The following is a 70,947-nucleotide window of genomic DNA, read 5'->3' as shown; positions in this document are numbered from 1 at the left end:
GCTGGAAGCAGACAGTCAGAAGTGAAAAGATTGGCCTCTAGGTGTGGAGAGAGGGGCCGAGGGAAGAGGAGGAGGCAGTAGACTGCTGGGGGGGGGGGGCGGGCTCAAACTATTTACTGCCTTTGCAATAAAATAAACGCTCCTTAATTAAGACAGAGAAACGCTGGTCGAAAACCCGGTAGGAGAGCCAGCTCTACAGCTCTTTAACTAATCAACACCAGCTAATTCTTGGTGGTGAGGAGAGGAGGGACTGGAGAGGCCTCTTGGGCAGATGACAGTCCCAACAGGTTGTCCTCAGGTGAAAGGTGGCCATTTTCTTTTACATTTTGCCTGTAGTTTTTCCTACTACTAGATCAGTAATAATACTAAAAAGAGCGACCATTTTAGATACTACAGTCTACAGGGCGTGTGAGTGTATGGCGGGGGCAGCTGGGCAAAGCGCTTTACATACAACGCATGATCTCATCTGATCCTCAAAACAACGCATCTGACATGGATTTTATTATTCTTAATTTATAGATGAGGTAACCATGCCCAGGGAGATTAGCTTTCCGGAGATTTCCCGGCTTGTAAGAGGTAGATCCAAAACCTAAGTCTATTTGACTAAATGCCCCGAATAACATTTAGCTGTGGGCTCTGCGCGGCTTTGGCGCTGGTCTGAGGTGGCAAATTGTGAATCCCATTTATTCAAGCGAAGCCGCGCACGTGCCTGTGTAATTTACAAAAACAAATCCAGGTCAAGATATCCGTCCGCTTGAGGTTTAAAAGCCTACTGTGGAGAGCCGCACAAATCTCTACCCATTCATTCACTCCTTCGCTCCCTCAACAAGTGTTTATTGCGCACTTCGGTATTCCAGGCAGGGCGCTAACCTAACCCTAGCGGGGAGAACGGTGAACGCGAGAGACGTGGTGTTTGGCTCCCCCCCCCGCCCCCTCTCCGATTTTACTACCTCGTGGGCGACGCAGTCCCAGAAGAAGGAAATGTGTCAGCCCGGGGATGACCTGTACCGGCGGCGCCTAGCGGCTGGGTGGTCAGGGCAGGCTCCCTGGAGGCGGCGGCGGCCCGAGCCCGGCACGCAGGACTGGTCCCGCGGCCCTGCGGAACCGGCTCGGAGGCGAGCACTGGGGCCGGGCCGGGGCGGGGCGGGCCGGGGGGGGGCGAGGGCGAAGGGGGTGGGCTGCGGCTGAGGTCCGGGCGGGGGCGGCGGGCGAGTTAGGGTTAGGGCGAGAGGATTCGGCTTCCCGGCGGCAGAGGGCGCCTGGCGCTGCGGTCCAGCGCGCCGGAGCCGCCCGCGCGGGCGCTGAGAGGAGAGGCGAGGCGGGGAGCGCGAGCGGCGGCGGCCACTGCCACGTATTCCCGGCAGTGGCGGCGGCGGCGGCGGCGGCGGCGGCACGGGAGGAGGTGAGCGGCGCCGGCGCCCGCGGGCAGGTGGGCAGGGAGCGGCGCGGCGGCGCGGCGGGCGGGCGCGGGGATCGGGCGCCTGGCGGCGGTGCCCGCGCCGGGACAGCGCGGTTCCCGCCACGCCAGCTCCGCCTCCGCGCCGGGTTGCCGGCCGAGGCCCGGGCGCAGAGCCGGTCCCGAGCGCAACTCGTGCCGGCGGGGGCGAGCGGGGGCCGAGGGGACGCGAGCCCGCCCGCCAGTAGCGGCTCCGGACGGGAATCCCCGCCGCTGCGGGAACGGGGTCGGCGCCGGAAAAGTTGGGGCGGACCGCTAGCCCGCACGGGCCGGGCGGCAAGTGCGGGTGCGGGGCGGACCCCGGGGGGCGCAGGGACGCGGTGTGGGGGGCGGCGCGTCCCGGGCCGGAGGCGGGGCGGCCGGGAGGGCCCCGTTTGGGAAGGCGGGAGACGCGGCTCCTCCGCGGGCGGGGAGAAAGGGGGTGCGCTCCGGCTCTCCCGCTGCAGTGGGCAAGTGCCGGGGGCCCTGCGCGTGAGGAGAGAGGGAGAGAGGGAGGCCCTCCGGGGGGCGAGCACTGGGGACCGGAGGCGAGCCGGTGGCGGAGTAGAGCGATGGGGAGTGGGTTTTGCCTACTCTCCGCCTCCGTTGGGGCAGACCCCGAGAGAGGGGTCAGGCTCGGAGAGTTGGGGACACCTCTGGCGTCTGAAGACCGGATGGGGAGTTCCTGTAAGGGGTGCGGGAGGGAGCTGAGCGTTGCTTCCTCCACCGCTTGGGTCAGGTCCCGCCCCTCCCCATCCATCAGGTTCACCTCCCACCCTGCAGTGCTTTCTTTTGTCCTGGGGAAGTTGAGGAGGGGATCCCTGAGTGGGTGAGCTAGGAAGGGGTTCCAAGGTGAGCAGGATTGGCCTGTATGACATCCTGACTGCCGCAGGGAGCTGTCTGAAAGCACAACTCTGACCTCCTCCCACACCCACCCACCCCAGGCCCTCTGCATAGGGCATGTCAGGGATTCCCTGGACGGGGCCAGCAGGTCCGCAAAGGCCAGCCGCACGGCTGCTCACAGGGTCCTGGGTATCCTCAAGGGGAAGAAGACATGGCCCTTTATTCCCTGGCTGAGCCTCGTTTTGCAGAAACAAGTGGTTCTGGAGAAGCTGGATGCTTTGTTAGAACAGCCTGTGTGGTGCCCCTTGACAACAGTGATGACTCATGTTGGCCTTTTTTTCTTTTTTCAAATAAACTTTGTATTCAGGACACAAGTATGCCAGGTCATTTGCGACATCGATGGAGCTGGAGACCCACACCATGGGCCTTTTGAACCCTAGTTCTAGTCCTAGGTGCACGAGCAAGGAGGATGACCTTGGATGGGCCCTATCTGGACTTGAGTTTCCATTTCTCTGAAATGGGGTATAAAAACAGAACTAGATAATCTGGTGGAGGCAAGAGTCAGCTTCTGAGGGAGACTGAAATCTTTTTCCTTGTGAGACTGGATCAGTCACACGACATCAGCATCAGCCGATGATAATTATGGAAATGAGGATGGACTTACAACAGATAAGATGCAAGAAAGACTGCAAAAAACAAAGCAAAATAAAAAACTAATAATAATTGGTACTAGATTTATAGCATGAATACTGTTGTGGTGCAGGCCATCAGTGTACATGGCTGTCTAGCAATCTTGACTATAAAGTTGTTAATTGTGCTTTGAAAAAATTAGGTGTATCTTACCTGCGGACCTGAATTTTTTCTTTTGTTTTAACCTTCAAGCCTGGAGTGGTTGCTCGGTTGGCTTGGTCTTGGTGCAGCCTTACTCGAAGAACACCCCCAGGATCTCTCATTGCCATTGTACTAAAGATTTCCTTCTGTCTGACTGATCCTGGGACCCTTGTACCACCACACTTCCGTCATTTTTTTCCCTGCGGCTTGAGAAGTCGTGAGCCGATTCCTGTTGCATCTGGCATTTCTGAATTTCCCTGGTTTCCTTTCAAGTGAGTGTAATTCATAGGCAAACAGTTCGTTAGATGCAGCACATTAAAAATAACTTGAAGTAATCATGTGGCCACTCCTCCCTTATTCCCCAGACCCCAGACCCCCTGGGCGGCCTCTGACTAGAACTTCCAGGTCGTCTGCTGGCTCTCTTGTTTGGATGCTGAGGGGCACCCCAGAGTTGAGATGACATGGCCGGGCCAAACGGCACAGTAATGATGAAGCCATAATGCTTGAAGGGGAGGAGGTTTTTTTTTTTTTTTTTTTTGTATTTTATCATAACTTGAAATGCTCCGATCCTTTTGTTCTCTTCCATTAGCTTTCAAAATCCATATTGGGTTTGACCACATCATTTTCTGTAATCCTTTTTTGGTCAGTTTCTTGGAAGCTGCAGTTAGTGGTTATCTTTGAGTTTGAAGGGGTAAAATTACATCCTCCCCCAACACGTAAAGGCGTAACTAATTAGATTGAATCTTTAAAACGTCTGTACTGTATCTATATGTGTGCTTGTCTGTGTGTGTAAATTTTACTTTCCCTTAGGACTGTGAAATTAGTGAAAATTATGATGCTAATAATAGTTAACTATTTGAGTCCCTACCACCTATCAGACACTGAGGAAACAAACTGTTAAGTGTTATAGCTGGCTTGCGCAACTTCCTGATGATCTTTGAAGCCAGATAGCCTTTTTGTAATAGTGGAAAAGGAATTCTTAGCTCTCCTACAGGGTAGCGGTAGTAAATGAGATAATGTATATGAAAAGCAATGTGTAAACTGTAAAGCATTTTCTAGCCCAGGCAATATTTGAATATAAGCACTTGGGGATACTGGAAGCTTGAGTCTGTGAGTCTTGGTATCCGGTAGGCCTCGGTGTACCTCCTGAGCCCATCCCCTGGCCCCTCTGAGCCTGTTCTCCTCATACGTAAGATCAGGATCACTGCCTTATATTAAATGAGGTATGTGGTGGGTGCTCAGTGAAGGTTGGCGTTCACCCCTTTCTTTCCCCTTGCCCACAGGCACTTGGGATAACGGGACTGATTAAGTCTTCCAGTAGGAATTGTCCTCAAGGGAGAAAAGGCTTTTAGGGTACATTTTTGTACTTATGAATAATCCTTCCAGCTTTTGCCTTCCTACCCCAGTGGCCATTGCACATGGTGAATATTCCAGGCCCTGCCATCATCTAAAAGGAGGGAGAACAAAACCAGAGGCTGGAAAGGACTGTCTTTGATAGAAAGTTGAAGATGGGTAAGGCTAGTTTCCCTTTGCCCATTTTGTGCCCTGTCTCCTTTTTATTCGTTGTGTTGGGCAGGGAGAAAGATCCCGAGTTTGGGGGCATTTCTAGCTGGAAGGAGGCATTGGAAGAGCTCCGGTGTAAGGTGGGAGGGCAGGGCGGGCTAAGGGCTGGGCAGGAGATGGAAGAGTGGAATCTGACCGTACAAGCCGGAAAGTTTGGTGTGGGGAAATCTCGGTTAGGTGTAGGATTTGGCTGAGCATGGGGCCGGTTTCCATCCTGTCCTGTAAGGCTTTCTTGTGGGGCTTTGAAGTTTTTGTCCTCCAGGCAGATTTTGACTGGTTGTGGTGGTATCATAAATGAGTTTCCATAATAAGTCGTATGCTGGAAAGGAAATTAAATTCAAGAGGGTGTTCGCTGTGACTGATGCCAGAATTTCTTGGAGTATTTTATTAAGATTCAGTCAGCCTATAAAAATACTTCTTAGTTCTCTGAAGATATTAATTAAGAAAGGGTTTTCCAAAAAGAAAAAAAGAAGTGTCTCCTTTGTGAGCTTTTGAAATGTAATCCTCCCAATCTTTGGAACAAGTGAAGTCCAAAAAATCATAGAGCTATATATTTTAGAAACATTTCCTCCCCAAAGTGATGTTTTTCCTTCTTTCCCCATTCCTTCCCTCTTCTCGCATTACTTTGATAATGAATTGATTTTGGTTTCTTTCACATTTTGGTTGCCTAATTTTTATGTCGCTGTCCCTTCATGTGTAGATCTCTGCTGTGCCTTCTTTGCCCCTGAGTTCATGGCTAGTCCTTCATTATGAAGAGGTGGCGCAGACTCCGGAGCCAGGCGGGGGACAGGTAGAGACATCACCATCATGGTTCTTGGGGAGCAAGGCTGTCTACAACTTGGATGTAATCGTCCCAGCAGCTCTGGTTGATTGTGCTATCCTCGATGCACAGCCGAGGACGTGGGCACCCGAACACACGTGCATCCACGTAGCCAGCACAGGGTTAGTCTGAGTGTCCGCCGTGACATTTGCGACTCCAGTACCCCCATAGGTAGAGGCCTTGCGTGCTCTGCGGGGGGTTGAACTCTGTCCCGTAGGCTGGGGGTTTTCATTAAGGGAGAGGGGATCAGATCTGTGTCTTAGAGTGGGCCGTGTGGGATAGGAAGTTGGGACTGGAAAGTGAGTCCGTTGGAGTTCCTGGCACCCGTGGAAAGGTGATGAGGGCTTGAACTGGAGACATTGTGGCCGTGGCTGTGGTGATGGCAAACGGGGATGTGTCAGGATGGATCGCGCTTTGTCCCTTTGGATGTGGGAGCTGAGAGAAGGAGGGGGCAAATCCAACCCATGCTTGTCTCTCCTCACCCCTCCCACTGCAGCTCTGACCCCCATTCTGACTCTTGGTAGACTGAAAGCAACCTCTGCAGAAACCGAAATTGCCCCTTTGGTCTCTTTTGACAGCTAGGGAAAGGTGCCCAAGTACAACCTGGAAGCCACTTCCCCTCTGTTTGCCTGTCTCCTAGCCTTATTTCTCCTTTTCCAGGAGCGTCTCACAGGATTGAATTCAGGTTCCTCTGACACCGTTCCTCAGAAATGCTGGTTCAAGCCTTCTGACCAAGTGAAAAGCATCAAAGGGAAAAGGCCTTCAGAGAAGGAAACCTCCCTGGGGTGGAATCTGTACCCCACTGTTCCCTGACGGACTCAGTGGACCCACCAGGGGGTGTGGTCCTCAGTTCTGGCTCTTCCCCAAGAGGTGATCTGCCTCGAGGTCAGGGTGACTTGTGGTCCCCCAGCATGCGGGGGGCTGGCCAGGAAATGGGAGTGGTGGTGGGTGAATTCACAGAGGCGGCCAGCCCTGGGAGGAGATGAGACCACCCTCGCCTGAAGGGTACAGACCCGGCAGGGGGCCACACCAAACTCAGGTGAAGCAGAGTCAGAGCCAGGGTAGATGGTCGGTCCTGGTGGCTAGTGTCCACGGGTTCCCACCATAGGATGCTCTTTTGCCACCTCAGGGCTCTGCTGGTCTCATGCCCTCTCCCTCCTTCACTGCCAGCCTCTGTAATAAACCTGCCTGGGCTTCCGGCTTCCGTCTTCCAGACTGCATGATACCCATGCCCTTTAGATGGTTTCTTCTCGCTCGGCTGAGCCAGTTGATCAGGTTCCGGCTTTATTTGGGCTCTATCCTCATTGCAAGGAGGCCAGGGGTTCCCTTTATTTGCCTGTCTGCTTCCCAGCATCTGCAGTCACAGCTGTCTCTGCCGCGAGTCACTGCAGAAAACTCAGCTCCCCTGCTTTCTGCTGGATGGTCACCCCTTTCCCTCCCAAGATGTAACCACTTTTCATTGCCCTGAGAGCACGTTTAGGTAGCACCCTAGCTGGGGACAGAGGGCCCGTTGAATTTGGCTCTTGCACGAACAGGGTACCTGTTTCCTGGGAAGACATTTCTGCCTGGGGATGTTAGCTGTCGTGCATGCTTCTTGAACGTTACGCCCTAAGCAAAGCCCGTTTGTTGGTTTTCTTTTTGCTTCGTGTTTAGCTGCATGTGTGTGTTTGTTAATTATTACTGGGAAGCAAAAAAGATATTTATCAAACATTTGAATCTACAGAAGTGCTACTGCTGGCAAGGAGAAGGAATAAATATATATTTAGCCAGGCTACCATTGATTTATCTCTGCTTTTCCCACATTGTTGGTGCTTTGTTGGCAGAACCATCTGATTTGTATACTGGTTCAGTTTGGATTTCAGTCACGAGGGTGAAAAGATGCTCTGGCCATTTGCCTACGTGGAGGGGCTCCAGGGAGTGAGCCTGGGGTTTGTGGGTGGGGGGTCTTACCCTCCCTGCGCCCCTGGGCTCCTGGGGCCTTCATGGGCGGGAGGCGGGAGGCTGGAGTTTGGCCAGGCCACTGCTTTGGGTTCCCTGGGAGCAGCTCTGTTCGCCTCTCCTCTGCTGTTGGAAGAAGGGAATTCTCTCAGATTTGCGTTTTCTCTTCTTTTCTCGTCCTGTGAGGGGAGGAAAAGTGTTAGCATAGTGAGGTTTGGAGCCCAGCATGTTCAGGCTGGGTTCCTCTGATGGGCAGCTTCCACAGAACTTTTATAAAAGTTTTCCTTGGCCTCCCCCCTCCCCCAACATTTCCCTTCTTCCCTGTCGCCCCCAATCCAGTCTGTCCTCCGTGGCTTGGAAATTGAACTTGGGGAGACCTTGGAGTGTGGCTCCAAAGTATAGGTCATACATGAGTACACGATGCTCTCCCACCCCACCGCCCATTCAGGCAGTGTGGAACTACATGATAGAAAATGTAAAATCCTCCTTCCCCCCAGCATCCCTCCCGCACAGGCCGCAGCCCTGCTGGGCGTTCAGAAGTAACCAGTTTTAGCAGTTTGTAGCCTATCCATCAACTGTCCATCATCTAGACACAAATACATGTAGTTTTGTTTCCTTTTTAAGCAGAAACTGATTCCACCCTATATACCGTTTCACTATTTTGTCTTTTCACCTAATGTATTTTATAGATCTTTTCATGCATGTAGCTCTTCTCTCTTATGTGTCTCTGAAATATTTTGTAGTATAGATATATCATAAGTTATGAGTTGGCCTGCTTTTCGCTTTTCCTAGACGCGTAAACCAACTCAGTGCTTTTGCTGTTACGTCTTCATATGTACACATTGTCATGTACACATGCGTGTCGTTCTCTAGGAGTGGAATTGGTGTGTCCGAGGTTCTACACATTTATTTCTTTATTTGAGAGAGAGAGAGGGTGAGCAGAGAGAGGGAGAGAGAATTTTAAGCAGACTCTATACCGAGTGCGGAGCCCGATGCGGGGCTCGATCTTACAACCCTGAGATCATGACCTGAGCCAAAATCAAGAGTCGGACGCTTAACCCACGGAGCCGCCTGGGCGCCCCAGGGTGCTACACATTTAAACTGTTACAGGGGTGCCCCCACCGTGGGCTGTCAAGGACAGTACTGGTTTAAACTAGCAGTGGTGTATGAGGCTGCCCATTGCTCCATGGGTTAGCATCCTGGGTGAAAGAAGTGAATAGGGTTAGTAGGCATTTCATTGATTATTGGTGAGGCCGCGAGACTCATCATTTGGTGTCTGGATCTCAGTGGCCAAGTTCATCGTAACCTTGGAGGGTGAAGGAGCTGAGCGCTCAAGGACCAACACTCTGCACAGGGCGGTGTGAGCGTCCTGCCGCCAGGGCTGTCAGCGTGGCACGGGAAGCAAAGGCTCGTGGTGTCGCGTTCTCCCTGCTTTTCCCAGAGGCTACATACTCTAATAGAACACTTGAATTTTGGCGTAACCTGCTGGAGTGTTTCTGTGAATCTCCCCCCGAGGAGGCAATGTGTAAGCAGCACCTTGAGACCAGTCAGTTCTGCGTTGCCGAGGCAGGGATTCGAGGCTGGACAGCTGAACTGGGAGGACGTTTAAGGATTGCATGCTGGAAAATCAACCTTCTTGTGTCTGGAAGAGCCTCCAGGAATATGGTGAAGGAAGAATCTTTTCCTCCAGCAGTGTGGTAGTCTCCCTTTGTCCCGGCTTGTTGTGGGAATACTGTGATGGTTTGTCTCTTGGCAGGGTGCCTTGGGGAGAAGCCATGGTTTCTTAGAAGGTGTTCCAGGGGCCTGACCTGGTAGAGGAGGCATCTAGAGGCCCCCACGGCTGGGCTCACCTGGGCCATCCCTACAGTGGGCTTTGGGAAGCTCTCGATTCCTGGCTGACGCTGTTCTTTACCTGCCATTCAGAGGGGGCCAGAGAGAAGGAGTGATGGAGGAGTCACCCTGGAGTGGTACAGAGGCTCTAGGATCAGGCCAAACTGGGTTCTAGCCTCCGCTTAGCCATTTATGGCTGTGTGACTTAAGCAAAGTTGTATTTTCTCTCTGGGCCTCAGTTTCCTCATCTGTAAACCAGGTGTCATAGCAGTAGCTACCTCACAGGGTATTGTTGTGAGGTATTGTGTTGTGAGGATATGGAGAGTTATGTTTATAAAGCTCTCAGCATATTACCTAGGAAGTACTTGGTAAGTAACCATGCTCTGTGTCCCTTTTCCTTAATAAATGTTTATAAACCCATGAGTGCATATTACATTTGTTAAATATCAAAATGTGAATGGTGTAGTGATTAGAAAGAGGGGCGTCAGGAGATCTGTAGGTGACTAGAGCCAGCTTGGGATCAGTTGGGTTGTGGGAATAGAGAAGGGGTGAAGGCAGGAGGTTTTGGCAGGGAACCTTTGCGGGGTCAGGGAGCAGCTCTGACGTTCTGTGCTTACACCAGACTTCCTGCTCTGAAACCCCAAAGCCCCGATGCCGAGGCCTTTTCCCTTTTTTTTTTTTTTTTTTTTTAGATGGACTGAGTGTTGGGGGATCCTTAGTACAACTATTCCTCTTTGTTTTTAAGGAGGCTGAGCGAGGGCCCGAGTGAGAGGTGAAGTGCCTTCCCCACGCCACACTGGCTGTTTCAGAGTGGAGATGGGGTCCAGCTCTCCTCCTCTGTGGGGTGAGACTCCCCCCCCCCCCCCCCACCGCACTGCCCGTTTCCAGGTGCAGGAAAAGAGGACCTCAGGGTATTAGGTGCTTAGCCTCGGTCTGCCAGTGGCCCCTCCTGAGGCCCTTGTGGGTGAGTTCACTGATGTACAGAGAGGTTAAGTCAAGTAGAGGTCAAGGTGAGGCAGGGCTGGGACTCGTGCTTTTACCTTCTGCCTGGTTACGTTGCTGGTGCTGCTGGCCTCCCGTTGATTACTCTGCTGGTTCATGCCCCTGCTCACCTGTAATTGCCCTGCTCAGGGAGTGATGTCCGCACACGAGTGCATGCCTGTGTGTTTGTGTATGACGGCAAGTTCATTTGAAGTCCCTCATTTGTTTGCTGCTGGTTGGTTCCTGCAAACCAGGTGAGCATGAAGAAGGCTGTACCTAAGCCCTCCAAAGCAGGCTGAGCCACTCAAGTCCAGAGGGGGGAAAAGGAAACTTCATTCTTGGGAGCCAAGCTTCATGTGTGAGCTTATTGTCTGGGGGCCTGGCAGGGATAGAGCCACCCAGCAGGGACGTGGATGGCACCTGGACAAAAGGCGTGGCACTGAACAAAAGAACCTAAAATCCTGTTCTTCTGGGGCTTATTTACTAGTGAAGGGGGATAGACAATCAGTAGTTATAGTTCATGGTCTGTGTATGAGTTTCCTGGGGCACGCACATTCGAGATCAGGAGAGCACGAGGGCTGGGAGGTAGGTGAGGGCGTCCAGGACTGCCTTGTAGCTCTTTGCCAGTCTTTTGGAGGCCTTTGGCCTTTTGCTCTCTTGGGATGGGAGCCGCTGTTGGGGCTGTGAGCACAGACTGAAGAAGGTCTGGCAGTGCCCAGCGCATCTTGGGAATTTTCCAGACTCAGATGGCCATTGCAGGATGGTGTGCACCCACCCAGATGGAGTGGAGCAATGGTTTCTCTGTGCTTTCTTTTTCAAATGTGAGTGCTCTGTTGACCCTTGATCCACTGCCCTTTCCTGTCCTAGGTCTTTCTAGATGTCTTTGACCCACCCACTTCCCTACACTGAAACCACAAACATATTAGAAGAGAAAGTAGACCAGGCTGGGGGGTGGCTGGGAGTGCCAGGAAACTCGGTGTGTGTGTCAGGCCTGCTGGGAGCCGCTCGTTCTCGAGCCCGAGGCCTGCCTGGTGCACGCTAGGCCTCTGTGAAGGTGTTTATCACCCCGGCAGATTTAGAAAATGCTGAGGTCAGTGTGTTTAGCTTCCCGGATCCTTCTGTGGATAAAGTCACTATGCTGTGAAAAGGGTCAAGTCAGCTCCCTTGGGCAGCAGGCCGCATTTGGCCTTGAAAATACAGGGCAGGGAGGCATGCTCAGAAGGACCTGTGGAGAGCCCGAGTGAGCTATGTGCTTGCCCAGGGCCTGGGGCCAGCCATCTCTGCTGCCTGCACTGTAACTGGCCTGCAAAGTTTTCCACGCTGTTCTTCTTGTTTGCCCTAAAACCACTGAGGCCTGCCATCTGAATGTCACCGAAGAGGAACTCCGGGCAGTGGTGTGTCTTCAACACGCCCGGCCTGAGGGTGTGAGGCCTGTGCAGGTTCGGTTTGCAGGGTAGCTGGGGGAATCAGACTTCAGATTCTTGGCATCAGAGCTGAAGGGAAATCTCTTTATCTGGCTGACATTTAATTTCCTCTCTGGGCCTCGGGAGGAAAGGGCCTGGCATGTTTGTGATTGGGGCCCCAGAGAAGTGGGCCGTGGGTGGGCCTGATCTCGGGCCCTCCTCCCTGCCTCCACCTGCTAGGGGAGGGAGCGGCGCAGTCAGGTAGGCGAGCTGGGAGGCCCCAGGCACTGTCACTCCCTGGGGAAGCAGCACTCGAGAAGCGAATTCTGTGTGAGCAGAGATGGAAATAGAATCCCCCAGGGCCTGGGGCAGCTGCTCTTCTGTAGGATTCCAGGAGTTGCCTTTGGGCACCATTCACTCCTTCCCCCGTCACCCCCCCAAAACCTACACCCAGACACAATCAAAGTTGTGAGGTCTATTCTTGGCTGGAAAATGAGCACTAATAAGGTGTTTGGTAAGATGATAATTCTGACTTTTTAATGGTGCAGCATTCTCTGCCAGACACTACGGGAAGTTTTGACTCAGGTAGCACCCCCAGAAAGTCTGGAGTCTGGCTTTGCGAGAGGCAGAAGCCTTGCCTGAGAGTGAGAGCCAGAAAGGCTGTTCCCACGAAAGAGCTCCCTTGTCCTCTGCCCTGGGGGCTTGGGGGGGGCTTCATCTCTGCACTGACAAGCCCCAGGCATGCTTGTTGACGGGCAGGATCTACCAGATGCAGGCCCTGACCTGTTTTGCTGGGCCCTGAGCAGGCAGCAACATGCTGTAAGTTAGCCCACGGCCCTGAGAGCTCAGTCTACTGGGACTGGTCTCCTTGCTATGGCCTTGGGGACATCACTGGCTTTCTCGGGCCTCACTTGTCTCATCTTTCACCTGGGGGTTGGATGAAATGGTTGGAATGCGTGTCTCCCTTCTTGGTTCTCCTCCCCGATGCCTTCCTGCCCCCCCCTGCTCCCTGGGATGCAGGGGTCCTGGGATGATTTGCCTGCACCGTCTCCCCTGGTCACAGTAAGAGCTCCTTGGGGCAGCAGGAACATGAGCTCTTTGTCCCTCTGAGCCTGACATGTGCGGACCTTCCACAGAGCTCCCGCATGGCCTTCGGCCTGCTTGGCCAGCCCTCCCCCCCCCCCCCCCCAGAGTGCTGACTTTCTGGGTGAACTTTGATGGGGAAAGGAAGAACAGGTGGCCGGGGATTTGGCATAATTGTCTATCTGTCCTGGCACTGGAAGCAGGTGTCTCCAGTCGTTCAACATGAGTTCCTTGTTCTTTTCTCAAGTTTCATGCATCTTTTCATCCCCGCCTGGGACAAAGCCACTTTATTTCTGGATGTTGTTGTGAGAATTGTTTTTACAACTACTGATAAGGCAGAAAAGAATGGGTCACGACTATAGAATTATGTAAATTTTACATTCCAAATTTAAGAAATGTCCATGCATAGGAGAAATACTATAAAGAACTTTATCTTGAAGATTATCACTGGAGTTTGGAATAACAGGAAAATTTTTTAAATGTATTGTCTTTATAACAGAAACTATTAAAATTACCATAAATAATAAATAGGTTAGGATTTAATATGTGATAGACACTGTAAGAACTTGCCACTCTATCTTATTTAATCCTCACTAGGAATCTGTAAGATCCTTTTTTAAAAAATACAAATGTTAACCTATTTTTTTAAGTTGTGGTAGAATATATATAACATGAAATTCACCTTTCACTAACCACTTTTAAATATATAGTCCTGTGGCATTTAAGTACATTCACGGTGGGATCCTTTTTTTCTAACTCCTTAATTTTATAAATGAGGAAGCTAAAACTAGAAAATCAAAGTTGCTTGCCTCAAATCACAGAGACTAAGTAGTTTCAGAGAGAGGATTTGAACCTAGGACCCTGAGACTCAGAGCTCTGGGATTTCTGGCTAGTGGTTGTTGGGATCTGTGGTTACTTACTTACCCTGCCCATGCTCACCACTTGATTGCAGAAAGCCGGCTCGCTCATGTGCCTCTCTCCTCTGGAAGTCCCTAGGGTTGGGTACTCTGTGTTTGTCGCGGAGGTGGCTGACCAGCCTGGCTCATTGTGGCTGACGCAGGTGCCACCACACCAGGGTTGATGACGGTTGAAGCGTGTGGGCCACTGTGTCGGGTAGGGCTGGGTGTTAGACTTCTTCCAGAAGGTGCTCGGAGTGGAGCGCCCTGGAAAGAACAGGGGCTTACAGCTCAGATACCTGGCTTCATCCAGTCTGCGCTTGGAGTTCAAGGGTCTGTGCTTTGCTGTTTATGTCACTGTGTGGTCGACATGCTTTGGCCTCAGTTTCCTCATTTCTAAGTGGGTAGTAAAAATGCTTGTTCAGCTTGCCTTCCATGGTTGTAGATGGTGACATGTCATAATGTGGGGGAGAGTGCTAAGTGAACTAAGGTGCTGTCGGGCAAGTTTCGAGGATGGGAATTTTGAGTGTGCCGCGGCAGAGGGGAGTGGCTGGGGCTAACCCTAGAGACCTGAGGAGGATGGATTTGAAGGTGAAGAGTAGCAGGTTTCGCTTTGGCCATCAGCTTGTCTCCTCCACTGTGGCTTAGTTGGTGAAGAACCGTGTTCCATTGTCTGCCTAGTACTGTAGGTTGGGGTGCTCTGAGATTTTCTAGAATGTGTGTCTCTCTCAAGGTCCTTGGATTCGCCCTCCCCAAGACTCACATCTCCCTGGTGAGATGAACGGTCACGTCGGAGATCATTTTGTAGCCATGTGATCGTTGAAAGTACACAACAGCTTTCTCTGGGCTGGTCTGTCTTCCTTGTGTTTACAGCAGACACCAGTCTGTCTTTCCATCCTCTGATCTTGAGCGGCCAAGCATATGAGTGGCCTGGGATCCCGAGGTGGCACTGGTGGGGGGGGGGGGAGGGAGAGAGAGCTCACCCTCTCACGATGGATGGAGTGCTTGTTCTCCGCACACTAAGACAGTGTGCAGGACCCTGGGTGCAATCTCAAGATAAACCGGGTGGGGCCTTGCTCCCAAAAAAGCCACCGTTTCATGGGGTAGATGCACATACTCGGGGCACAGTTATGAGGGCGAGGATAGGTAGCTTGACAAGCGACTGTCATGAGAGGTGTAGCCTTTGGTCTAAATGAATGAAAATGCATTGTTGGGGCTGGTCAGAGGTGAGGAGCTGTTAGTGGGATGTCTGTGACTAGCGTTTCTGTCTCGCCACCCCCAAGATAGTCTTTTGAGTCATTGCTGTTTCCGTGCATGTTTCATGTGACAAGAAAGCCAGGGGGCTGTGCAGGGTCTGCTAAGTCAGTGGCCCTGTCTCTCCATCCACTTGTTTCTGGCTTTGAGCACAGTACTCGAAGACTAAGTAGGTCATGGGTATCTATTTTGAACGGTGCGTGGCTGGGCTGCACGGCCATTTAATTTCCGGATCAAATCCTGTTGGACTTGTTTGTCCAGGAGGTTGGCAGCAAGCGCTCTCTGGTTGGTTGTGTGGTGTATTTATAAAGTGTGAAGAGTTTGGAGGTAACGAGATACTCCACTTTTCTATTCCTGCAGGAGAGCCATCGGTGGAGAGATTTCAAAAACCTTCAGGAAGCCACGGGCGTATCGTTGTTTTCCACCCTGCTTCTTTGAATTTTCTGAAAATTGTTGATCCTCACTAACTTCATGAAACCTTTTTCTTTTAAGAAATCCAGTTTAATTGGGCACTCCTGGGTGGGTGAAGCTTCTGCCTTCGGCTCAGGTCATGATCCCAGGGTCCTGGGATTGAGCCCCACGTCGGGCTCCCTGCTCGGCGGGGAGCCTGCTTCTCCCTCTCCCTCTGCCCCTCCCCCTGCTTGTGTTCTCTCTCTCTCTCTCAGATAAATAAATAAAATCTTAAAGAAACAAGAAGAAATCCAATTTAATTATTATCCTGTGTTGGTTGGCTTCTGCTTACGTTAGTAATGGCAGCCAGTTGCCAATTTGCTGTGTGCTGAGCCTTTTGTGTACGTTACTTCAATTAATCCTCACAACAACCTTGAAAAATGGACATTATTGTGTCCCTTTCACAGGTGAAGAAAGACTCAAAGTGACGCCGTATTTGCTCATAGACTGAATGTGTTAAGTAGCAAGGCCAGAGACTTGCACTCAGCGTCTCCTGAGCAGAGTCTGGCCTCTGGTACCACCCCACCCTGGTCTCAGGAGCCCTGTGGATGGAAGACATCCCTGGCTGGGAGCAGGGGCGCATGGGGGCAGCCCCCGGGCCTGTTCGGAGGCGAGATGTGCCCTCCCAGCTGTGGGTGTTGGGGACGCAGGCCCCTCAACCCAAAGCCACTTCTGTGCGGAACTGGAGTTCTGTGTTAGGCTGTCACTCGGATGTTACTGGACCACAGAATTCTTGGGTTTTACTCTTGGATTTTCCCGTGTCCCTGTTTTTTTGTTGTTGTTCTTGCGCGAGGCCTTGGGTGGGTGCAACGAGATGGTGAGCTCCTCCAGATAACACGGGTGGTAATGGAGTCTTTGAACCACCTCGTCTGTGTGTCCCAGCTGTTGACGCGAATATTCCTCCGTCTTCAGTATTCCGTGCTTCCTCTATGTTTTTAAGAAGTAAAAACACAAGCTTTTGGGGGTGTGTTTGCTGTGTCTTTCTCTCCGGTGTCTTCCCTCTAAGCTGCTCACAGAGTCCTAGCAGTAATACTGTTGCCCACAGTCGTTTCTACTTGCTGGCATGTAAATATATGTGTTTAGGTGCTTTGCAGAGGCATCGTCTCACTGAGTACCCCCAGCAAGCCATTGTCACCCCATTTCACAGACGGGGATTCTCAAGGGATGCCACAGACCCGAGACTTCTATAGCTTCCTCTGAAAGTTTCGTAGAAAACGTCAGAGGAGGTGTTTAGTTAAAGTCAGGTGTATTCTGAAAGTGAGAGAACCCCCTCTTCCAATGCTGTCCCCGCTGGCTGGTTCTGGTGGGGTTCCCTCTTTTTCCTTAATCTGTCTGAGTCTGTATCCTAGAAATTGGGGTATCCTCATATCTAAAAGATGTAAATGAGACAATGTATGTAAAATCACTCGGGACTCAGTGAACGACTTATTACTTTCTGTCTTTAACCCACTGTGATGGGGAGCTGCTACCGGTCTCAGCTCCAAAAGCAGAGGCCTGAGAAACTCCCCCCCCAACCCCCCCAGAGCCGTGGTAACTGACCTTTCCTGCAAGCACACCCCCCCGCCAAAGTGAGGAGAGGATGAAGCATAAAGAACCCTAAAGAACCCTTCCTTATTTCGTCTAGAATCTTTCCAAGATTTTTCCATTCTTTTTGGTTTTGGGGAATGGTAGCTGGCGTTTGGTTCATTTTCTGGGAACCAGACTCTGGGAAGTCCATGTTAACTACAGAGCCACTCTCAAGTGCCCAGGCCCACTTAAAAAAAAAAAAGAAGAAATGCCAAAACAGGATTTTAGAAACAGAAGTATTTTAACTGTTCACATTGGATACATCAGTACGTTTAGCATACACACATACAATAACTATATAATTATCCTGAGACAACTTAAAAGTCTAAATTTGACGCTTTCTGGCCTTGCCTCTTAGAAGGCCTACGTAAGCACCCAGCAGACTCAGCCTTACATTTCTGACCACCTCATGGGAGGCCTTCTATCCTCCCCACCCACTCCTTGTAAGTCTGAGTCTAGACAAGTGTAGGGTAAGTTCCAGAGGAACCAGGCAGGTGACTGGTGATTTTCGATCTTTGGGGATTCTAATTCTGTGTATTTGCTGTGTCACGTGGAGCAATTCACTTTACTTCCGGCCTCCAGGAGCCGCAGTCCCGTCAGGGGGCAGACCCGGAGTCGTAGATGTCCTAGTAGTGCTGTGGGTGCCAGCAATGATGCTTGTCTTTGGGGCGTGAGTCTTGGTACGGTGGTGGCTGTGGTGGTGGTTTCTCAATCTGAATGCATTACAAATGAGAAATTTTCAAGCTGTGGTTTTTCTTACTAATAGAATTGCAAACAGGGTTAAGGACAGGACTTTTGCAGCATGAGCTGCTCTCCCGTTGGGCTCCCGGACTTCAGTTACACCGTCTGCTATAGTGGGGTTACGGTTCCCTGTTTGTACAGCCTGATGGGACACTCTGCAGGGGCAGGGACTTGGCCCATGCCCTGTTATAGCCTAGGCATCTTACTTGTTGCACTTTATATGGAACATGATTGATCCCTACATAAAAGATATGAAGGGGTTGGGATCACTTGACATGGTGGAAGGAAGGCTGTGGAGCATTTTGTCCCGTCAGCTACAGCCGTTGATCTTGCAGAGTTGGCTCTGAACCACCAGGGGGCGCTGGGAGCTGCGAGGGGCCAGGGAGGCTGAAAGTCCTGCACCAGCTGGGCCGTCCCCGTCCCACAAACTGGACTTGTCTCCCTTCCCCACCCACTGTGGGCAACAGTGCCCACAGTGCCTCTGTTGAGAGACACGAAACCAGCAGCAGATAGGTGCTTTGTAATAAGCCCGATGTGAGCGGTGTTATCTCCTAAGGCCAAGATCTGGAGAAGTCACCCAGCTAACAGGCAGGCAAGTCCGCCCAGATTCCTGGCCCTTCACTAATCTGATACATGGCCACCTCTGCCCTGAGGACATATCCAGCCATGCAAATTTAATTAACCTGACAGCCCTAGAAACTTAAATTAGATCTAAGGAAGAACTTCCTTTTTTTTTTTTTTTTTTAATTAGAGCTAAAATGGGGCATTCTAGAACAGGGCTTTTCAAGTTGTCACCCATGATCCTTAGTCACAGAATCAATTTAGTGGGTTGACACATAAAGAAAAGAAAAGGAAAGGGACAGAGTAAAAACTATCAGTACCTCACAGATGGTAAGGCTGACGTGTGTGTGTGGCGTGTGTGCTTTGGATCATGGAAATATATTTCTGCCTGTGGGTCATGGTCAAAAATGTCCTAGAGCGATAGGGATTATAGTTTAGATCATTATAGGTTAGATTGTAAGGTGCTTGGGGGCAGAGGTCTGTTTTCTCTTTCTTTTTATGAACCCTGCATCCTTTTTTTTTTTTTTTAAGATTTTATTTATTTATTTGACAGAGAGAGAGAGAGAACAATCAGGGGGAGCGGGAGGGAGAGGGAGAAGCAGGCCCCTCCACTGAGCAGGGAGCCCCACATGGGACTTGATCCCGGGACCCTGAGATCATGACCTGAGCTGAAGGCAGATGCTTAACCAACTGAGCCACCCAGGTGCCCCTGCATCCTTAACCTAATGCTGAGTGTGTGGCTGGTCCATCAGTCCGTCCAGAGAACTTACTGTATTTCTCCCTTCTTCCTTCAGACTGGAGGAAGTCAGAACACATCCTGTGCTGTCCTCACAAGGTGGTGGTATGTCTCTCGAGCTTTGCATGTGAGGAAAAAAGCAGAGCGACACCAAGCGAGTGATAGTTAAGAGCTTGGCTCTGAATTCTGAGGAAGCTGAGTTTGCATTCTGGGTGTGCAGTGTCTAGGCGTGTGGTATTGGGCAACTTCTGTAACCCTACTGAGCTTCACTGTCTCCATCTTCAAGCGTGGCGTGATCAGGGTCCCTGCCTCCGAGGTATCGTGAGGATGAGGCGAGAGAACTCGAGTTCGGGGGCCTCTAGCACAGGGCGTGGCATCTGAGAAGCGGGTTGGAAGCATTGTCAGCTGCTCTTGTATTTATAGTGACTATGAAGGGGGACAAAGTGACTCACCTCGGGCCCACCACTGGTGGTGGGAGCTGCTAGAGCTCCCGTTCTGTGACTGTTGGAGATCTTGATGTGGACTAGAAGCTGGAGCCTGTGGCGGGTCGTGCAGGGAAAGGAAGTGGATACTGTAGAGGAGGAGGTGTCTGTGTGCATGGAGATGGTCTGTTTTTGTGATTTAGAGAAAACAGAGCATCGCCCACGTGCAGTGAGCTAGGACTATCACTGTGGGATCTGAGAGTATACGTGGCATCTCTTAGAAGAAGCTAGGTGTTTTTTACTTAATCAGAAAGCAACAGTTTCAATTTAATGTGACGGGGTTTTTTGGTTGTTTGTTTTTAACTACGTGCACGTGTGCACACGTGCGCATGCACACACACACACACACACACACACAGGCAACTATTTCCTGAAATGGAACGTAGCCAGCCATGTATGGGATTAAATTGGTGCTTTTGTGTCTAGTAGTTGTGACACCTTCAGTGAAAGCTCCAAGATCTGATAAATGGTGATTTCTGAAATCGCTAATGGGCCCAGTCAGAATTAACTGTAGGAAAGTAAATCTGTGATGTTTTGAAGGTGCAGGACACCGGGCAAAACCCCAGGGGGACTTGGTTTTCCATTAGCCCTGCTTTTCAAGTACAAGTCTGTTCCCTTCTGTCATGTAGCCTGGGGAGTCGTGAGCCGTCTTTGTGCCCCAGAGTTAAAATGTTTTTGTCCTTGTATCCCTCAGTGCTGATTTTGTATCTTGGGAGGGAAGGGTGGTAGACACTAAAAATTATTCAATAGAAAGTTTCAGGTGTATATTTTAGTTGGAAATGTGACTTTCTCCCTAGTTTGGAGACAGCCAAGTACAACAGTTAAGAGCACTGACTTCATTCAGCTAGACCCACATCTCCAGCCACTCTTTGCTGCTTTTCACCTTCCTTTATTTTTCCCAGCTTTATTGAGGTAGAATTAACAAATAAAAATAATATGTATCTAAGGAACACAATGTGATGATTTCATATACATCTACACTGTGAAGCGATTACCTCAAGTAGTTACTACTATTTTGTGTGGTGAGAACACTTAGGACCCACTCTTGGCAGATTTCAAGTGTACAATACGGTATTGTTAACTGTAGTCACTGGGCTGTTCTAGATCCCTAGAGCTTATTCTTCTTATAACTTAAAACCTGTACTCTTTAACCAGCATGTCCCCATTCACCCCACCCCTCAGCCCCTGGCAACCGCCATTCTATCCTCCACTTCCTAGGAGTTGTTTGACTTTCTTAGATTCCATGTATAAGTGAGATCATATATTATGTATTTTTCTGCGTCTGGCTTCTTTCACTTGGTGCAAGACCCTCCACCTTCATCCGTGTTGTCCCAAATCTGCCTGTGTTGTGTGACTTTGGGCAGGTAGCTAGACCTCTCTGCATTCCATCTGTGCCATGGGCTAATAACAGCACCACGACCCGTGAGTCTGTGGAATGTTCGTGTATGAGCTCTTCAGCACGTGGGGCACCGTCATCGTCGTCATGAGCACTAATATTATCAGTGGAAGGTCTTCCAGGAGGCCTGGCTCTGCCATTGTTAATAGCTGGTCTTGGATATGTTGCCGAACCTCAGTATTATTTTCTCTAAAACAAGGGAGAGGCCCAGGTGCTTCAGACTCCTCCTAGCTCGACCGCTCTGCGTTGTGTGCCATGTGTTCTCTTTCTTCCGAGGCCTCAGGATGTGCTCCTGGCTGCTGGGGACAGGGAGGTGAGATCCCACTTTCTGTTAAGGACCCACGGGCCTCTGCCCGATCAGTGTCGGTTCTCATCACCTTTGTTTTTCTTTCCTTGATTTTATATTCTCCGTGGATCTCCCTTTCCCTAGCCTCTGCCAAACGACTCCAGGCTTTTCTATGCTTCTTCTAATGGATTCAGTCCAGAGGTATGCCTGGTGGGGCGAAGTTAGGTCTCAGCTTGGCGGAGCCTCACACCCAGGTGAGGCTACAAATAAGGGTGATCCCGTCCCTTCGCTGTTGGTTTTCAAATTCTGTCTGTGTTTGTCCTTCCCACATTCCCCAATCCAAGCACTGGGGCTGCTTGCATCTGAGGTTGACCAGGGAAAGGCGCTCGTGGCAAAGGGATGACTTTTTTGATTTGTCGTAAACCACTTTCTCACTTTGTTTCCTTTCCGGTCTTCGGCATTAGTCGAAATTTTAAAGGGCTTGCCAGAGCTAATCTCAGTGTAATTTTATATTTTGCATGTGCATCTTTGCTAGCGCCCCCACCTTTGCAAAAAGTGGAGCTGTGGAGTTCATCTCTGGCCTGCCACTGGTATTTGAGTTTTATCTCCTTGTTCTCCGGGACAGGCATGCACAAAGAATTAATTGAGTTGTTTTCAGCCCACTTCCTGCCTAATTGAACACCTGCCTATTTGCTACCTGATCTGTCAACCGTCCCTGTCATGTTGGTGTCTTGCTTGTATCAGAAGATTCGGTTTTGTCATTTGCAGTTAGCCAACTCTGTCCTTCGGAGAACTGCTTTCTTCTTCACTTAATTTGAAGGTGCCAATGTGCCCTCTTTGGGTGCAGTCCCTCTGCGATCCCATCTTGCCACTGTCCCCCAGTTAACGTCATTGCCGATCGTCAGCCGCACGAAAGCTGCTTGAAGACCAGGCGCAGAGAGAGGGTATGTGTGCCTCCTGGGTTGATTCTCATGCTCGCCTTGCTCTCCCTCGGTCCCCAGACGAGGCTTCTAGCAAGTCATTCTTTATGTAGTGCTCATGGTTTAGAGCTGATGAGAAATCTTTTAAGGGAAGGGACCTGGTTTCTTTTTAAATTAAGACTTTGCTTTTCTTAGAGCAGTGTTAGGATCGCAGCAATATTGAGCCGAAGGTGCCGAGATTCCCCGCATACCCCCTCCCCCCGCCCCCATGCATGGCCTCCCTCATTGTCAACACCCCCCACCAGAGTGGTACACTTATTAGAGCTGATGAACCTACACGGACACGTCATCATCACCATAGTTAATATTCACTCTTGGTGTTGTACTTTCTCAGGATTTGGACAAAATGCATAACGACACATATTCAACCAGTGACCTGTATCTAGTATTTTCATTGCCCTAAAAATCTTCTGTGTGCTCCCTATTCATCTCACGCCTCCCCCCCACCCCCTGGCAACCACTGATCTTTTTTACTATCTCTATAGTTTTGCCTTTTCCACAGTGTCATGGAGATGTAATTAGAGTATGAGGCCCTCTCAGATTGGCTTCTTTCATGCAGTAATATGCATTTAAAGTTCCTCCGTGTCTTTCCATAGCTTGATAGCTCATTTCTTTTTAGTGCTGAATAATATTCCATGGTTTGGATATACCACTGTTTCTTTATCCATTTCCGTGCTATAAATACTCATGTGCTGGCTTTTGTGGGGACATAAGTTTTCATATCTTTTGGGTAAATACCAAGGAGTGTGATGGCTGTATCATAGGGTGAAAGTATGTTTAGTTTTGTAAGAAACTGTCAAACTGTCTTCTGTCTTCCGGTGCCAAACTATTTTGCATTCCCAACGGCAGTGAGTGCGAGTTCCTGTTGCTCCACATCCTCGCCAGCATTTGGTATTGTCAGTGTTCTGGATTTTGGCCGTTTTAGTGGGTGTGTAGTCACGTCTCATTGCTGCTTTAAGTTACATTGTCCCGAAGACATATGGTGTGGCAAGACTTTTTTACACAGTGCTCTTTGTCGCTGGGGGTGTATGTCTTTCCAAAGAGAAAAGTAGTTTTACTAAAAATGAGAGCCAGAGCAGAGAATCCAGTCTTCCCCAATAACAGAAAGCCTTCCTGGTTCATGGCCTGTGTTGGGTCTTCTCGGCTGTTTTCTTTGGTTCAAAAGTCTCATAGCCAGCAACGTGGTTTTTCAGTGGAGCCCTGGTCTGGGTGTGCTTTTGTTGTTAAAAATATTGTGGAGACACGGCAACCTTTGTTAATTAGTTGGTAGAATTGTGTTATTATCTTGATTATCTCTTAATTATCTCTTCCTGGTGTTCTTGGCCTTTTAAAAGGAAGTGTACTGTTGGGGTTCCTTCTGCCCAGATTTGAACTTATTCAAAAATGGGGTGAGACTAGAAAAACATTTATCGTCCAGATTTCTTTGCTCTCACTGTGGTTTTACATTTGCTTTCAGTTACCTTTTGGTGTTCCTTTGTAGAATTTTATATTTTAAAAATATTTTAGAGGGCTCTTCAAAAAGTTACCTGTAGAATTAATTACCATAGGACCCAGCAATTCCGCCCTAGGTAGATATGTGAAAGAATTGAAAACAGGGACTCAAATCTTTACAAATGTTCGTAGCAGCGCTGTTTGTAGTACCCAAGTGGAAACAACTCAACTGTTCATCAACAGATGAATGGATAAACAAAGTGTGGTATATCTGTGCAATGGAATATTATTCAGCCAAAGAAAGGAACGAATTACAGATATGTTACAACATGAAGAGACCTCAAAAACATTACGCTATAGGTAGAGGAAGCCAAACACAAAGGGCCAAATACAGTATGATTCCATTTATGTGAAATATCCAGAGTAGGCAGATCCGTAGAGATAGCCAGTGGGTGGTTGCCAAGGGTTGGGGGAAGGGAACATGGGGATTGACCACTTAATGGTACGAGTTTTCTTTTGGGGTGATGAAAATATTTTGGAACTTGGTAGAGGCAAGTGTACGGCATTTTGAATGTCTGAAATGTCCCCGAATTGAACGCTTTACCATAAATGGTTAATTTATGTTATGTAAATTTTGCCCCAAATAAAAAAAACTGTTTGGAGGGGCAGCCCCCCTGTGTTCTTGCCAAGGGTGGGTTTTCTAGTGACGCCACACAAGAGTGGTGCTCCAGTGAGGCCTTCAGCGGGGGCCCGGCAAGGAGGCTCAGTCCTGTGGTTGCCACTGCCCCACCCCCAGCTGCCTGCTCAGTGACCTGCTGGGATGGAGGCCCTGAGGGTTGCCTCCCCTCTCTCGACCTCTTCCCTCTTCCGTAAAGCAGGCCTCACCTCACAGGATCACTACGAGAGTTAGGTAAGATAAGGCATAGAAAGTGCTTGGCACCTGGTAAGCACTTAATAGATATTAACTCTTCATTAATTTCATTAACTTCAGACGTGGGGTCTGAAGAGCAGTTTCTGGTCTGGTTTTGTTTCTGTGGAAGGAGAGAATGACGTGGACTCGGAGAGATGCAAAATGCTGGAAGCAGAGAAATGAGAGTTGACTCAAGCCGTCTAGGTTTTGGTTCGACTTTTGAGCAAAGAAGGGGAAAAGTCCCATTTCCTGGATTCCTTTTAGGAGTCCCCATAACCCCATGCAGCCAGCAAAGCTGGTGAAGGCTCACCTCCACCAGCTGAACAGGGAATGTTCGTGAAGCACTTCGGAAAGCACCCGGCCAGCCCCACATGGGTTGTAGCAGTCTTAAGGAGACGGCGCCGGGGAAGTACCCCCTGCCCACTTCCCTTCCTCGCCCCTGCTTCCTCAGACGTGAGCACTTGCTGGGCTGTGCCCGCCTCCAGTCTCTGCAGAGCGTTGGGCCACTGGGTGCATCTTGGTAGGCCGGGGTTGGTGTTTCTGAGTTCTGCTTTCTTCCTCAGAAGGAGGGGCTTTAGTCATCCCTGGGCCCGGATGAACCTTCCAGCAGCACGGAGGGGCAAGGATACCCGGACCTAAGGAGAGGCTCTCATCACTCAGCTGTAAGGGGTGGAGGGAACTGGGGAGGGCTGATCCGACTTTCACCAATGAAGAGATACAGTTTTCCGCTCTCCTAGCATGAAACTGTGGCATGGAGATCTCTAATTTTAGGGTATTACTTGATGGAAATGGGTACAGTGATCTCTCTCTAATTCTGTTCCCACTAAACATCTTTACTACACAATTAGCACCTTGTTATGTAGTGTTCTTTTCTGTTGTCACTTCACAATTTAGTGGCCAAGTAATCTCAGCCCTGGGTAGAAAGAAGAAAGATCGTTGGGCTTGGGGTCTGAAGAGCCGTGGCTTAGCAGTGTGTGTACAGGATTTCTACTTAGTTTTAATATTTAATCTGTTTAGCTCTCTTACTTCTTTTGGAATTGGCACCCCCCACGCCCCTCCCCACCCCTCCCACCCCCTCGCCCCTCCTGGAGAACTGCTTCTCTGCTCTCCACTCTGGGGGCCTGCTGAGTGTCCTTCCTGATGGGTCCCCTGTGCCGTCACTGGACCATTGATTGACCTGACTAGGCCTGTCAGGGCTCTCTCTGGGTTTTTTTTTTGTTTTTTTGTTTTTGTAAAAGGGCAGGATTTATTTCGAGTCCCCGGGGGTCTCAGAGACTCCCAAGACAGTAATTGCAGCCATGTAAAGGGATGTTAAAATGGGGCTTTTTCACAGAGCCCCCGGGACAGGGATATCTTATACCAAAGTGAACACGAGGCAGCCTCCTCTGTGGAAAATACAAAGGAAAAGCACAGAACTGGGTTTACCACTTTTGGACCCCTCAGCCAGATCAAAGATATTGGGGGGTGGGGTCAGACTGTGGAGAGGGGAGAGGATTTAATGGAGAGATATCTTTGGAGAAGCTGCCATCTGCCCCTTTGTACCCGCCACCCAGCGTAGGGCTAAGGACGACAGAGAGGCCTAGTGGGCGTCATTTCAAGCCCATCGCCCGGAAGTTTGCAACTGGAGGCTCAAGAGCCTTTCTGTCTGAGGTGGTGAGGCCAGAACGGGGGTCTGGAACTCTGGTGGCCCTGGTTTCCTGTCCAGAGGAGAAAGCTGGCCTGCCAGGGGGCCTGAGGAAGCCGCAGGCAGAGAGAAGCAGAGAGAGGTCTGTGTTCATCTGGGAGCCTGCAGCTGCCCGACCACCCCTCCTGTAGTAAAGTTTCTCTTTGGCCGTGGCTCACTGGAGGTGCTTTGTTTAGTTGCTTATAACCAAGCGCCCCAATTAATAGAACTGTGGTCCTCAGCAACCACTGAGCTTCTCTTAAGAGGCTCATCTTCTTTCTCATGTACAATGGTAACAATAATCAGCTCACACTTGCTGGAATGTTCAGATGAAATAACACATCTGTGAAAACTTTGGGGGGAATCATAACATAGGAGGCAGGGAAGCTGTGACAAGCTTTGTGATCATTTTATTAACTATTTGACACTAATGACTTGATTGTTCTGAATGCTGTTTGTTTCTTCGTTTAGCTTAAACATTCTTTTAGAAACAAATGATGTCATTAGCCCGTTCCATTTTCTTTTTTAAGATTTATTTATTTATTTGAGAGAGCACCAGCCTGAGCAGGAGGGGCAGAGGGAGAAGGAAAGAGAGAATCTCAAGCAGACTCCACGCCCAGCATGGGGCTCGACCTCATGACCCTGAGATCATGACCCGAGCTGAAACCAAGAGTCAACTGACTTTACCACCCAGGTGCCCACATATTCCTTTTTTTAAATCACAGAATTAAAACAACCTTGACCTGACTTAGCTATTCGTGAGTGAATGGGTCTTGATAAATTGGGGCCTTTTCAAGCCTAAAAAAAGCTTTCTCTGAGGTGAGCTCTAATTATGTCTTGCTGAGTACCGTGTATGGACTCCATATCAGATGGCTTGTTCCCCTCGCTTCTGTGCTAGAGAAACTTGTGCTGAAATTCTAGAGTGATTGCACATTTATTTGGCTTTGAAGTTAAGTAGCCTTGGGTTTGAATCCTCATGTTGCCACTTACTAGCCTATGTTGTTGTCTTTGAGCCTCAATCTTGTCATCTATAAAATGGGAATAATAAACCCAGCCCTGCAGATTGAGAATTATAGGAGATGATGCATTTAAAGTCCTTGGCCATGTCCTGCATGCGGTAGGTGCTCAATAGATGCAGCTATTACTATTAAAAATGATAGTTTTATTAATAGCTGCAACCGAAGGGGGTGGGACTAGAAAATATGAATCTGAATTTGGCATTTAATGACAAAATCAAATAATCAGGGAGGCATCCCCAGAAGGCCTAGAGCTGACAGAAAGAAGAGGCAAGAGAAGTGATATAAAGAACTAAACATGTAGGGTGATCTTTGGAAGAGGCCAAATGATCCATACACATTATGCCTCCTTCTCCCTGTTTTATTTTTCCTTTGTCTTCCTGATTCCATCCCAGACCTGCTTCATGTTTCTGGTCATGATGGTGAAGAGCCATGCCCATAGCACATTCCAGAGTTTAACATTTTCTTGAAGACTCATTTTCTCTGTGAACGTTGGCTTTTTGTTGGCCCCCACCCTTCAGTGATCAGAATTCTCCTAGCACAGTCTGCCTCCTCCCCTCCCATTTTCTCTGCCTTACCTTAGTTTCTTGCAATGTAGGTGGCCTTTTCGGGGATTTTATCATGTGGAATCATGGGCATTCGTTCAGCAGATGTTTGTTGAACACCTACTACAGGCAGTGGGCCGGGCAGTGTGCTAGGGAGGCCTGGGGAGTAGAAAGATGGATGAGACACGGTGGTCCCTGCTGCGAGGTGGCTCGCTTAGTAGAGAAAACAGATGGGCAGATAGACTCTAATTAAATGTGATTAGTGCTTTATGTTGGTCAGATAAGGAAGGACATTTGGCAGGAGCCTCAAGTCCCCAAGTCCTCCGTCAACCACCGGCTGCTCGGATCCTGAAGCCTGTCCACCTCCCCGAGCACAGTTTGCACAGATGCCTTCTTCATTAGCATCTGCAGTCCTGATGTGAAATTTCTCTGCATGGGTCCCTGCTCGGCAAAGTGTTTCAGTGAGGGTTCCTTTGGTCACCCCCACCCAAATCCTCCTCCAGGCACAGAAAGTCTAGATGAAAAGAGAACGTCTAGACCCACGAGTCTGATCTCTTCCTGTCCTCCCACAGACTTATACCTGCACCCCGCCAGGCCTCCCTGTCTCAGGTATGGTACCATCATCAACCCCGAGGCCTGAGAGCCCCTGTGCCACCTCCCTCTGTCTCACTCATCTGTCTATTAGTCACCAAGTCCCCTCAGTTCTGTCTCCTCCTTCTCCACTGCCACCACCCCAGCCCGAGCCACCAACTCCAACTGAGGCTCCTGACTCCAGTTACTGGTTACTGGGTTCTGAAAGTAATTTAGAGGCCTTTACCAGCTGAGAGAGAGAGAGAGAGAGAGAGAGAGAGAGAGAGAGAAAGGGAGGGAGGAAGGAAGGAAGGGAGGGAGGGAGGGAGAAAGGAAGGAGGGAAGGAGGGAGGGAGGGAAGGACGGAAATGGAAACCATTAGAGTGGAGTGCATGTGATAAGGTTGAGTTTTATTTTGTGAAACATGTATAGTAATAGGCATACAGAAAAATGTGACTGAAGTTGCTAAGGCTTTTACATGTGTTGACTAATTTATCTCCCACAACAGCCTGTGCAGGAGGCATCATTATTATTATTCCTGTTTTTCAGATGAGGAAACAGGCTCAGGGAAGTTGAGAAACTGGCTGAGGGTCACAGAGAATGTCAGGGTTCCAGCCCAGGCTGGCCTGCTTTGCATAGCCTGTGTGTGTGTGTGTGTGTGTGTGTGTGTGTGGCGCCTGGGTTGCAGAATAAAGTGTCTTTCTTATTCTGTAAGTTATGATAAAAAAGACACTGGCAAGTTTCTGTTTGACAGATATCTGTACTTTCACTCTGAGCTGCAGCTACAATAAATAACTTTTTATGATGCAAACTGGATGATGCTTCTCTCTAGCAGGGTCACATGCTCTTAGATGAGATCCAGTCTGTGTTCTCACAAGGCCTGTGCAGCCTGGTCCCTGCTGGCCTCTTGAGCCTTATAGCTCCTTCTGTCTCATGGGATTTGAGACCCCTGGGGCCTCTGCATGTGTTCCCCTGACTTCTCGGACTCAGTCAGGCCTTTCATGACCTGCCCCCTTGCATCCTGGACTGCAAGTTCACAGCACTTACTACGTCCACAAAGAAACAGTTCTCGTTCGCTAGGTGTCTCTCTGGCACAGGGTCACCTAGGACTGGCTCATGTCCCCAGTCCCGAGAGCAGGATCTGGCATGTCAATTGGTAGATGCTTACTGGGTATTCTATTAGCTATGGATGGTAGAGAAAGACAGGGCTCTCGTTTTTGGCTGAATTGAGTATATCTATCAAAATATTCCTTACTCTCTTCTTCCTGTCTAACCTTTCTAGAAATCATTTCTTTAATTGGCCATGTTTATTTCTGTAGATGGTTCAGAATCTTTTGAGTGGATTTTTTATTTGTTTAAGATTATCTTTTATTTTCTTTGAAGATTTTATTTATTTGAGAGAGAGAGTGCAAGAGAGCACAAGCAGGAGGAGGGGCAGAGGGAGAAGCAGGCTCCATGCTGAGTAGGGAGCCTGACCTGGGGCTTGATCCCAGGACCCCGGGGTCATGACCGGAGCTGGAGGCAGACGCTCAACCGACTGAGCCACTCAGGTGCCCTAAGATTATCTTTTAATTTAGTGGATTCCCAATGCTCTGTTCTAACTGGATGAAGAGCTGCTGGCCCATATCTGCGGGGCGGGCCCTCCAATCCCTGTGGGGATGGGCAGTGTGGTCTTGTGAAAGAGTTCTAGACCCCCAGGTCAAGAGATAGAGGCCTTGGCTATACCGTTTCTTTGCAATTCAGCCAGAGGACTGCATCCTGGTTCATAAAATGGGGGTGATGACAGCGTACCCATTCCCAACTGGGCTGATCATGGTGGTCAGAGGAGAGAAACTGTGTGAAAGGTACATGACATAGCAGCGTTGGCTGTTCAGGAAGGTGGTTTGGTTTTTTTCTCTCTTCTTACTTGGATATCCTTGTGCTTGACAATGTCCCTCTGTTATTGGCCAGACCCTGCAGGCTCAGTGGTATCAGGCTCAGCCAAGGTCAAGGGCAACTCTCTCATCTGTTGAATGAGTGTAGCCTGGGCCACAGCCATTCAGATTCTTTCTCTGTGTTTATATACTGGTGATTTTTTAAACCTTGATATTTGACCTTGGGGACTTTGTGGCTGAGATAAGCGCAATGGCAACTCTGCATTCTGCTTTGGCCCTGATCATAACTACAGTGATAATAATTACAGCTTTGGTTGAGTGAGCATCTGCCCTGTGCCCCATGTGTGCTCAGAGCGTCTGTGATGCGTTACCTCTCCTCTTACCCACTTCGGAAACTAGGTGGCAGATTCCTCGTTTTGCAGAAGAGGAAACTGAGGTCCACCGAGTTCAAGAAACTTGCCAGGATATTCTAGTTGGAGTTCTGTATAGGACACCTTTCTCATTTTAGTTACAACTACCCTATTACCTTTTTTTTCCCCCTTAACTTAGTAATGACTGTAAGCTCCTTGAGGGCAATTTTGACTAGCTGTGTTTTGTCTGTTTTCTGTGGTCTGTGCTCTGGATTGGTGTAACCCAGGTTTTCCTGGGTGAGCCACTTGCTCAAGAGGCCTGGTTGTCTAGGCCAGCCTCCCCATCCCTGTGGCGGGCGTAGCGGGGCTCTAGGGGTGCTTCCTGCCCCATCTGTTCCTGCCCCCCTGTGGTGGAGTGCACACTCCAGAAATAGGAACTGGTTTTCCCTCTTGCCTGCTGCTTTTTATGTCTCAATGCTTCTGTTTGTCTTCTCTGGGCTGCATTCATTTCCACCTCTTTACTGCCACAGTTTATTGCTCTTTGCTAGCTCCTTTATTTTTATTTTCTAAACTTGCCTGAAATGCATCTTGATTTTGGCATCTTTAGATGTTTAGAGCCTTGCACTTTGTTACCGATGATTTCCCTCATTTTGCGGAATGCCATTTGGTTGCAAGTCTGTTTTGCAAGACTCTGCTTCTTTCCTTTCCATCATTAAATTTTGATACTTTTCTGTTCCTGCTTGCTTACAGAAACTTGTCTTTCATTTTTTAGATTGTCGGCATGGACCTTCAGTGTGCTACAGTTTGATTTCCCATCAGACTGACTTGTTTTTGGAATTGTGTGTTCATGGAGTAGAGGGCCCCTTTACAGTGTCCCTGCTCTTTCTAGAAGGCAAATCTGTCCAGATCATGTTGGTATTCTACACTGTTCACTGGCTCTTCTAAGATCAGCTCGGAGCACCTCATCACTGTGCAGACACCCTACATGTCCTTCTCTGCCTCCTCTTCACCCGTACCCCACACACCATGCCTCCCTGCTTCCCATAAACAAGACCAGCAGTTCTCAAACTTTCTGTTTCAGAATGCCTTTTTTTAAGGATTCTTTTTTTAAAGATTTTATTTATTTACTTGAGAGAGAGAGCAAGAGAGAGCACAGAGGGAGAGAGAGAGATCACAGAGGGGGAGAGGGAAAAGCAGACTCCCTGCTGAGCAGGGAGCCCGATGCGGGACTTGATCCCAGGACCCCTGAGATCATGACAGGAGCCGAAGGCAGACCCTTAACTGACTGAGCCGCCCAGGCGCCTTGCCTTTAAAAATTCTTAAAAATTAATGAGTTCCCCAGAGAACTTTCAATTATGTGGATCATATCTAGCAATCTTTACTATATTGGAAATTGAGATGGAAAAGGTTTAAAAATACTAATTAAAGTAGTTTACCTATAGCAGTAATAAACCTATTACTTGATAACATAAATAACATTTTTAATGAAAAATAACAATTTCTAAGATAAGAACATTTAATGGGAAGAGTGACATGGTTTCACTTTTGTCCAGATCTCTTTGATGTCTGCTTTCATTGCAGACAGATGGATTCTCATAAATGCTTCGGCATTCATTCTGTTGCAATATGTTGCATTGGTTGAACTGTATGAAGACAATACAGCCTTACCCAGATATGTAGTTGGAGAAGGGAGGAGTATTTTAATAACCTTTTCAGTTACTTGTGGGTAGTCTTTGAAACTACAACAGAGCTTGACAAGTGGTAGTTGTTTTTTTTTTAAGATTATTTATTTATTTGACGGAGAGAGAGAGCACACAACCAGGGAGAGCAGCAGAGGGAGAGGGAGACGCAGGCTTCCCACTGAGCAGGGAGCCCCATGCGGGGCTCGATCCCAGGACCTGGGATCATGACCTGAGCTGAAGGCAGACTCTTAACCCACTGAGCCACCCAGGTGCCCCCAAGTGGTAGTTTTCTAAAGGTTTGTTGTAGACGAGAATCTGAAACCCCATCAATGCACTTTTTGTACTTTGTTCCATTGAAATCTATTGGTCCACCTTGCACTTTGGAAGGCTCTTTTATGCATTTTGAAACATCACACATGAGCCATTTGGAAAATAGCACTTTTGTTAATGTTACTACCCCTCGTCTGAAAAGTCCGAGTATATTGGATGCTCCAGAGCTCATGGTGACTAATGTAGGTTTTTCAAAATTTAAGTTTTTGCTTGAAAGCTCAAATTTTTTTTAGCAATAAATACCAGTTTTTCTTGACATCACCAGCTTACTTTATTCATTTTTGAGAAAATTTCCAAAAATACCCAAGTCGGAATAACCCACAGTTTTTCTGTCATTCTTCTGAGTAGAAATGGTGATGCATGAAGAGGAGCGGCTAATGCAGCTTGAGGCTGCGTCGCACAAGTGCTGTTCCTTCCCGACCGTCACACTGCGGCCGGCAGCGGAAGTGCATAATGGGAGCTTCCGGTTTTGTCAGATGGGATATTAAAAAGATGTGTACTTGGGGCACCTGGGTGGCTCAGTCGTTAAGTGTCTGCCTTCGGCTCAGGTCATGGTCCCAGGGTCCTGGGATCGAGCCCCGCATCGGGCTCCCTGCTCAGTGGGGAGCCTGCTTCTCCCTCTCCCTCTGACCCTCCCTCTGTTCATGTTCCCTCTCTCTCTCTCTCTCTCGCTCTCTCAAATAAATAAAATCTAAAAAAAAAAAATTAAAAAGATGTGTACTTAAGGGTTGATATGTAATGCAATGAATATTTTTTACTGCATCAAGGACGTTCTTAGGTGAGGTTGACTTTTTTTTCTTTTTAAATGGTGAGTGCATGGCCGTGGGGAATACAGTGACAACTAATATAGTCACATGTCACTCCTCGATTCTCGCGAAGGCACCAGCAATGTTCCCCAGCATTGCTTTTGCAGGGTCAGTGCGTATGTCAACACAGGTGAAGGTAGCTTTGACCTTGCAGTAGCCACCGAGAAGGTCTGGGACCATACTTTGAAAACAACATTGTCTTCATTTATCCACACACACTAGACTCTTGCTTCGCACATGCCGGGAACACTTGTCCTCACCAGCTCTCCATCCTTGTGTGCCAGTGTGTATACACACACACATACATACCCAGGAGTTTTTATGTATAGTGGTTTTACTGATCATATGTTCTTAGGTCTCTTCCAGTGGACTGTGAACCAGGTTTCATATTTATCTTGGTGGCATATAGTGCCTAAGTACTGTACCTATTAAATGCTAACTCGTTCAGTGTTGGCTCTTTTCATCGTCATCCTATCATTATTGCAAGGGCTTAAGACATGTTTTTTGAACCAATGAGGAGTTTGGGTTAGCATTTTTCCAGAATTTCCTTAGAACATTGCTTCTCTGTGATGTCAGTAAGTGTTAAGCAGGAGGGGCATCTGTGCTTAACTAGATTTGAAGATGTTCAGCAGGTTTTGAATGGAAGATCCTTCACCGTATAATGTGCACTGGGAATCTTGAAGGGGGGTGGGAGGCTATAGAATGTGGTATTTCCTAAGTTGAATGGCATGGGAACCTCCTTTTCTTGGTATATCTCATAGAATTAGGTTTTTTGGGATCTCCTTTGGGAAACAATTGTGTAGTCTGGCTTTTCCACTTTTACAGATGAGGAAACATTACCAAAACAATCCATTTTGTCGTATTTGCATGCATTTTTGTATGCATAATTAAGGTCGTTGTGCATGGATTTACATCTCAGATATTTTATGAGTCCCTCTAAGGTTAGGTGCTAGTAGATTTAGGCAGGCAAAGCAAGCAAAAAAAAAAAAAAAGATTTGGAGAAAATGCTAATAAACCATTTGTATAGAGTAGATGGTCAAGTGGGAGATTCAAGTGTGCATCAGCTGATCACCCGAAACTACAAGTGTTATGTCAGTGGTAAGTAGGAAGGTACACAGTGCTAAACCATTTGCTTTCTGTTTTTCCCAATTTCAAGGCTCTGCCTGGTCTGTTTAGGTATTCCTTGCAACACTTTGTCACTGCCATTTACCTGTGATCCAAACAACTGATGAAGATCATTAAGCTGTGGGTGATTTGCCCACTCACTTCATCTGAGAGGGTAGTGTGTCAGAGATAAGATCTTTCAGGATGTCAGCCAACCTCCACTTAGTGCTTTGCACATAGTAGGTGTGTGTCTGTATCGATTGGCTGAGCAAAGAAGGAATAAAATTGTGCTCTGAAAAATCTGAGGCTAAAGCACAAACCACACTGTGGTCTCATCAGCCCAGTGCCCGAACTCGCTGCACTGTACAGGGTGGGCTGAATAAAGCCTAATAACTCGCTTTTCATGCCCCACTGCTCCAACCTGGCGCATTCTGGAGGGGACCGGTGATCTTCCCTTCTCTTCCACTCAAAACAAAACACACAACACACCCTACCTTCTATTTTGATCTAGTAGTGCCCATACGTGGACGAGGGGAATGGCAGTACACTCTACATGAATGTAGTTCATCAAAGGACGTGATGTCACTATGATAAAATTGGCCTTTGGTCTTCTGCCGGCCTGTACAGATGACAGTGGGAGGGTTTTGTATCAGAATAGCCTTGGAGTCAGGACTTCGCTAAGAAGATTAACCTAGTGTTTAATTTGATGTTTCATTCTGTGAAGTCACCTACAGAGAAATCAAACATTTACATGTTTGCTAACCAGTGCTTTTGGTTCTTGGCACGTGGCCTGCACCGCTCTGGGCTGGATGAGCTCTGGGAGTGCGCAGACATCTCCCTTTGCCCCTCTCCCCACACCCCCTCATCTGGATAGACAGGCAGGAAAACATTTACCAGTTCCAATTATTCTTTTGTTTCAAAGCCTGAAACTTTTTCAGCCACATCATGTTCCTGCCAGAGTCTGAAAATTAATAGGCTTTTTAGAGAAGCCGAGGGTTGAGTGGAGTCACTTTGAGAACGGCATGCATCTGGATGCCTGATTTTTCAGGTGTTGCTCTGAGACTGAATTCAGAAATCTTCTTCTTGGGGAGTTTTGGCCCTCTTGATTTCTAATTTCTGTGATTGAGTTAGAGTTGTGGGAATATCATGAGTTGCTAATTTTTTAAAAAAATAATTTTCTTCCCTTTGTAAAAGTAATTCACACTAATTGTAGAAACCTGGAGAAATACCAAAAGGCATAATGCTGAAAATTACCTAGTACTCAGAGATAATCACTACAATCCATTTTGTCGTATTTGCATGCATTTTTGTATGCATAATTAAGGTCGTTGTGTATAAATTTCGATTTCTACTTTTCCTATTTCACCCAAGAATATTTTCTCTTGCACTGACAGCAGTGCAGCATAGGTGCTTATGTTAGTTACTGGGGGCTGCTGTAACAAATTTCCACACATGGGGAGGCTTAAAACAACAGAAACTGATTTTCTCACCGTTCTGGAGACCGGAAGTTCCAATCAAGGTATAGGCCCGGCTGTGCTTTCTCTGGAGGCTCTAGGGAGAAGCCACTCCTTGTCCCCCACTAGCTTCCAGTGGCTGCTAGCCTTCCTTGGCATGTGGCCTCATCTCTCCCAAATCTGCCTCTGTTCTTATGAGCGTGTGCACGTGCGTGCGTGTGTGTGTGTGTGTGTGTGTGTGTGTGTGTGTGAGATCTCTGCCTCTCTCATGAGGACACATGTGAGGCCTCTAGGGTGCACCCAGATAATCAAGGATATCTCTTCATCTTAAAATTTTTATCTTTTTTTTAAGTTTTGTTTAAGATTTATTTATTTATTTATTTGAGAGAGCATGCTCTTGTGCGGCAGAGAAGGGCAGAGAGTCTTAAGCCGACTCTGCGCTGAGCATGGAGCCTCCTGTGGGCCTTGATCTGACCTCTGTGAGATTACGACCTGAGCCGAAACCAAGAGTCGGATGCTTAGCTAACTGCACCACTCAGGCACTCTAAAGATGCTTATCTTAGTCACATCTGCAGAGACCCATTTTCTGTATAAGGTAACATGGACAGGTCTCAGGGTTGGGTCATGATGTCTTTGGGGCCAATTTTTAGCCTGCCACAGGACTGAAGAGCGTAGAATTTGGAGCCAGACTGGGTGGGCTCAAACCCCAGTGCTGTCTCCTACTAGCAGGATGACTTTGGGCAAGTGTCTTAACTCTTGCTGCCTCCATTTTCTGATCTGTAAAGTGGGAATAATAAGCTTAGGATAGTGCCTGGCCCATGTAAGGATTAGCTGTTATTTTGTAATTGTTATTTTCATTAAAAATCCTTTGTAAAATGTCATTATAATGGTTGCATAAAACCGTATTTGTGAATATACCATAATTTATTGCATCATTTCCTTTTGTTGGCTTTTAAGTTTATTTCCAGTTTTTTATCTCATGGATAACACTGCTGTGGATACCTTTGAGCATTAAGTTTTGTCCCCACTTATGATTCATTCTCTAATATCGGGTTCTGAAAATGGAATTACAGTGTCAAAGGGTATGTATGATGTAAGCTACTTAATAAGAATTTGCCAAATTGCTTTCCAGAAAGATTGTGCCTGTTATATAACTCCTACTAGTAGTAGCTGAATGATGAGAGTGTCTGTTTTACTGTGGCCATACCTGCATCGAGTGTTATTATTTTAAACATTCTTAGCTACTTTTGACATCATCTGCCCTTTAAGGCTGACATGTAACATAGCAAAATGACTCAACATAGTGATTCCTTTGGCAAGGTGTATTCTCACAAGGCAAGAAAATTTTAAATGAAATGATATCCTTGATTTGTCCAGTCTCCAAGTGCTTTCTCCATTTTGTTATGAAGCCTGAGTGTTTTTGAGGTTACAGGGAGGCGTACTGGAGAGAGGACATGTGAGTGGCAGGACAGTGCTAGGTATACAAGGATTTTAGTAGAACAGTCTTATTTCTGTTCTCAAACTCAGATGTTGAAAACTCTGAGCATTGAAAACTCTGAAAACACTTGAACAGAAAACAGATCAATTTAACTACTTTACAACTAAGGCTGCTTGAGGGATAGAAGGATGGGGTGAGGGGGGGCAGCACCTCCATTGCCTGCCAAAGAAGGTGGGAGACCAGCTTGGGACAGGCCGAAGGAAAGTCTGCACCTGTTCTTTGTACCCCTACCACCTGTTAACCTTTCCTGGGGGGTGCCCATTGCAGTCTGATCTTGTCCAGCCCAGGCTCCAGGACTGCAGAGGTAGAACAGGGATCCTAGCTGTGTGAAAGAGAGGGTAGTGGTCTTTTTCCCCCCAGTGGTGCTCTGATATGGATGTACAGTGCATACCAGGTACAACTGATCACATAAAAATTGGGCAATATCCATATCAGTTATTGTGGGCTAAATGGTTGCCCCAAAGACATGTCCCAATAATGTTACCTTATTTAGAGAAAGGGTCTTTTAGATGTGATTAAGATAAGGATTTTGATGTGAGATCATCTTGGATTATCCAGGTGAGCCTTCAGTGCCATCACAAGTGTCCTTAAAGAGAGAGGAAGAGGGAGATGTCACACGCACAGAGAAGGCAGTGAAGTGGAGGAGAGATGTGACCATAAGCCAAGGAGTGCCAATAGCTGGAAAAGGCAAGGCGCGCCTTCTCCAGAGCCTCTGCAGGGATCATGGCCCCTGCCTACACTATGATTTCAGGCCTCTGGACCCGAGAACTGTGAGAGAATAGATTTGTGTTGTTTTGTGCCACGTAGCTTGTGATAATTTGTTATGGCAGCTACAGGAAACTCACATATGCTTTGTTGGACAGAACAGCACTGTTCTGCTGATCACGTGCATGCTGGGCTGTGTGGCAATCTTATATGCTATAACAGCTTCTCAGTTTCTCTTAATTTCTGTGCTTATCTTGTTGTGAACCAGCAGTGAAGAGTTGGGTGGATGACCACCTTTGAGTACCAGTGGTCTAGTCTCCCTTGTTTTATGGATGAGGAGACCGAGGCCCAGAGAGGAGGCAGTAGGACTGAGGTTAGAGCAGGTGCCTCTGCTGCTCAGAGTGGAGAGACTGGAGGTGGTACCAGCCTCTTGGGGGCCAGGCCTGGAGTGAGCAGACTGGAGCGCTGCCCTTCAGCCTGTCCTGCAGGTCAGCTGGTGTCCCTGGGGCTATTCTCTGACCTGCTGAGTGAAAGCCCGTGGAGCACAGGGCTGCTTAGAAGGCCCAGAAGCCAGGGGACTCCTATAAAGCCTGATAGCCAACAGCAGCAGGCAAGGGATCCTGTCAAGGCTGAAGGTCCTGGCTTGCTCTTGACTTCATTTCCAGCTGACTGCTTTGGTCTCTGTGGTTTGGGTCATACTTTCCCTCTGTAGCCCAATTTTACCTTTCTACATTTTCTGAGTGGTAATGAACTCTTAGAGAATATGGCATTCGATGACAATCATCTTGACTCTTATGCTGCTGGAATAAAGCCCATCCAGCTTCACTCGGCATTTGGGGCTCCTGAGGAACCTTCCCCTTTCCATCCCTGCCTCTTGCCCCTCCCTTTCACACACCTTTATCTCTGAACTTCACCAAAATCATTGCTGCCTGGTAGGGGGGCTTGAAGAGGTTAGTTTCATGAAGCCCTACAGTGGGTGAGTTCATGGTTGACCAACTCAAGAACCAATGGAAAAATATGGCAAGAGGATGGTAGGCATACATCGCTGAAGCTCTCAGTAAAAAAAAAGTGTACATTTACTAAAATAGACCACAAGCAGCACAAACAGCCTTGTCAGTCACTAGTATGTCAGCTAAGTCATCTGGTCTACCACCCAGCCCAAGATGAGCCACCAGATGACTGTAGCCACATATGTTAACCAGGCAAGACCAGAGAAAAACCACCTGGCTGAGCCCAGCACTAATTGTTGACCCACCAAACCATGAATAAATAAAATGTTTATTGTTTTAGACAGAAAAAAACCCCCACAGTAAATCAATCTTCAAATTATTACACTTCTTATTTTACTGGAGATGGGCAGTATATAGTTAATTATTCCCTGTTTGCTATAGATACTTTTCAGAGTCTCGTACCTTTGTATTTTCAATGAAATTCCTATTTGCTTTGTTTTGTTATGGATGATGCCCGTATGAAGAGCCCCTTCCCCCCAATATCTCGGCCTCCATCTTAATGTCTAATACTGTTGGGATTTTAGGAATTACCTGTTGGGTCTACCCTCTGGGTCTCACACATGCCTCCTATCCTTCTCTCTCAGCTGTTATGGGACAGTCGTTGAGAGGCCCCGGGTCACTTTCTCCCATCTTCTTTTATTTTTCCCAAGGCTTTGTTCCAGAAGCCTCTCTTTCTTCACCCTCTACTTCTGCTCTTTTTCTAGTCCCAACCCTGGATCTCTTATTAAGTCAGTGACTCTTGGTTGCAAGGAACCACAGTGCTCTTGGGCCAGCTCACTTAGCAGAGGGTTTGTTGTAGGAATCTCAGGAATGCAGGGAGCAAAGCTTGACCAGTCTACTGGGAAGTGGAGTGGGAAGGCCCCTTAATTCAGCGATTGTACAGTGCATGGTCCTGCTCACCTCCTCTGTGTGTGTGTGTGTGTGTGTGTGTGTGTGTGTCTTTCTCTGAATAAGAGCCCACCACTGCTTGCCTAAGTTTGCCCGTCTTCATCCTCAAATGAGGGAGGTTCAGAGGGAGGCACTATCCATCTCCAAGCTAACCAGTTTGGGGAGGGAAGCCATGGGACTGCCCGCTCTGTATGGACTGGGGGGAGTGTCCCCAAAAAAGGGGTCTGGGGAGGGGTAGTTCCCCAAAACCTATTACACCTTATTCTGATTTCTCAACAGGAGTAACTCAAGTCACCTTTACTGGAAATCAGTTGGCTGAAGTACTGAAACTGCAGTTCTTGAAGTTGAAGAAAAGGTAAATGGAAGTAAATTTGTACCTATTAAAATTTCTTCAAAGGGAAGCCAGTGTTTGAGGTGAGATTACTGTTTCCGGCATTCTTCAAACATGCCCAGTCCTGTATGTACTCTTTTCCCCTCCTCTCTGCCTGGCCAGGTTCCTGTAGATCCCTGAAGGTCTTTACTTCCCTGGAAATGAAGCCTTTTATATATTTGTTTTTTAAAGATTTAATTTATTTAGAGAGTGTGAGGGGTGGGGGGCAGAGGTAGGATGACTCCCCGCTGAGTGAGGAGCCAGACCCAGGGCTTGGCTCCATCTCATGACCCTGAGACTGTTGCAGGGTTCTTGTCTCACGGGCAAAAGAGTGAAGTGAAGTGAAAGTTGATTAAGTGAAGGTGAGAACAGAAAGGAAAGGAAAGGAGCTCTCTAGAGTGAGAGGGGTCCCGAACAGGTTGCCACTGAGGGCTTTTATGGTGGGTCTTTTAGAGAAAACTGACAAGGGAACTTGGTAAATATTTTGTCTAAAACATTTAAGACAAACAAGGTAGATTTGTAAATATTAGGAAAATATCTCGTCTATATTTAGAACAAACAAGGCAGATTTGTTAATGTTCCCTTCTCTCTGGTTAATATCTTGTCTATAATATTTCTCCACATCTGGGATTTCTGTGAGCCTGGTCACATGGCCCTCTACCTGTCTGTCCCTCCCTTGCCTTGCCCGTCCCTTACTTAAGACCATGGCTTGAGCCGAAATCAAGAGTTGGAAGCTTCACCGACTGAGCCACCCAGATGTCCTGGAAATCCAGCCTTTTTATTCCCTCCTGGCCGATAGTGACTTTTCCTGCTTTGGAAGCTCTGTAATACTATCTCCTTCTCACTGACATGTATCGTAATGAGCTTGACATGATGCCCCACCCCCGGTCGTTCTTCTGCCAAGGCTCCTTCTCTGTGAACCTTCCCCCATCACCATCATGGTATTTCCACACTTGATTGTAGTTGCCTGTTTACATGTTTTCCGTAATAAGCTCCTCTAGGGCGTATCTGAATGTGCCTGGATGCTCCATAAACATGTATTGGATGAACAGAGCATCAGTCTTCCCCACTAGACAGTCAGCTCCTGTATGAGTTCACTTTGTCCTTCTAGCACTCTGCCATTTACTATCATTCTCAAATCGATTCTGGTCTTTAAGCATTCATCAGAAATTGCCAATCTCTGTCCTTTATATTTGGGCTGTTGGTGAAATGAAGCTAATAGCAAGGCTTTTCTATCTGACTTTTATTTTTTTATGGGCAATATGGGCCCATGTTAAGAGCAATAATCCAGCAACTGAAAGGGAAGGGAGGTGACAGGCAAGTCAGAACAGCAGTGACTGGGAGCATGGCCTCCCCGTGGCTGGAGTTGAATGGGCGTTGTGGGAGGTGGGGTTTTGGTCACACTGTGGTTGTGGCCCCTCCTGTCTGCTGGATGGCAGACCCCCTTCTCCATCCATCTGCATGATCTTCTGAGCTGCTCCAGTCAACAGACCCCTGCATCTTCACCCACCTCCCTACTCCAAACCTTTTTGCTTTTGAGAAAAGGTTCCTTTTCTCAAACTGTGTACTGCACCGCTAAATATCCCAAAGAAGTTTCTTACTGATCTTCCCAGTTTCGTTGGTCACCATCCCCTGAGAGTCCTTGTAACCTTTCCTACCTCCCAGTAACCAGTAGGTGTCTCTTACCTTTGCATTTTGTCCACCTTTGCAGGATGCTTCTACACACATCACCAGCTTGTGTTCATTCTCCTGCCAATCCTAGAAAACAGGCAGTCAGGCTCAGAGCAATTAGATGTCTTACTTGAGGTCATGTCACCAGCGTGAATGGAGTTCAGCTTTTTTCTCCCCCACATCATCTTGGTCCTTCTCCTTGGAAGCCACTGCTGCCATCACAAAACCTGGGGCCCTGTCTCCTACCCACCCCCTATGTTCCCTCCAGAGAGAGGACCCTTGACCTTAACCTTCTGTTAAGAGATGCAGCCTGGGGGCACTTGGGTGGCTCAGTCGGTTAAGCATCTGCCTTCAGCTCAGGTCATGATCTCAGGGACCTGGTGATAAGGGAAATCTGTGTTCTAAGGGAGCCAACCAAGCCGCAAGGGAATTCCAGTCCCAGCCCCAGGGCCGTTCTGGGTTTTCCCTCCTGCCCCGCCTGCCGCCCTGCGGTGAAAGTGCCACATATATGGAAATAAAAGTGTATAAATTATCCCCTTTGTTTGTGCTGGGGCCTCAGACCTTTGGAGACCACTCTCCTCTGAGCCCACTGGCATTAAATTAACCTCCTATCCTCCAAGATCTCCGACTACCAGTTGTCGGGCCATCCAGTCCAGATTCCGTAACATTTGGTTCCCCAACCGGGAAACCCAGCCCTGCTGGCCCATTGTTGCCACCGGTTTGGGGGCATCGGTGGCAGTGACAGAACGAGGGACCGGATAGTAAGGGAGAAGGCATGCCCTGCCTAATTTTCAGCAGTCTCCCGCCCCGGTCGCCTCGGGCTGGCCCCATTCCACTGTTCCCGCCAGACTCGAGACTTGGCAGGTGAGGACCTGGTCCCGACGTCAGATTCTAGTAAGGCTTGGGGCCCCAGGACCCAGACAGGCCCATCCGCATTGGGGTGGAAGGGGAGCCTGATCACTTCCAGAGACCTCTTAGAGGTCTCACAGGTAGAGATTCCCAGGGAGGGAATGTAATAACTTCTGGAGTGTGAATATGTGAGTGAATGTGCAGTCTGACCTGGCTTGCTCAAGTGGACTGATTCTGTGACTCCCCGGGCAGGCACCCTTAAGGTCCCCAGAAGCCTACAGAGTCTGAGTGGGCCCATCTGTGATTCTGTGGTGAACGCCATACAGTCTATAGCGGCATCAAAATAGTTTCCAATCATAAGTCACAACGCTGAGACCGCTATGGCTAAACCTCACCTAAGCTCCTTCAGGACATGGCCAGATGGGCATCTGATTGGTCTCCTCATCATGGGAGGCACCCCCCGTCCCTTGTCTGTCTCTGCGTCATTGCACATGGGAACATCACCATGGGGTCAGGGCAGAATAAACACTGTGGTTCTAGAGACCATGATCAAAAATTTCAAGAAGGGGTTTTCGGGAGACTATGGAGTCAGGATAAACCCCGGCAAATTGAGAACCCTATGTGAATTGGAATGGCCCACCTTTAATGTCGGGTGGCCTTCAGAAGGGACATTGGATGTCCCAACAATTCATCGAGTATGGCGAGTCATAACAGGAGAACGAGGACACCCTGACCGGTTTCCGTACATTGACTCCTGGCTAGGAATTGCCCAGACCCTTCCCCCCTGGGTGTGATTCACTTGCAATAGGCAGGGACAGGCCAAGGTCTTAATCGCCTCATCTAAGTGACCTAAGGAAGATCAGCAAAAGCCCCAGTCTTCACAAATCCTAGCCGGAAATCCCAAGGACGAACCGATCCTGCCCCGACCGTACACACCCCCAAGACCATCTATACCTGGCCCTTCAGCTCCAGGCACTCCACCGCCGGCGGTTTCACTGGTGCTCCCAGGCCCAGAGGATCCACCGGCGCCCCCAGGCCCAAAGGATCCACTTTCTCCAGGACCAGCAGCCAGGCTGCGCCCCAGGCCGGGCCCTCCAAATGCTGGTATGAGAGACGCGGGAACCCAAGAGGCACGATGAAGATGGGACGGTCCAACCCGGCCATTCCATGATGTATTATCAGCCCTTCTCCACCACCAACCTCCTCAACTGGAAACATAACACTCCATCCTACTCTGAAAAACCACAGGCCATGGTAGACCTCATGGAATCCCTCTTCCAGACTCATCGTCCAACCTGGGAAAACTGCCAACAGTTACTCCACAACCTGTTTAACACAGAAGAGATGAGGAGAATAATGAGAGGAACACGGCAATACCTAGAAGAGCACGCACCAGCGGGAGTCATCGACCCTGCTGCCTGGGCTAATACGGCCGCACCCAAGGAGCGCCCAGCATGGGACTTTACCACGGATGAGGGACAGGTCCACGTCTGCCGATACCAGGAGGCCCTTCTCCAGGGAATCCGGGCAGGAGCTAAGAAACCCATGAACATGACTAAAGTATCTTCGGTCACTCAACAACCAGGGGAGTCCCCCGGGGACTACTACGAGAGATTATGTAAAGTCTACAGGATATACACTCCATTTGACCCCGAGGCACAGGAAAGCCAGCAGATGGTAAGCACCTCCTTCGTGGCTCAGGCCACCCAGACATTAGAAAACTTCAGAAACTAGAGGGTTTCGCCAGGTTGAACATCCCCCAACTAATAGACATTGCCAATAAGGTCTCCATGAACAGGGAGGTCACAGCCAAATGGGAAGCCGACAAAAAGATGAAAAAGAAAGTCAGCCTCCTGGCCGCCACCCTGAAAGAAAAGGACAACACAAAGACAGGGAGACCCCAACCACCGAAAGGGGGGAAACCCAGAACCCCCTTGGCAAGGGATCAATGTGCCTGCTGTAAGGAGAAAGGGCATTGGAAAAACGAATGTCCCAGCCAGGGAAAGGCTCAGAAGCCCAGCCGCTACAAGGAAGAACCCCGAGAGGAGGACCTCATAGGCCTTGCGGGAACAGACTCAGACTGAGGGGGACCAGGCTCTTTCCTCCTTGGCCCCCGTGAGCCCACACAGAATGAAAGTAGGGGACCAACCAGTGACTTTTATGGTTGATACTGGGGCCAAGCACTCTATTGTCACCTCCCCAGTGGCCCCTTTCAGCAAAAGGACTGCGACCATCCTTGGGGCCACCAGGGCTTGGATGATACAGCAGCCCTTTTGCCAGGCTCACCAGTGCGAACTCGGGGGCCACAAGGTCCGACATGAATTCCTTTATCTGCCTGATTGCCCCATCCCTCTCCTGGGCCGAGACATACTCTCCAAGCTTGGGGCTCAGATAACCTTTGAGCCCACTGGACATACTAGCCTCTGGTTGAACCCAAGGCCAGAGGAGACGGGGTCTCTGGTACTAGCAATTACCACACCGAGGGAAGAAGAATGGAGGCTATTCTGTGCCCAGGCCCAACCGACCAGCCCGCCAGAGTTCAGACTTGCCTTCCCTTCAGTATGGGCTGAAGACAACCCACCTGAACTGGACTGGAATCAGGCCCCTATCATTGTTGAACTGATCCCAGTAGCCCAACCTCAGAGGCAAAGGCAATACCCCCTTCCACAAGAAGCTAAGATCAGCATCCAAGAACATCTGACCAAACTCAAAGAAACAGGTATTCTAGTCGAGTGCCAGTGGGCCTGGAATACCCTACTCCTGCCAGTCAAGAAGCTAGGAGGGGGATACCGACCAGTTCAAGACCTGCAGGCCATCAACAAGGTGACCATCTCTCTGCACCCAGTGGTCCCGAATCCATACACCCTCCTCGGCCAAATCCCAGGGTCGGCCAGATGGTTCACTTGCCTAGATTTGAAGGATGCCTTCTTCTGCTTCCGCTTAGCTCCCCAGAGCCAGCCACTGTTTGCCTCTGAATGGACTGAACCTGATACAGGGCACCAGATGCAACTGACCTGGACACGCCTCCCGCAGGGGTTTAAAAACTCCGGGCTGGCCGCGGACCTCGCCAGCTTCCCAAGAGAGGCCACACAATGCACCCTCCTCCAGTATGTGGATGACCTCCTCCTCGCCAGTGACACACAAGAAGGCTGCACAAAAGGCACAAAGGCCCTCCTACAGGTCCTGGCAGACTCGGGATACCGAGCCTCATGGAAGAAGGCACGCTCTGCCAACAACAGGTCCGATACCTTGGTTTCCTCCTCACCCAAGGGAATAGAGAACTAGGGCCAGAGAGGAAAAGGGTCAACATCTCCCTGCCATAGCCCCAGACAAAAAGGGGCCTACAAGAATTCCTGGGGGCTGCAGGATTCTGCCACATCTGGATCCCTGGGTTCTCGGCAATAGCAAGACCCCTTTATGATCTCTTAGGGGGACCGATCGAGAACTCCCTGCCTGGACCAAGGAAGCAGAAGCCGCTTTCACAGAGATAAAGACCGCCCTGGGGTGGGCTCCAGCCCTGGGCCTACCAGATGTAGAAAAACCCTTCAATGTCTTTGTGCATGAAAAGGAAAAAATAGCGCTTGGAGTACTCACCCAGACTGTTTGGCCCTGACAACAGCCAGTTGCATATCTGTCAAAGAAGCTGGACCCCATGGCAGCGGGATGGCCGCTGTGCCTGAGGGTGCTGGCAGCCACAGTCCTACTCATCAAGGAGGCGGACAAACTCACCCTGGGGCAAGAACTTATGTCAAGGTCCCTCATGCAGTTGTGTCCCTCATGAACGCACAGGAACACCGCTTCCTTTCCAGCTCTCAGCTAGCACAATACCAAGGGCTCCTCTGTGAAAACCCACGGGTCACCCTCGAAACAGTAAGGACATTAAATCCAGCAAACTTTCTCCCCATGGAAGAGGGGGAACCAGACCATGACTGCTCCGAGGTGACTGATGAAGTCTACACGAGCCGTCCAGATCTGCAGGATCAAGCAGTAAAGAATCCAGAGCTCACGCTGTTCAGCGATGGCAGCAGTTACCTACAAAAGGGTGCTCAAAAAGTGGGTTATGCAGTAACCACAACCACTGAAGTCCTAGAAGCTAAGGCATTATCAGCTGGACAGTCAGCCCAACAGGCTGAATTATATGCCTTAGTCCGAGCCCTCACACTTGGTGAAGGCAAGTGAGTCAACATCTATACTGACTCTCGGTGCGCCTTTGCTACTGTACATATACTTGGAGCCATCTACAAGGAAAGGGGCCTCCTAACTACAGCAGGAAAAGTTATCAAGAACAAGGAGGAGATAGTGAGATTCCTTGAAGCTGTCTGGCTTCCAAAGGAAGTAGCAATCCTGCACTGTAAGGGACACCAGAAAGGAGATGACCCCGTAGCGCGGGGAAATTGTCTGGCAGATGAGGCAGCCAAGACCACAGCCAGTGAGGACATGGACAGAGCCCCTTCCCTCACCATGGCCCTGACACCCCCGGAAGAAGTCCTTCCACCCAATTACACTAAAGAGGAAGAGAATGGGCCATGGCTGAGGGAGCCACCCTGACTGAAAAGGGATGGTGGATGATGCCAAATGGGCACATCTTTGTTCCAATAGCAACTGGAGGGCATCTAGTCAAGGAACATCACCAACTCACTCATCTGGGAAAAACTGCATAGAGGCCCTTCTCAAGAAGCACAACTACATCAGTCAGCTGCCAGCACTGTGCCGAGCAACAAGTGAACGGTGCATAACATGTGCTAAAAATAATGCTCGGTCTGCACCACGGCCCCTGCCAGGTGTCCAGAGGGTGGGAGCAACCCCCTTCGAAGATCTAGAGTTAGACTTCACAGATGTGCAGCCGAGCAGGGGCTTCAGATATCTTCTAGTAATAGTGTGCACATACTCTGAGTGGGTGGAAGCCTTCCTGACCAGGACGGAGCAAAGCCGGGAAGTAGCTAAAGTCCTCTTGCGGGAGATCGTGCCCTGGTTCGGTCTGCCATTAACAATCCATAGTGACAATGGACCTGCATTTGTGGCAGACATTGTACAGGTCTTGACCAAATCTCTAAACATCACTTGGAGACTCCACACCGCTTACCGGCCCCAAAGTTCAGGGAAAGTAGAGCGAATGAATCGCACCCTCAAGGGAACCTTAGCAAAGTCAGGAGACTAACCTCCCATGGCTGGATCTGCTACCCCTAGCTCTCCTGTGTGCTTGCTGCACACCTGGGACACTGGGTTTCTCCCCTTTTGAATTAATATATGGACGGCCTCCCCCATGCTTGGGGAGCCTTCCAGGAAACTTACATCAGGTTGGAGATAAAGAAATAAAGAATGAAGGGGGAGAAATCGAAGGGGGAGAGGAACCATGAGAGACTATGGACTCTGAGAAACAAACTGAGGGTTCTAGAGGGGAGGGGGGTGGAGGGATGGGTTAGCCTGGTGCTGGGTATTGAGGAGGGCACGTACTGCATGGAGCACTGGGTGTATAATTAAAAACAAAAACTCTAAAAAAATAAAAGAAAGCTGCTCCTTTTGAGCAGCTTCAGTCCCTGGGGGCCACCCTAAATAAATTACAAAAGTACACCATTGAGAGAGGGCCCCAGTCTCCTTAGGCTCTCAGGTACACTCCTTCCAGACAGGGCACTCAGTTTGGGTGAAAGATTGGAAGAAAGACCCCCTCAAACCGCAGTGGATAGGGCCCCACACTGTTGTTCTACCACCCCTACTGCCCTCAAGGTCTCAGGTGTCACCCCCTGGGTCCGCCACTCCAGAGTGAAGAAAGCTCATCATTCGGATGAGAAGCCGCATTAGTGGAGAGTCCAGCCAGACCTCATGAACTCGCTCTGGCTTCACCTTCGATGAGACCCCACCGACTGATGGACACCTGTCCACCATGGTCCCTGGCTCTCATGATTTTCCTCCTCTTGGGAGTCGGACTCTACACTGTTGCCCCTCCTGACTGGACTTTGCCCCAGAGGCTTACTATTGCCATTGCTTATTGAGTGTCCCTAGGGTGTATTACTGCACTCACTTGTCCACAGGTTTCATCTGCTGACAGGTTAGCCACAATGGCTCTCTCTACCTAAGGTTGTAGACCCTGCTTTTATTGGCCCTCTGCTGTCTACTCCTGAGCGCATGTCACCATGGTTTTCCTGGCCCCAGTCAGTTCCGGTTTTCTGCTACCTGGTATGCTGTTCCTCCTCACTGTCCCTAGCTGCCCAGCCAGGCAAGGGGGGCAAACTCTCATATCACCATTATTGGCAAATGAACTTACCAGCTTATCCCCCTCAATCCTGCACCAGCGCCCCCACTGACTTCTTCCACCTGGGATGGGCACTCACCAAAGGTTCACCTCCATTTTGAGGGATGCCAGCTTCTTGATACCTCCTGGGAGCCTTATAGACGGTGTTCCTGCCGTGGCCCTCACTCAGGTTACCAGCTGGTAGATATCTACAGCCAAACACCTGCCCTCAGTTCTGCTCGCAAGCCTGGGGATATGAGTCATGGGTGGCGACTTGGCCGGCAATGGAACGATGGTCCACCAGGTGGTGGCACCTCAAACAGCGCAGTGACATCTGGATTTCCTTGTCACGCAACACCACCCCATCCTCTTGCTCTAACAATCACTGTATACCGCTCACCCTCTCAGTCTTAGAACCCAGTGCCACCTCATGGGCCACAGGAATCACTCTCCTGTTGGGCCAGTATCACTCTATAGGGACCGACCCTATGGCCAGGTTTATGATTAAGTCCGTGTTCGCCTCAAGCCTTGCAGTCAACCCCCAGAGTCGGAGAGAAAATAACTCACCCTGGCATATCCCGCGTATCCCTGGGTGCCCCATCCACACGCAGCTAGCATCTATAGGGCAACTGTTAAGTATGATTAACTCCTCCCACCAAGCACTTAACCACTCAAATCCACCCGTAGCATCTGACTGCTGGATCTGTTTGAAGCCCCGTCCCGCCCAATACCTAGGTGTCATCCTCAACCAGTCCATCATGTCGCTCCCACCTCGGCACCGGGGACCTCAGATTATCCCTTTCTGGCTCCAGTCCCGCTGTATGGAAACTCTTTCTGTCCTGTCACGGGCCACGTCAGGTCTGTGCGCCTAACAACACTTTTCTGGCTTGTGATCAAGGTGTATACATCTGCATCACCCCGCACAATCAATCATGCACGCTTGTCAGTCTCTTACCCGATCTTCCAGTTCTCCCCGGGAGGGATACCCCACTCATATGTATGGAGACCTCCTAGCCGCCCCCAATGCTCCCCCGCAGTCATCCCTCCTATCGTGAGCCTGCTGGCCACATCAGGTATTGCCCTCGGTGTCAATGGCGTCGGGATGTTCCAGGTTCGGTATCAGGGGTTAACTCAACAACTCATGGTGGACTTTTCCGCCCTCACTCAGTCAGCCCTGACCCTGCAGCGCCAGCTCGATTCACTGGCCTCAGTGGTCCTCCAAAACAGGCTTGGGCTTGACTTACTCACAGCCATGCGGTGGGGGGTGGGGCTCTGCCGCTTCTTACAGGAGGAATGTTGTTTCTATGCTAGTGAGTCGGGGGTGGTCCAAGAAACTGACCCAGTTATAGGAGTGAGTAAATCACGGGTGGGAAGCACTCCAGCAGACGACTTGGTGGGATTCCCTCTTACAATGGTTCCCTTGGATCGCCCCCCTTCTTGGCCCCCCTCCTAATGTTCCTCCTCACAGTAGCATTTGGTCCTTGTATTTTTAATGCCCTTACTAGGTTTATCACTGCTCAAATGGCTAAGATCAGACTCCAGTTGCTCCTTACTCACTATCGCCCCTTAGAGAATAAAAATGATGCCCTCTAAACTAGGTGTTTAAAGGGGCATCAAAGGGGGGAATGATAAGGGAAATCTGTGTTCTAAGGGGGCCAACCAAGCCAGCAAGGGAATCCCAGTCCCGGCTGCAGAGCCGTTCCGGGTTTTCCCTCCTGCCCCGCCTGCTGCCCTGCAGTGAAAGTGCCACATATAGGGAAGTAAAAGTGTATAAATTGCCCCTTTTGTGCTGGGAGCTCAGATCTTTGGAGATCACTCTCCTCTGAGCCCACGGGCGCTAAATAAACCTCCTATCTTCCAAGATCTCCAAGTGCCGCTTGGTTCTTCTGTCGGGCGATCCAGTCCAGGTTCTGTAACACTGGGATCAAGCCTCCCCATCAGGCTCTCTGCTCAATGGGGAGTCTGCTCTCCCCTCTGCCTGCCACTACCCCACTTGTGCCCTTGTGCTTTCTCAAGCTCTCTCTGTCAGATGAATACATAAAACCTTTTTAAAAAAAGGAGGAGGGGCGCCTGGGTGGCTCAGTCGGTTAAGGGACTGCCTTCGGCTCAGGTCATGATCCCAGGGTCCTGGGATAGAGCCCCACGTCGGGCTCCTTCCTCAGCGGGGAGTCTGCTTCTCCCTCTCCCTCTGCTTGCCACTCCACCTGCTTGTGCTCTCCCTCTATCTCTATCAAATAAATAAATAAAATCTTAAAAAAAAAAGAGGGGGGATGCAACCTGACCTTGGTGTTACCCCCACCCCAGCTTTCTTGAAAAAGTCGTTTTCTTACTTCCAGGGCCTTCCAGTCAATCTTCTAAGTTTTCTTTTTGTTAGGGCTTATTTAAATGCAGGAAATTTAATTAGTTTACGTTAATACCGCACTGTCTTACTCTACTGAAAGGCACTAACGGGTTTAATCTAGCTGCTTCTAATGATGGTTTTTCTCTCCCTTCTCCTTTAAATAATTGTAAATACTTCTATTTATCAAGGCAGCAGAGCACGGTGCTTTATTGCCATGTGGAACTGTGTAGTTAAATGTGATTTTTAAAAAATGGCTCAAATTTTAATTAGAAAGCAGATTGTTAAATGACATTTTGATTTGTCCTTTGATGGGGAATTGGAAATAGACCCATCATGATAGGAAACCAGGTTCTAGTCCAGAAGGAGGCATATTAACTTAAGAGCAGGATGTGATTTCAGTGAGTCATTGTTTTCCTAAAATAGGCTGTCTTCTCTGGTCTTCTCTTGAGGGAGAGAGACCTTCCTCTGCATCTGATTAGGGTGCACAGCTGTTAACTCACTGTTTCAAGCCAGAAGCTGGAGAGTCCTCTGTTAACACTCACCTTCCTCTTCCTCCAGATCCCCAAGTCCTTGCGATGCTCCTAAAGTAGATCTTGAATTCACCTGCTGCCCTCCGTGTCCATCCCCCACGTCCAATGACACCAGTAGCTGCCTGGGTTCCTGCAAAGGCTTTTGAACTGCTTGCCTGCGTCCACTTCGCCTTCATTCTGCTTGTCACTTTGGCCTCAGGGTGACCTTTAAAGCTCATCATATCATTTCACTCCTTGTTCACACCTGTCCGTGACCTCTTCCTGCGCTTGGATGAATCCCATAGGCCCAGCATGGCCGACGGAGAGGACTGCACGGCCTGGGCCCCAGACCTGGCTAACCTAGCTAGAGGTCTCACAGCACTGTTGACGTCACATTCAAGTGGCTCGTGAGACACTTTAACCTTTCACTCTTGACTCTCTTGGCAGGCTGCAATGATTTTGATTTTCCAAGGGCAATAAAATAACTGTCAGCCTGGCAAAGGTGTACTTAGAATGGATGTTGTGTTCTGGAAAATGGTATGGGGGGATTTGTTCCTCCAAACCCCAGAAATCAACTCCACAGAGGTGGACCCCTATTTCATTTGGAACTTTATTAAGCAATCAACCAATATGTAATCTGCTAAAATGTTAATACCCCTGCTGCTCTCCAAGTAGCCTCCCTTCCAAATATTTCAGTGTAAGAACGTGTGGAGTCTTTAGCTCTGGAAATCAAGACAGGACTGACATTCTACAGGGAAGAAAAGAAACACTAAATATGAGCACACAGGTTTCCTTTTTAGACACGTTTCTCCTTCTCTGAAGCCCACTTGTGTTCCTTACCTTAACCTTTACTTTTGTGTGTTTGTGGCACAATGTCACACTTGAACAGAGAAATCTCTCGGCCGAGTGACACTCTCTGTTCTCCTCGGGCCTTCCATTAAAGATAATTAATGGGAGGCCTGAGATTCCAGCTGTAGTTTTGGTGCACTGTGACCTCAAATTAAGACCACTTTTCTGTGATCTTGAATTTGTAACTTTTTATTGATACCAGTCTGATGGTTCAGTCTGATGAGTTACAAACCAAGATTATAATGAGAATAGCAGGCGAGGTGATCCTAATACAGGGTGATGAGCACTGTGGCGTTACGAGGTGCCATGGGAGCACAGAGATGAGCCCCTTACCCACCTAGGCGCCTGGAAAGTCTTGAAATGCTTTCAAGGGTGTGTGACCCGTGAGATGGGTCTCGAAGGAGAAGTTTGCCAAGCGGGAGGAGTGACTGGGAGAAAAGAGGCAGAAAAGGGCATTTTGGACAGCTGCATGGATGGAGGCGTGGGAGGTCAGCAAGGGCGTGGTACGCCCCGAAAACTGTATGGGGGTGGTTGTGGCTGCTGCAGGTGAAGGTGTGGACTGAGGACTGACTGATGGTCCGGGGGCCTGATGCTGCAGTAGAGCATTCCCATGGCATTCTATGCTGGAGTTTCCTGGGTCACATTTGTCTTTTGCACTCGGAATTCTGTAGGCTTGGCCTCTACTTTCAAGGCTTCTTCTCAATGGCATTGACCCAATCCAGACACACAAGGCCTTTTATTAGGTTTATTAGGTTTTGTGGGTATGGGACTCAAAATGCCACAGACTGCCAAGTTTAAGGTATATCCGTAGGCTGTCTACCAAGAATTACAAAGACATTTTTAGAAGTTACTGAAATGTGGTTGGTGTTAAATTACAGCCCTGCTGGAGTTTATGAATGACTCCATTTCCTGTTCCTTTGGGGTCTGGCTGCCTTGTCATGCTTGGAAGTGGTAGGTTTCAGGCTCCTATGAAGCACAGACCTATAGGCTGTTGGATTTCCTGTAGATGTTGGCGATGGCACTATACCGTGGTATATCAAAACCATCTTGAATTAGTGATAATTTGTAATTGCTCAGAATCTAGATGTTGAATTATCAATTACTGTTAGCTTAGCTTTCTCACTGTTTAGCATGATTTGGTTGGTGGTTAACCTTAACGTATAAAATCATGCATATTTATACCAGGAATGTGTTTTGGCCCAAGAGTTTCCAACAACTAGGCTTTAAAACCTATATGAGGTTTAAATGGGTCCTCCAGGGGCGCCTGGGTGGCTCAGTCGGTTAAGCATCTGCCTTCGGCTCTGGTCATAATCTCAACATCCTGGGATCGAGCCCCGCGTCGGGCTCCCTGCTCGGTGGGGAGTCTGCTTCTCCCTCTGCCCTCCCCTTCCTCCCCCCCCACCCATGCTCTCTCTTTCTCAAATAAATAAAATCCTTAAAAATAAATAAATAAATGAGTCCTCCATATGCCTTTGCTAAAGAAGATGCACATGTCTCCCGCACGTGGGGCTGGGCAAGTTGTAGCGTCCTTTGCCCGCCGCCACAGGCAGTGATCTTAGAAGGATTTAGAAATGTTTTGAGCAGGCAGGAAGGTCAGGCAGGGAAACACAGGTTAGGAGGCTGTTGCCGAACTCTTCACGAGCAAAGATGCGGGCCTGACCTGGTGGGGCGATGTTTGAGAGATGTCTAGGATGAGGGACTGGTAAGACTCGGGGAAGAATGTGATATAAGAACAGGGGAGAGGGGACGTGTCCAGGAAAACCTCGAACCTCTGGCCTGGGCACCATGAGTAAGAGAAACAGGCTTCTATCATTCAGCAAATACTTAATAAACCCCTGGTGGGAGGGGGGAGGTAGACAGAGAATGATTAACTCTTTGAAGAGGCAGAGCGAAAGAAGGGCTATTTAATTAATTTATTTAAGATTTATTTCTTTATTTCAGTGAGAGAGAGAGCGCAAGTACGGGGGGGAGGGCAGAGGCAGAGGGAGAAAGAGCCTCAAGCAGACTCCGTGCTGAGCCCCCGCCTCTGTGCAAGGCTCCATCTCACGCCCCTGAGATCAGACGTGAGCCGAGACCCAGAGTCGGATGCTCAGCCGACTGTGCCACCCAGGCGCCTCAAGAAGGGCCATTTTAAAGGCATAAGAGGAGGCAAAATGGTAACTGATTTTGACCAATGGGATCGGGCAGGTTTTCTCAGTGGCGAGAGTGTGTGAGGTAGGCCAAGATGAAGAGCCCTGGGGTTAGGCACGCGTTCAGTGGGACAGGAGTGTGACTGCTCCATGTGATGTTGGGGGCAGAGTTGGGCTGGGCACTCAGGGCCTGGAAGGCCAGGCCAAATCTGCACTGTGTTTTGCTGGTCCTGGGGGCCACTGCAGGCTCTATAGTTAGAGGACTAAGATCAGAGCTTGGATTAAGTGAGGTCATTCTGTCTGGAGATTGAGGAACCAGGAGGTGGAGGCAGGCACTTTGCCAGCCAGGGGAACGTCGTGGGGCCTGCAGACAGGCCACGGGCAAAATCGGCCTCATCTTCAGCACTCGAAAGCCTTCTGGTCCTGTGGCCTTTGCCCGGACCATCCCCACTGACTGTTCAGTTTGGCAAAACAGCTTAAGGTTCAGCAAGAAAAGGTGGCATTTATGCTAAAGATCAAATATTTATCACTTTGTTAGTGACCAAATCAACTTCAGCAGCCTGAGGTCGCTGTCCGATGGGGTCATTCTCCTTCCCCTACCCCCGAAACCGACCCTCCTGGAGACTCCAGAGAATGCTGACACGCCACCGTGTGAATATTTGGTAGCAGCTTAGTGTACGGGCTGCCTTTTGCAGACTTTGAATTTGGCAGGCGCAATCAAGGCCTGCAGCGGAGCGCAAATAATAGGCTTTGAGACATTCGCTGGTGGGTTTGTAGAGTCCTTTCTGGATTGATCTCCCCGCTCCACTCTTGCTCTGGCTCGGCGGACCTCAGGCTGCATGCTCCCGTGGGGCCTGCCCTGAGCGCCCTTCTGACACACCTTTCAGGTTCCAGGCCTCTGCCCTCCCGGCTTCCTCCCTGCCGCCCCCCCTCCAGTTGTGTTCAAGGCACTTTTTCCCTTCAGGCCTCTGTTGTCTGCTCAGACTTGGTCCCTTGTACCACTCCATGTTACAGCATGTCCCTGGCTCTCTGTCACATAGCACATCTTCGTCTCTTGTCGTCTCCTGCCACTAGAATGTGACTTCTGTCAGAGTAGGAGCTTTGTCTTGCTCATTGCTCCATCCCCACTGCCAAGAGCATGCCTGGCACGTGGACGTAGCCTTGTTTCTGGGGAATCAGTGGCTGATCAGATGGACTAGGCCTCGCACTCAGCACATATAATCAGTGCCTGGCATATGGTAGGTGCTCAGTGTGTGAATGAATGAATCAGTATGTGAGCGACTCTGCATGTGATTAGCTGGTCCCCAGCGCCTCACTGCTCAGCAAGGGTGTGTTGAATCAATGAATGGATCATGCAGTCTTGGGCGCATGTCGATGTGGCTGCCGTTTGCATTTGAAAATTCAGTCAGTACCTCACTCTCTCTCAGTTTGTCTGCCATCAGCCAGGCTCTGTAATTAACTTGCTGTAATTTAGCCTAGAGATGAATTTTTCATTTTAAAGATGCCATAAACAACCAGCGCTTATGCTATCTTGGTTGTTAATGAAGTTCCTGTCTACCAGGACGTGAAGACTGTAGCGCGCTGAGGGCCGTTGGTTGGCTCACGCCTGGCCCTGGGTGCGAGAGGACAAGTGGATGAGTTCTGGCAGGTTGTGGTCCTGTATTCCTGGGGTGCTCCAGAGCATGCCAGTGTGCAGGCCGAGCCCGGGGCATCGGGGGCATCTTCCTTAGGGCATCGGGGGCATGTTCCTTGGGGGGTCACATTTTATCCAAAGATGTGGGAAAAATAACATTTAAGAATATTGAGGGGCGCCTGAGTGGCTCAGTCCGTTAAGCATCCAACTCTTGGTTTCTGCTCAGGTCCTGATCTCATGGGTCATGAGATCAAGCCCTGTGTCCGGCTCTGTGCTCAGTGGGAGTCTGCGTGGCTATTCTCTCCCTCTGCCCCTTCCCCCGCTCTCTTTCTCTCTCTAAAATAAATAAATAAATCGTTAAAGGAAAAAAAAAAGGATACTGAAACGAATATGGATATGTGTTGGAGGAGAACTCAACATGGCTTAGTGGGTAAGAGCAGGACCCTGGAACCTGGAACCAGACTGTCTGGGTTTGAATCTGTCCCACCCCTTACTTGCTTTGTTGTCCTGGGCAAGGGACATACCTGCCTGTCAGATGGGAGCCTGTGATACAGTGGAGCCTCCCGCATGGGGGACACAGTCGGCATTCAGTGACAGCCACAGCAGGCTTTTATCATGGTGCCGTGCACATTGTGGGGCCAGTGTGATACACGATTGCTTGACATTTTTAGATAAAAGAGGAGACAAATGAAATTTTATTCTGGCAGTGGCTGCCCCAGCCCTGGCCTCCAGGGATGAATGTTCACTCACATCTGCCATGGTTGAGATGGACAAGTTAGCAAAGCACTGCCTTAAAAAAAAAAAACCAGTGCGTACAATTGGCTGGTCTGCATGTTTTCATGAATTTCCCCCCAACCTTGCCTCAGTCTTGAGCTGTCACAGAGTTGAGCTGTCATTAACAAAGTACTAAATTAGCGATGCCTCCTCTAATTTCCTCTGTCTTCCAATACCTAACTGAGGAGCACATGAAGTGAGGGAACCTAAGGGTTTGGATAAGGAATTGCCATTTAAGTAGTGACATTCTCAGGGGAGCTACCGCCTTCCTGAGTGCTTGCATGGATGTCGCCTGTTGCCCGCCTTTCATTCCCCAGCAGTGTGGCACTTATCAAGGTGGAGAAGAATTGTCGCAGCAGAATCCGGGTCCATCTCTTCCATCTGATTTCTGACTCCCATCCCGTTCGTCTCTTGGTTTCCCCTAGAGAGAGAGAGCTCCCTCCTCCAGAAGTAGGAATCTTCCGCCATCTGTTCAGGTTCTGCCTTCCAGAGCACAACTGACCAGGAATTTTCAGCCTGCAGCTTAAGTTCTCTGATAGAAGGACCTCTGGACCCTGTGTTGGCACAACTCCGCTGGGAAATGGGATTTAACTGTTTAGCGGCCCTCACTGCGGGGAGGCCTTCTCAATCCAGTGTTTATCAGCTGTGGGTCACAGCCAATGAGCTGATTGGGAAATTAGTGGATCGCAGTGGGCATTTTCTCTAATGACGTGAAACAGGATGGTTGCTCCCTGTAAGCCTCCATAGTCCCTTGTAGAACTTTGGTCTCAGGCCCAATGCCTGCGCTGCCCTTAACTGTGTTGCTTTCTTTGCATCTCAAAAGCCATTGTTCTCAACCCTTTGGCAGGAATTTCAAATTACTTCTTTTCCCTTGAGGGTTTTTTTTTTTTTTTTTTTTTGTCCTCTCTGTGGTTGAATTTGTATCAGGTCAGCTGGTTTTAAACCAAGTGGCTGTGCTGGACCAAAGTTGCTGGTCACTGTGAATTTCTCTCTGACTCCTCATTAAAGAAGCACAGTGGGCAGTCCACAGTTAAATAACAAGACCCGTCAAAGGCCCTGCTTCCTCTCTGCCCTCCTCTGTGGGCGGCGAGAGGAGCTGGCTGTTGAGCGCCTTGAGAGCTTCGCGTCCCTGGAAGGGCAGGCCCTGGAAGGGCACTGTTTCCTCGGGGCTGGAAGAGCCTCTGTTGCTGGTTCTTGGAAGGAGCAAGCGGGGACGGGCCTGCATTCACGCGGGCGTCTCTGCTTTCCTAGAGTCCAGCAGGAGCGGTGTCATCTTGTCACATGTTGTCCTGAGAAATGTGACTGTAACTTGAACCGAAAAGAGGGATGCAGCTCCGAAGATGGAGCAGAGTTGAGCATCAGCAGGGCTTTCAGGATGGGAGCTCTGTATGTGTTGGGGGCGGAGGGGAAGCGGGCGTGGTGGGAGGGGGACGCCGCATGCAGGGCAACCATGGGGTTTGGGGTGCCAGGGCCTACGCCGAGTGCTTCGCTTCTGTAATCTCATGCGGTCCTCACCTCCTTCTCTCACTTGGTCACACTGGCCTGACAAGCCCCCCGCCCTGGTTCAGTCTAACGTCCTTCCACCCTGCCTCCCCCACCCCTGCCCTGTACACGCACCTGCTCAGTTGGCGCCACCCGACTCTCCTTGCTTTAGGATCTGTGACCTGTGGCTGCAGGTGTGCCGCATGCTGCTGTGGTCACACGATGGTCCTCGCTGCATTTGTCCCCCTCGGGGACAACTGTGTCACAGCTTCTCGCTCGTCAGATGTCTGACATCTCCACCTTCCTGCCTCCTTCTTCCCGTTTCACGCACAACAGTGGCGGTTGCTGGAGAACTTAGGCCTGCTCCCAGCACCATGCTGGTGGCCCTGAACCCGCTCTGTCTCCCCCAGGGGTGCTTCCGTCAGTTCTTTTTCCTTCCTTGTCCTGGTGCACTTCCCCCTACGATATGAACATTCTGTAACTGCCTTAACTACCTACACACAGAGCCAAACTCTTACCCTCATAGCCCCTAATTCTGACCCTCTTTTAATAATACTAAGGATGTTGCTCCTGCCGCTTCTGTAGTATGTACGTACCAGGCATTATTCTCATCAGTTCATTAGGTATGATTTTTATCGCCATTTCTCAGATGAGAAATCGGAGGCCTGGGAAGATCGAGCACCTTGCCTGAAATCCCAGGGCTGGGATTGCAGCGCAGACACTCGGCCTCCGAGCCCTGTCCTGAGAAGAGTTGCCTGCTGGTGGTCTCCATTCTCTCTGCCCCCTTCCCCTCTGGGACCTACTTGTAACACTGTCCCCTCCTCATCTCTCCCCCGAAACCTACTTGTGACCAAATATTAGAGCACTTTCTGCACTCGCCTCCCAGGACACCCTGCTCTTCCTGGTCTTCCTCCTTTCACACGTTTTCAGTCTGTCTTGCTCGTTCCTTGTCTGTCCTCCCCGATCTAAGCCTTACATCACCCCAGGCCTCCATCCCGGCGACCGGCCCTGTCTGCACTCACTCCCCAGCCTCGTGGCCTTCGGCGCCTCTAGCCCCACGTTCCTGCCTCCAGCCCGGCTCACACCAGGGACCAGACTCCTGCATCCTGCTGCCTGCTCGCTGGCTCCGCTAGCATCTCCAGCTCAATGCATCCCAGCTTCCCACACCCCCACACAGCCTTCCTCGCCTCTTCCCCACGTGTCCACGTCCCCTCTGTTCTTCCCCATCCTCAGGCCTTCGTCCGTTTCTCTTTTCACACTCCACTTCCGGTCTGCTGGTGAATCGTGTTGCCTCTGCCTCCAGAGCACACTCGGGATCTGACCACTTTACACCACATGTGCCCCTTCCCTGGACTATGCCACCGCGTCTCACCTGAATGATGCCCAGGCATCTTCACCAGTCTTGCCTCAGCTCTGCCCCCCTGCAGCCAGTTGTGTAACAACAGGCTGTGCCCTCCGGTGGCTCCCATCTCCCTCTCTGGCCTCACCTCTGCATGCTCCCCTCCGCCCTCTCCAGCCTTGCCGGCCGCTGCACTGTTTCTGGGGTTTGGGCTACCCTCGGGTCTTTGCACATGCTCTGCCCTGTCTGGAATTTCTTCCCAAGAATCTGCGCAGGTCACTTCCTTACTTCCTAGAGTCTCTGGTCCAAAGTCACTTTCTCAGTAAGCCTTCCTTGATGGATGACTCTCAACGTGCCGCCTCTGTACCACCCCTCCCCTTTCTATTCTCTACAACACATAGCATCATCTGACACCCATTCTGCTCCTCTGTTGGTTGCCTGTCTCCCCGTGTCCTCGTAAACTACCCAAAGGCAGCCTTCTGCCTGTCTCGTTCAGAGCTGTATCCCCATTCTATCCCCTGACATACAGTAGGTGCTCAAAACATATTTGAATGACAGGTAGTTTTATCCCTGGTTTATAGAGAGAATAATCGGAAGTCTGAGAGTTACTTGCCCAGGGCCACAGACCCTAAAAGTGCCAGGACAAGGATGGAAACCCTGACATGAGCTTAACTCCTCCATGTGCTCCTTCTTCTTGTTAAGTAAGGACCATAACATGTAACGTGCACAGTGACTGTGGGGGTGAAACGGATAATGCACAGGAAGGCACTTGTAAACCCCAGTGTGCCGGAGGAACGGGACTTAGCTAATTTAGTGAGAACTGTAGCTTTTCATGTCTGTATTATTCAGCAACCTGCCCAAAGGCTCTTTTGTGTTCTTGGGTTTTTATTCGGACTAGCCGATACTGCCTCCACCAAATTACCTACTTCTCCCTTCTGCCCTTGGTGAGAGAACTGCGTGCACATGTGTGTGTCTGCTGGCTTCTGTCTGTTGGTAGCTCTGATCCCCACCCCGCCGGCCATCAGGTGGAAAGCTCCCCCCCAAACCTCTGTGGCCCGTCAGCAGCTGCTTGGTGGCGGGGGGTGGCTGGAGCCTGTGGGCCTGTTTCTGTCACTGTGTGTTCAGGTCTGTGTTCCTGGGGAAGGCGTTCAGGTTATCAGCCGGTGCTTAGCAGGTGTCAGGAGTCCCATCCTGCATAAGTCTCCTGGCAGCCTGCCCACCTCCTGCCCCCACTGTCTGCGGCAGACTGGAGTGGAGTGATCACAGGCCCATTATGGCTGACCACCAGGGACGTAAAATGAAGCAGGCACACTTGAGGAACCACAGAACTGCTGCCCTCAAGCCCGCAGTTTATGTTTCCCCGAACCCAGGCCAGCTTCCCCAGCCTCACAGCGCCGGGCACGAAGCAGTTTAGCCCTTCTAGTGCTTCCTGTTAGGGTAATGGTGCAGCCACCAGAAGGGGTGGTAGATACCCCTCCACATACACTGTTCAGACATGTTGTTCATTCCTTGGCATGCCTGCTTTCCAAGGAGGAGAAAAATGCAGCCATTTTCTCCGAGAGCACCTGCAACTGCCTTTGCTGAAGGCAGGAGAGCCGTGGCACCTGAGAAAAGGTGACCGGCGTGGAAACTAGGCAGGCGGTCTCCTGTGGGGAGCCACCACCGGGGCCTGGCTTCCGTACTCGCCTTGATTGTGTGCGGATGTCCAGTTCGCAGCTGCCTAACACTGTCACCGGGCCAGGTCACGCTGTCCTTGGCGGGCATCCCTCCAGCAGCATAGGCCATCAGGTGAATACAGCAGTGGAGACAGGTGACATCAGAGTAGCCTGGCCCACGGGGACAATTCAGGCCCGATCCGGTGCATCCTTGAACCCAGGTCCGCAGCCCAGCCCAGGGCAGGCATGCGGTGAAGCTTTTCAGGAATCAGGACAAGTCTGGCTGTAGGAAACAGGCTTTATCCGCTGCCAAGTGAGACGAGCCCAGGAGGGCCTGTGTTCCCTCCCACACACCCTCGCTGAGTCCTCGGCCTCCAGAGCAGATGGGCCGGAACGAGGTACGGACTCTTGAGCCTGCATCCCATCACCTTGTGCTTCTAGGGCATGCCCAGCCACCCGGGGGCAGCTGGGTGGAGTGGGGGAGCACAGTTCTTGAGCCAGCTAGGGCTAGGTGAATCCAGCTGCACCACTGACTTAGTACCTGGAGCCTTCTCGAAGCCCCAGCTCCCCCGTCTGCAAAATGGGATTAAAGCCCACGTGAGCTCTGCGTGTTTGTAGATGGCTTTAGTGTGGTGGCCCAACAGAGAGTCTTCAGGAAGTGAGAGCTGCTTGTCTTCATTGTGGGGGCCCCTGGGAGGTGTCATGGGATCACAGCAACAGGATGGGAGGGCTTTGGAATTTAGGTCTGAGTTCAAATCCTCATTCTGTTCATTCCTAAAATACTTAATGAGTGCCTATGTACGGATTTTACACTGGGGTTGAGACTGCTGGTTCCCTAATAGTATTTAATCTTGGGCAAATCATCATACTTTTCTGAAGCTCGGTGTCTTCGTGTAAAATGGGGGTAAAGAATACCAATCTTGCAAGGCTGTGTTGAGAATGAACTGAGCGTTTAGAAGTGGCAGCTAGCTACTTTATTCTTTTCTGCTATAATTTTTCCTACCGTGCTGTAGAATTTTCTGCTATAACTCTGTGGTTAGTACAGAAGATGAACAGTTCGTTAGACCGTTCGAGCTGTGATGTTGAATCCAGCAGGTGTTTGCTGAGCACCTGTTATGTGAGAGGCGCCATGCCAAGCCAGGGGAATAATTGTACTAGCAAGACACAGTTGCCATCCCCCAGGAGCGCACAGTGCAGTGGGGACATCAGAGCCCTAGCTGGTTACTGGCCCCTGGTCAGTGCTGTAGGAGGGGAAGACACTGAGTGCTGAGACCGTGCCAAGGAGGCAGCCATGGCTTCAGTCCAGGGAGGCTGCTGCTGGTCACGCACAGGGGCTGGCCAAAGACGAGAGAGGGAGCAACAGGCCGGCAACGGTGTAGGGGGAGAGGGCCTCCTACAGAGGTACTGTGTCGGCACAGGCACGGAGATATGCTTGTGCAGGGCAGGAGCTCAGGTACCTGGGTAGCTGTGGCTCACGTGGGATGTGATACGGCTGGGGAGATCTATTAGGGCTGGGTTGTAAAATCTGCAGAGCCCTCCCCTTTGGGGGTTGAGGCTGAGACGCAGAAAGCTTCTCAGGCTGTGGCATTCCTTATTGCACAGGGCAGGCCCAGCACTGTCCAGGGACAGTGTAATGTGAGCCATTCATAGAATTACACTTTTTCTAGTAGCCACACTAAAGCAGTAAGTGGAAAACAGGTGAAATTAATAGTATTGTCATTTCAACATGAATGAGAATTCATTATGAACTATTATATTTGGATGTATTATCAAAGTCTCGTTTCAACATGAATCAGCATAAAAATTTAAGTGACACATTTTATGTTATTTATTTTCGTACTAAGTCTTCAAAGTCTGGTGTGTATTTTACACCCCAGGACAGCCCCGTTTGGACCACAGCTGCATTTCTTTTTTTTTTTAATAAAGATTTTTATTTTATTTTATTTATTGAGAGAGAGAGAGAATGGTAGAGAGAGAGCATGAGAGGGAAGAAGGTCAGAGGGAGAGGCAGACTCCCCGCTGAGCCGGGAGCCTGATGCAGGACTCGATCCCGGGACTCCAGGATCATGACCTGAGCCGAAGGCAGTCGCTTAACCAACTGAGCCACCCAGGCGCCCACAACTGCATTTCTAATACTGGAGCCACGTGGGGCTGGTGGCGACCGCCTGCTACCTTGAGCAGGGAAGGGTTAGGAGTTCCGGAATATGAGACTTGGCAGTGATCTGTGTAATCCTGAATCTTCCCTCAACCCGAACCAACCTTCTCCCATCAGACCCTTGAACCCACCTGCCCACCACCAGATTGGTGATTGGTAGTTTTCAGCAGGCAAGAGAGAAAAAACTGGGGGATTCCATCATCCATGGGTTATATGGCTCAGAAACAAAAACAACATGCAGAATTCCCTGGTGGTGCCTCCCTTTATGTGCATCTCCACGGGACGGACCTCCCTGGAGAGGAGGTTACTCTGCCGTTTACTGAGCATCCGGCATGGCCTGTTAATGTACGAGATCCTACAGATAATACAACCCTCCTAATTTTTTCAATACCTCTACAAAGCAGGTTTTCTTACCCCATTTTACAGAGGAGGAAAGTCAGGGCAGGAGAGATTAAGTAACTTGCCCAAGGCTGTGTGACTGCATGGGGCCGAGCTGAGGGTCAGACCTGTTTCCCACCCTCATTCTTCCCTCTGCTCCTGGCTGTTTCTCCATTAGGGTTCAACACTATGTACAGTATGAGCTCTAACCTGGAAAAAAGACCCATTAAAAACTCAATAAGCATGTATCTACACAAGTATATGTATGTATACATATATATATAAAACACTGGAAGGCTATGATCAGAGAAAAGTTGTAAACTTAAAACGATTCTGTACGAAAGGCTGTGTCCCCACCCCTTGCTGTCTGCCTCCCTGCCACCTGCCCACGCAAACTGGGGACCAGTTGGAATGTTGCAGTGCTGACCAGTTGCCGTGGACTGGCATTAGTGGGGGAGGGGGCAGAGCAGGCGGAGTTTCATTAGAATCGGGTGGGACTTAAGCGTTTGTGAAGTCTTCCGTTTCCCGGGTTAGGGGGGCTGGAAGCAGGGGGGCACCAGGTGGCAGTCATAGTTGTAAGGTTGGAACTGTGTTAGTGGCTTCTCCTTCCTGCCTGCGCAGCTTGCTGGGAAGAAGTCAGACCGCGCAGTGTGAGCTTCGTCTTCAGTTTCCTCTCTGTGAGGGGCTGGTAAGCAACGATGTGGCCCCAAAGTGGGGAGTGGGTCAGGGAGATGGGGGTTGAGGAGACACAGGTGGGCGGCGACTGTTCAGGCTTCGGAGTCAGACAGACACGGGATTGACCTTGGACTCAGCTACTCCCTGATTTTGTGACAGGGGCAGGGCTTTGGATTCCTCGTGGCTGAAACTGGAGCAGTTATTGTAGCCAGGGCTCTTTTTGCTGGAAGCTAGCTCAGGGTAAAAGAGGTACCAACCACCAGAAGATAGAAACATGTCAGTGTACTGGAAGGACCAGAGCCTTGTAGCACGGGGCCCTACAGGGATTCCACCAGAAGGATGGGAGACCAGTTCCGTCTGCCACCGTCTGCTCTCCCCCACCCGGCTTTCCCTGGTGTCTTCCGCACGTGGCATCAGATGGCTCCCCACATGGCTACATCTGTGTGATTGTCCAACTTCAGCATCCCTTAATGTTTCTTAGCATAGATTTCTGAAATGGAGGCCTGTTGACCCAGCTCAATTTTTTGAGGCAAGCCACACATTTCAGAGGTTTTGGACAAGCCTGGATGAGCCAGCCATGGCCCTGCAGGCCACCTCGCCTGGTCCGGTGAGCGGAGGCCAGAGCATGTGTGGTGAGGTGGTCCTGACGGTCCAGAAGGAGGCAACGTCTGGATAGGAAGCATATATGAACTTTACCCAGAAGGGCTGATGTGTCCCTGCTGAGTTTGCTTTTCTATCCTCCAGGATGGTTATTTCATGCCTGCTCTTTCCTCCAGCCTGCCTCCCAACTCCTCAGACTTTTCGCATTTCACGGAGAAAGTCCAAGCCTCTCATTCCTACCGCACAGTACAGACCTGTCTCCTCCTGTCCTGTCTTCTTCGCCTGCCGCCGGTTGGATTCGAAGTTGTGCCTTTGCGTCTCTCCAGAGCAAAGTGGCCCTTCTGGACCCTCCACTTGCTCCCCCAGCTCCCCCAGATGTCCCCACGTTTTGAGCGCCAGTTCCTGTCCCGGCTGCACACCGGCTTCCTGTGCGACCTCAGACCAGTTGTCCGGGCCCGGGCTGGTCAGGGTGCCGGCCTGGAGCCGTGTATCACGAGTCCTCCCGGGATTTGGGAGCTTGCGGCAGAATGCCAGGCAGCTGTGCACAACGCCTCAGTCCCACTGACTGTTCTTCATGGTAGAATGTTGTCGGCGAAGGAAGCAGAGTGTTCACTTGCCTTCTAGCACAGGCTTCTCAGAAGAGCGAGGGTTTGTGGATGACGCTGTAGTCGCCCTAGTCTGAACCCTCCCCTCTCGCTCCACCGAGGTCACTCATGTCCGATCTTCACGTTGCCAACACCAGCAGAGGCTCTCAGGAGTGTTGGGAAGCAGTGCCCTTCTTGACTCTCGTGGTCGCCAGGACTTTCTGTGCTGCTTCTCCCCTTCACTTGCCTCTTCTCCGCAAGCTTCTTCGCTTGCTCGTCCCCTACCCGCTCTCCAACCGTCCGGTGCTGCGGGGGCCCCGGGCCGGGCCTGTTTCTCCATCTACCTTGCCTTTCGTGAGCTCACCTTGTCCAATAGCTGATGACTTCCGAATATAGATCTGCAGCCCCCACCAAGCTCCTGACTCGTTGCTCCAGCCCCTCCTTGATATTTCCATGGCGATGTCCAACAGGCATCCTCGCCCATGGATTGGTGTGAGCCGAGCACTTACTGTTCTTTCTCAAGTCTGCCCCTTCTCTCTCAGCTCTTGAGGCAGGATCACCACCCAGCCAGCTGCTCAAGCTCCGAAATTTAGGTTTGCCTCCTGTGATTTCTGTCAGCTGTGCCCCCAAAGTATGGCCTGACTGCATCCTCTTCCCGGTCACCACTCCGTCTCCCAGGCGGAACCATCCCCCTCGCACCCTGGCCCACTCCAGGAGCCTCCCTTTTCATTCCCCCATGCCCTGCTGTCCACGGGCCAGCTCGAGGGAGCTTTTGAAAGCCCGCACCTCCCTGTGTGAAGCCCTTCAGGACCTCGTGCTGCTCTTGGAATAAAAACGTGGCTCCTTACCGTGGCCCGTGAGCCCCCAGATGACCTGGCCTCTGCCCTCTCCAGGTCCATCCGACACTCTCCTGGTTCCTTCCACTCCTGCTGTTCTACCCCACTTTTGTCCCCCCTGGCCCCCTTCCCTCTCCTCCGGTGTCATCTCAGAGATGTTGTCCCTGATTCTTGGGCCCCAGGGAGAGCGTGGGGCTGTGGCTTGAGGCCCACGGCATAGGTGAGCGAAAGCAGGGAGACTGCCTCCTGTAGCGTAGCGGAGGGCCCAGAAGTCAGGCATGCGTGTGCATCCTTCACATCCCTACCAGACCTCTACTGTCCCCAGCAACTTGAGGCTTTTTTTCCTAAGCCTCCAGGAACTTCTGAATGCATCTCACAGATGTCAAGAGCTGGTCACCACGGAGGCTGCTGCCCCTGAGAGCTAAGGTGGGGGTGCAGACAGCCGCTGAAGGAGCAGGCCCAAAGTCAGGGCCCGCGCTGTGAGCCTGAGCTGCCGGGGCCCTTGCCACCCCGCACTCCGGGGCTGCCTGCCCGTGCCCGGCCCCGTGAGGGGTCCTGTGAGTGGCAATAGAGGCCCCTCCGTTTTTCATAGACCCGACAGGCCATTAACTCCACGGAGGAAGAGCTGCAAATCAGAGGGCGGCTAATGGCTTGTGTCTTTTTAAACAGTTTTGTGAGGCCATGTCAGGGAGGGAGGGACTGCGGTTTCAGAGCCGACAGGGGATGCTGCCCCTGATGATGCTGTTTACAGACTGCGTGACCCATGGCAGGACACTTCTTCTCCTGCTCCTTGGTCTCTTCACTTCTCAAATGGGGATATTAAGCTTGTTCCATCCGACAGCTAAGAGGCACTGAGTGCCTTCTCCACGGCACGCGCTGTGTTACAGGTTCTCGTCTCATCCTCAGCAGCTCCGCTGAGGGCCACGCCGCCATGCTTAGCCCCTCCTGGGGGGTAGCCGGGGCATAGAGAAGCTCAGAGAGGCTGCCCAGGGTGGCGGGCAGGTGAGCTGTGGGGAGAGGAAGCCGGCTCCGCCTGGCTCGCGGCCTGTCCTGTGCCCCTGTGGGCGGCCAGAGCACCGTGGACGTGTGCCCTTTCCGGTGCTCACAGTCAGCCTCTGTGACAGAAGCTGCTCTTATTGTTCAGCTGATGACAGTGGGGCCCAGTGAGGCAAAGGGACTTGCCCGCAGCCATTCAGCCAGTCAGTGGGACGTCCTGGGTTTGACCCCAGGTCTGTCTGAATGTTCTGGGAAAGACTTGAAAAGGAGAACTGGTAAAGCAGGGATTCCTACACTTGTCAGGTGTTAAGAGAGTACTAGAGAGTATTTTTAAAAGCCTAATGGAAATTGTACACTTGCCAAAATAGGGTTGTCCTAAACTTTAATATTTGCTTTTGGCTGGCCTTATGCCATCCCAGTGCACGAAAATTAGTCATCTTGCACCATAAGGAAATCTACCCAATGTGGCTAATGTAGACAAAAATCCCGGGTCCACATGCGATGAGAGGAGCGGTAGGAGATGAACATCCCTCTGCCAACAGTTAGGTCTCATACAAGTCCCCTTCTGTCTCAGAAGCCCCATTCCAGATTCGCCATTTAACATGGTCACTTAGGTGTAAATGCCATCTTCCTCATCAGTGTGGTAGTAGGCCACCCACTGCCCTGGGACAAAACTGCACACACAAGATCGTGTTACAAAAGTCCCTTTGTCTGAAGAGTACTGCCCCCCTGCCTCCAAGAGCATCTAACTCCACGCTAGTCCCGGGTACTGTGATGGACAGATTTCTTTTTTGTCCAGTACCCAGCTGCCACCCCTTGGCCGTGTTTAGAAGACACTCCACCTACCATAGAGACTCAGAGGCTGGGCTGGGGACATCCCAAGTCTGATGCACACAGGAGCTGGTGGTGCAGAGAAGCCCGGCGCTCGGCAGTTCATCCCGGATAGTGACCGCGGCGACACCAGGGACAGCATTGGTGGCCTCAGCACCTCATGCTCCAGTGGCAGGGTCCGGGTGCTGACATGGTGTGAGTTGGCCTCTGGTTATGGCCGCGCCGGCTCCCTCGTCCTGCTCATTTCCTGAGCCTGGTCCTCTGGCCATTCTGGGGATCCTGGGAGGCGCCAGACACCTTCTCAATCTCATTGTCAGCCAAAGGGCTAAGAATCCCACTTTTCTGGAGCTGTTGCTCCAGACAAGGTTTTGTAACAGGTTTGTAATTCATTCCCAGGCCCCTGACAGCACAGCTTCACCACCTGAGCACCTCCTCAGGGCACAGAATGTACCAGAATCCTAGTTTGAGTGGGCGGCCGGACCACATGCTCAGCCAGTCTCTGTTGTCTGTCTGACTCGGATCTCCACTCTGCTGCAGCCCACGGGGCATCCCCGGACCGTGGGCGCCATGAGGGTGGGACGGAGTCCTCCACCTCGTCCCCAGCTCCTCGAGCAGTGCCCGGCACACGGGAGGTGCTCAGGAAGGTGTGACGGATTGGTGAACCAGTGCCCCTGGGCTCTCTCTAGCCGCAGGGAGGCTGAGCTGGCCTGCAATCAAGCCCGGGGCTTGGGCAAGACGGAGCCACGTGCCTGGAGTCCAGAGGTGGCCTGCAGCTTGCCACTAAAGCCTGGCTGGGGAGGCTGTGGCACTCAGAACAGTGAGGAGGGCAGGTGCCCCGTCTCCTCTGAGTGGAGACCACATGCTTTCCAGGCCTTCCATGTCACACGTGCACAGAGGCCCTAAGTGAGGAGGCTGGAGACCCACTCCCCGTTCGCTGAGGGCCCTGGAGTCCCAGGGTACATCCCACTCACCCCCACACCCGCTAGGTAGAGGGGCTGACATCTGTCGCTTGAGACCTACTGTTCCTCCCCGCCCCTCCGCCCCGTCTTCTGAGCTGCAGGTTAGCAGTTGCCTTTCACTTTGTAGTTTCTTTTCCCTTTCCCCCCATTCATTTTTAATCATCGTTCTCTCCCCAGGAAGTTCGGCACCTTGACCAGAGGAGCGTGGCCCTTCCTTCCAAACCCTCTCCAGACATACCTTCCCAGCATTGCTCCGGAAAGATGCGGCAGCTCAAAGGCAAGCCCAAGAAGGAGACATCCAAGGACAAGAAGGAGCGGAAGCAGGCCATGCAGGAGGCCCGGCAGCAGATCACCACGGTGGTGCTGCCCACGCTCGCCGTGGTTGTGCTCCTGATCGTGGTGTTCGTGTACGTGGCCACGCGCCCCACCATCACCGAGTGAGCACCGGGGGGGGGGGGCAGACTCCCCCAGCAGGGAGCCGGAGCCCGGGAGGGGGAAAACGAAAGAAAAATGGCTTTCGTATTCAGAGATTTTTCCTGATGCTGAGCTCTAAGCTGGAGCACCCTGTCTTCTCTGGTGTTTGACTTGATTAAAGTTTCTCCAATTTCCCTGGGAGGGAATAGGGAACGTTTTATCAGTGAATGTGCCATACACCTTATGGTCCACTTCATGTGCCTTTCAGACTTCAAAGCAGTGTGTGTGTGTGTGTGTGTGTGTGTGTGTGTGTGTGTGTGTGTTTCTTTTTCGCTCCTGAAATCGATATGTAGCTCCACCTGGTGAGAGGAGGAATCTTCTGGGTCATGAATCAGTTGGAATCAGTGCTCACCCCATCCCCATTGTTTAGAACATGACTCTTTGCCTACATGTGGTTCACGATTTCCAAAGGGACTGTATTTCTTCTCTGTGCTTAATGTGATTTGAAATATGTCGACTCAAAAGTGAAATATTTATTTTTTGAATAAAGGAGATAATAGCCTTAAACTGGATGTTTATCTTGCTTTGCCAGGAGGTGGCCTTGCTCTGAGGGAAGTGCAAGGAGGTGTTGGGCACCCTCTCCGGGAGGCCGTGTCCCTCTTCTCTCCCCGCCCCGCCCCCCCCCAACCTTCACCTCCCCTCTGCTCCCTGCTTGAATCGCTTCCAGGATGGCTTCTGCTTTTTGTCTGGATCGGTTGAAGATTGAGAGACTCTTGAG

At 50.2% G+C, this 70,947-nt stretch overlaps 1 long non-coding RNA gene across 4 annotated transcripts; it reads left to right on the top strand.

Annotated features, from left to right (window-relative positions):
* Positions 1-21,801: 21,801 nt before the first annotated feature.
* On the top strand, positions 21,802-70,736 carry LOC114221571 (uncharacterized). 4 transcript variants are annotated; one of them, XR_003611763.2, is made up of 3 exons: positions 21,802-22,039; positions 40,191-40,266; positions 69,933-70,736. It is a non-coding gene; the product is annotated as an uncharacterized LOC114221571 (long non-coding RNA). The 4 variants fall into 4 exon arrangements; XR_003611767.2 differs by lacking the exon at positions 21,802-22,039 and adding an exon at positions 24,325-24,416; XR_003611762.2 differs by lacking the exon at positions 21,802-22,039 and adding an exon at positions 24,935-25,078.
* Positions 70,737-70,947: the final 211 nt, after the last annotated feature.

Source organism: Eumetopias jubatus, unplaced genomic scaffold, assembly GCF_037043125.1.
Source record: "Eumetopias jubatus isolate StellerSeaLion01/CBP00866 unplaced genomic scaffold, mEumJub1_p1.0 scaffold_13, whole genome shotgun sequence".
NCBI lineage: Eukaryota > Metazoa > Chordata > Mammalia > Carnivora > Otariidae > Eumetopias > Eumetopias jubatus.
The sequence above is the reverse complement of the archived record's forward strand: the minus strand, read 5'-3'. Positions and strand labels throughout refer to the sequence as shown.